We start from the raw sequence: 72089 nt of genomic DNA on the forward strand, positions 1-72089 counted from the left end.
ACTTATAACCATAAGGCCTCCTCCATATGGGTTTCATCTTCTTTACAACCTAGGTTACATATATAAGGACTTTTACATTATGGCTAGTAAGTCTCTCTAAATACCTCTTGCGATCATCCTTACGGGAGTAAGTACTCCCGCAAGGTATTGAGGTTATAAGCACTGGGTTACTAGCCATAAAAGATACAATGAAGTGGGTCGTAACGCTCTCGGGATAGCCCTTACAGTCGACCTACAGGTGTAAGGCTACTCGTAAGGTACCAATGAAATCTCTCCTGGAGATTACGAGCCATAAAGGTCTTTTGGTCTACACGTAATGCTCTCTAGATGACCTTTATAGCTCACCATATAGACATAAGCCACACGTAGGGTGCATCACAAATTTATTCCTTAGGACTTATAAACTATAAATGCATTCAGAAGACTCTCTAAAATCCTCTTGTGTGGTGGGTTATGGGTGTAAGGATGCTTGTAACCTTCTCTGACAAGGCATTATGGCAAAGGTTATGAGAGTAAGTAGCCTGTAAGCTGTCCTAGAAAATGAGCAAAGCTTCCCCTATTCCAAGATGAATGTCCAAATATAAAATATAACTAGGGAATTATAAAATGAGCACTAAGACATCAAACACACAACCAACTCATGGAAAAGAATGTGATAAAATAGAGCATTTTGTTACTAAAGCATGAAAACAACCAACTACAAACTAACAACCAAAATATGAAAAGAATATGAAAAATGCTTGGGTTGCCACCCAAGTTACCCTTGTTTTATATCACTAGCTTGGTGTATCTGGTTCACACATGCTAGGAAGGTTCCAAAAAGGAATACTCCCACTTTCAAATGTTAGTATCCCCATAACAATGCTCAACTCCAAAATTGGAGAAAATAGAGAACTTACCGATCATGTGGATGGATTCATGTGTTACCTCCTTGAGCAAAGGTTTGATCTTGCTTTTCTTGCCACGAGTGACTACCCTCCATTAGTTTTTGTGCATTTGTGTTCCAATTTCACCTTTGTGAAGCAGAGGAGGAATATCTTGTCCTTAACGGTCATTTAATGACTCCTCAAAAGGCTTGTCGTGAGCTATTTTCTATACATAGTCATCAACAATCAAATAAGTTGCATCCACATGAAAATATGAATCCTCGAAATCAAGAGATTATTTCATAGCATCCAACAATGCAAAGACAACCTCTTCATCACCAATCCTAAGTGTCATTCTTCCATTACTAACATCAATTAGGGCTTGGGAGATGGCTCAAAATAGCCGACTTAATATGAGAGGTGCATCTACAAATTCATCCACATCAAGAATGAAAAAATTCACAAGGAAAAATAAACTCATCAACCTTTACCAAGACATCTACAACAATGTTGCTAGGATGCATAATGGATCTATCGGCTAATTGCAAAGTCATCCTTGTTGGTTTCAAGTCACTAAGCCTTAACTTTGTGAATATGGTAAATGGCATGACATTGATACTAGTTCCTAAATTGGCTAAAGGCTTTTCATTGACTAAATCACTAATCATGCAAAGGATAGTGAAACTCCCTGGATCTTTCTTCTTCTTTGGCATCTTATTTTGAAGAATTATTGGGCTTCCTTCACTCACTGTCACCTTGGAGAGTTCTTACAACTTCCTCTTGTTTGTGAGTTAATATTTAAGAAACTTAGCTTACTTCGGCATTTGGGACAAAACTTCAACAAATGGTACATTGATGTGTAATTGCTTAAGTAATCTAACAACGCTTGAATTGCCCATATATTTGATCCTTCTTCAACCTCGAGGGATATGGTAGCAAGGGTATATACTCTTGACAGGTGGAGGCACACTCTTCTCTATTGTTGGAGTAGATCCCTTCTCTTGCACCAATTCCTCTTCAGCATCAACAATTGGTTTGGTTCCTTTACCTTACTCAGGGAGATTTCTCTTCTCATCTCTACTTCCTTGCCACTACTTAGGGTAATAGCCTTGAGATGGTTTCAAGGGTTTGCTTTGGTGTTGCTCAGTAAACTGCCTTGTGGCCTCTCAAATAGAATATTTGGAATCTATCCAACTTGATTTTCAAAATTTTGAAGCGATTGCTTGTTGGTTCCTCATAGTGGACTCAATACTCTAGAGTCATGCATCCAATTACTGGAACTTCGTATCCATAGTCTCGATGAACATGGTGAACACATCCTCAAGAGTGGGCTTCCGATCTTACAGTAAATGTGAAGGAAATCCTGGTGGAGGCTTTGGATACCGACCTTGATTTTTGTAGAAAACATTTGGATAATTCCTTCATCTTGGATTGTAAGTATTTCTATAGGGGTTGATACAATCTCCTCAAGTGTACAGATCGTAACAAGTAATAAAGTGGTACCCCAAGAGGATTAGAGTTGTCGAACCACAGGGATTGGACTTCTAGTACTAATTGTTTTTCTAATGTCTAGTAGATCAAGAATTGGTTGGTAGAACAATCTCTAAACAAGAATAAAAAGATAAGGGTGAAATTATAAGGCAGACTAGGATCGAGTTTTCAACAACATGAGAGCAATGCCTTGGGACGATTCTATGTGTTAAAGTGTACTGACTTACTTCTAATGTCTACCAAGTATATCATAAGATTCTTGTGAGTGCTCTAAAGCAATGTTGCATCTACGGCTATTAAATATGCCAAGATCTGTAAGTGTAACTATGGGCTTCATATGCGCCAAATTTTACAACTACACTAGATAATCAGAACTACGGTAATCCATACATGCCAAGTTTGACACAATCATCTACACAAATCAAGCATGTCAAGTTATGCAAACACATAAATAAACATAAGAATGCATCAGAACTCGGTAGACGTTAAAAACAAGTAGTCAAAGTACACTAAACAACATAGTTCAACATCCCTGGGCACCGTGGAATGGTTAGCCCCTCATGAATTCATACAAATAAGAAGAATGAACGAATACATAAAGAAGAGAAATTATGGCTTCCCCCTTTAACAAGATCTTCTTAGTTGTGCTTCAAAAGCTTCATGGATGAGCTAACTCCACTTCTCTTGTGCCTCCAACTCGACCTTAATCCCCTTAGATGGTGTGGTGAAGGTTGATCATCATCCTCTTGAGAGCTCCCCCCTTTTGATAAAAACTCCTGAACAAAAAGATGAGAAGAAACCCAAAATTTAGGAGTTAAAAAGGAACTTTCGGGCTCGACACAGTCTCAACACAGTCATTCACAAACCATGCTCTTCTGTGGGACTTCTGGGTGAATCGGCTAAGTGTCTGCCACAGATAATTACGAGGTGAGCACGGTCGTGCTCTACTTGTGCTTTGCTTGAGCAGGACAGTGCAAGGATCACGCTGGTCGTGCTTCCTCTGTGAGCAAAGTGTGTTTCAATTTAGAGAAAATCACCATGAGGGAGCATGGCCATGCTCCGACCATGCCTAGCTTGGAAGCATCCCTCCCTACTTAGTCAGCTACTCAGGTATCTTTAGATAGTGATAATCATGGCTTGGACACTTAGAAAAATCCATATTCTTTGTTTGTTTTGTCTTTGATTTCACTTCTAATTGCATTGAACCCTAAATTCCTGCACTATGAACAAGTATACCCAAAATAGCATCAAATATATCCAGAACATGCTAAGAGACAAGCAAACGAATGGATTGGGAGTAAGAAAAAAAGATATGAATTACACTCATAAGGATTTCCCTGTAGTCGGAAAGTACTACCAACGAACCTGCTTATTCGGTGGATTCATGCTCTGCTCCTATAATCTAGTAATTGTCTACTATAATTGTCGTGAATTTTGGGAATGACAAACTATCGATCTTCTTACTCAAAGCTTATACATAGGCAACTAGTGTTGTAACTTTGACACACCCCTTGCGTGTGTGTACCACAAGCGCACGGGTTGTCGAAGTAATAAAATACCCGGTGAGTGGGTAGTTGAATCCACAGGGAATAGTTGTTTATAAACACAAGTATTGCTACTTACTATAGTGAAAACCAAGTTGTGATGTTGATTCAAAGTATCAATGCAAGTAAAAGTAAAAAGAAAAGAGAACAAGCAAGAATGTGAAAGAGAGGTAATCGATGGTAAAATGGGGTACTCGGACAATGCTCATCCTAGGGCTATTATTTCAAGTGCAAGACTAATATTATGCCCCCTAATTGAAGTTAAATGAGTCGTGAAAATCTAAAGACACACGGTCCCAAACATAATGTCAACCGTGAGTAGTCCTTTGCACTATGCCCCTGCGGAAAATGATACTCTCAACGCCTCACACTGTGTAGGACTGCTTGGAGCTCTATAGATTCCAAGTGATAAACCCAATTCCCTAATATAGATCTAACCCTTTGGTCTAGGCGAAAGACCCCTAATCAAGATTAAGCTCCAACACTAAGGATTACTTCAACACTTCACTCTGTTGCTTGTGTAACTAAGCCCCAGTAGAGCTTGTCTCTTAGCATTTCACTCTATAATGATTGCAAAGCACTCTTGGAACGTGAAGGTAGGATAAATCACATCGAAAGAGAAAAGGGATGTTCCGCTACCTCTCAACTCACCTTCTCAACCCCCTTCAATATCGCTAAGTCTAATCCTAATGAAGTTGTCACCTTTTCAAAGGATTACCTAGATAGATTCTCAACCCTAGTGTCACTCTAAGAGAAAATCAAATCAACAAGCACACGAGAATGAAACTCAATTAAAACATCAATTAAAGAAAACAAAATAAGAGTCAATGAAACAAAATCATCCTAAGGTTTACAAGTCCAAGCACCCACTAAGGGTTTAGATCTCCATGGAGCAATATAAAATCAACAATAAAATCAAAAGTAAATACAAGCAATCCATAGATAAAACCTGGTCTTGTGGAGCTGCCTCATCTTCTCCAATGATTCCCTTGTCAAACTTAGGGTACACCTCGCCGAATCAATGCTGGCGAAAGCTTCCCCAATAGTTCTCCTCCAAAGGAACTTGATGTCGAATGCAATAGAACAGCTCCTAAAACCTAGCAAAAGCCTCTCCAAATCCTAGCTGCGCTCACCCCAAAAGATAGCCCAAAGATAGGAAGAATATCCCCAAATAAAACACTCAAAGCGGTATTTAAAGGGCTGAAATCGAGCATCCACATGGGCATGTGGAATTTCCACACGCCTATGTGAATTTCTAGGTTTTTTTGGTTTCCTCCGCACTGTGAACAGTAACTGCTATAGTGATTTTACTACAATGTTTTGCTACAGTACTTCACTGAAACACTCCCAAATTCACTTTCTTCATCAAAGCCGCATGATTGGGCACACATCCATGCAGTAGATCAGGTCACGTTTTTAATCAAACCACATTGATGAAGCTCTTAAAAATGGTGAACAAGTCAGAAGGTATGAGTGTGACTGTCTTTGTGTCCCTCAATTTTGTGTATTCCATTTGAGCACAATGGAGGTTGGCATGCACACATGTCTTTGAGCACAACTTGTATCTTCACCTTAGTTCAATCCAAGAAATTCATCAACAATCACATCCACAATCTACTTTTGCTCCCTTTCTTCCAATTTTGTCTCCGCAACTCTAAAAGCACAAAAGAACACAAATACACATGAATGAGCTATAAAATATGATAAAAATAATACTCAATGTAATAAAAGCATACTTCTTATTACTTATACACAAGCACTTATCAAACTTCACTAACCTCCAATACCCCAGCTACCTTGGTAACTAACTTTCTCTATGAATTCCACTGATAGAACTTTTCATGGCTATCTCCCTAATCAACTATTTGGCTACCTCTGAGATCTTACTAACAAGTGATCCTCCTGTTGAGTCAATTAACTATCAAGTACTCAGATTAAACCCCTGATGGAGGATCTCAACCTCCATCTACTCAAGAAGGTTGTGATGTGAGACTCAGTGTCCACCTGAGTAAATGAGGTAATCTCTTGCCTCAATTTAGTGTTCCTACATGGAGGGAAGTACCACTGAGCGAGAAATGCTTCCACAAATTGCTCCCAAGTAGTGATGGAGGCATGAGGAAGTGCTTGAAACCACTACTTGGCTCAACCCTTCCAAGAATCCCCCAATGTGACTGTTGGGGTCATCATTCGGAAACCATGAAACAACACTGTTCAACTATTTGTACAAAATAAGGCTTCAATTCGAAATTAACTAGCAGTCAGACTATATTAGCTTAGGATCCATTCAGTTATCTGACGATCTCCTTGTTCGGCCATTGTAGCATAATGTTCTCCTTGGATGATCTCCTTATTTTTTTATTTTTTTATTTTTTTATTTTTAATTATTATTTTAAATCCAATATTTGATATATATCGGATATCTAAGCATCTTCTCAAAGAAATAAAGATGATTGTATTTTAAATCTTGAATATTTGATTTAAAAGAATATCGAGTATCGGATATCTGTTTTTCATGCTTATCTTTTTTTTCATTTTCCAATTTTTTCATAACTATCCTTATTATTATTATTATTATTATTATTATTATTATTATTATTATTATTATTATTATTATTATTTATAATTCTTTGATTTGTTTTTCTTATATCTACAGTAACATATATTGCCTAAGTGAGAAACTATTGGATTTTAGTTTAGCAAGTGTTGTTGAAATTACATTCAATGGATGGGCAATATGTTAATAATAGTGTATCAACAGCTATCATATTAATTTAAGTCCGGTCAACCTAAGCCTTTTCTTGGGTAATTAAGGCCTTAATATAACTTAAGTGTGGTCTTGTGGGGGCTTTATATGTAGAGACCATTAGTTCATATATATAAATATATATATATATACATATATAGGTGTGTGTATATATATATATGAAGACACATCTTCTACAAATATTAGTACATGATCATTGAATATCAGTCTAACAGCTGTAAAACATTCCTCCTTGTGAAGAGTGGTGATACACAGACTTGTGAACATTGGTCGTGCACAATGCTTAGATCACAGTAGCTTCAACATTGCAATGAATAGTGCAAAAATGGGATGCACATTACTATGAACAGTTGTACAATGCAAAGTGGGATACAAAGTACTTTGATATAAACTGTCACCTCATGATTGTAACAGTAACACAATCAATCACAGCAGTCCAACCTGTTTTCTACTGGCACGCTCTAAAAAATGATAAAAATTCAACATACACCCAACCACTCATTCTTAGTGTAAGTACATGATTTTGGTACTATTTATGTTACTGTTTTTGCACCAATCTGTCTCTATATCTTTCTATTCTACTTTTTTAGACTTTTTTCTTAACTGGGGATGTTATACGAACGTCTTGCGTTGCTGAATTCCATATATATATATATACAAATTTGATTATGGTATTCAAATTTGATTATGCTTTTAAATATATCATATACCATCCTTGTGAGATTTTAAAGATATTACGTACCAATTTGCAAAATCAACTTTGCAACTTTGTACTTTCTTAACAATAAACGATCAAGATATGCTTTTGCTAATTACTTGTCATATTGCTCATAATCCAACAAAAAGCATAAGTTTTTGTGCAATGAAAAGAATTGGAGAGAAAATTGTATATTTCATTCGAGAAGAAATTCGGTACAATAATACGTCTTATAAATGTAATTTATCTATTAAAGATATACCTAAAATAGAATATACACAAAATCACACCAACACAATTTTTTTTCTTAAATAAAAAATTCTTTTCCTTAATAAAATTTTTCTCTAAAAACAATTTTCTCCAACAATCTATACACAGAAATCATGCAAGTATAGTTTACGATTGGGCCGGTTTCAAATGTTCAATTTGTCTATTTATTTATTGTTTTTTAATTGGCAAGAGTGATTTGTGATTCTTTTCTTAAGTTTGAAATAATGCTTTAAATCACTTTCCCGATCATTGAACAAGTGCGTGCACTTGGAGAATTTTTTTCAAAGTTGTTAAGCCATTGATGCCAAGATGCACTCCATTTTATATTTTTTTTTTGGAATAATAGACGACAAGCACCCTTTTTTATATATGAATATAAACAGTACCAAACAGTACTGTAACCCGGATGTACAGTATGAGAATAATATAAAAATCCCGAGTGAACAATACATGAACAGTACGGTGAACAGTGCTGCCGAGGGAGGAATTTGAACCCATGACCTCCCTCAATATTTTGGTGTCATACCATTGGACTATCCAATGGTTAACTACTCCATTTTATATTGAAAGTGGAGAAGGAGAAAGACCTCCAAAACCATGCCTTCTTGGTCAATATGTTCTTGTGCATGTGTGTTTATATAACATTAGAACTCTCTAATTTTCACAGATCAAGCTTTTGCCTTTCCAAAACAATGGTGAGTTTTTTCCTTATTTTTGGTTTTTTATTTCCCTCTTTTTCTTCTCAAAGCTCCATTAATGTTTTTTCTCCCTTTAAATTCTCATGTTCAGAATGATATCAGACTACGTGAAGATGGGGAGAATTATTTAATTGTGAAGTGCAAGGGAAACGAAGAAAAGAATAAGTGAAATATTGAATGGAGTAACGGAATGGGAGGACAGGTGAAACAAAATTTGTCTTTGGTATGGTGACTTGATTTATGGAATTCTAGTCTCATACGAGAGAAATGGGAATAGTTGTCATTCACCCCGGCATTGATTTCGGGGGAAGGGGCCTAAAGTGAGAAAATGGGAGAAGTGTCACTTTTCTGAAGTGAGAGAAGTGATATCACTTCCAGTACTTTTGGTGTTCATTTGTCAAAAGTAAGAATAGAATCAGAGAATTTAGGTGTTGAGCGAAGTTTTATGAGTTTAAAAAAAATTTTAAAAATGAGGGGAATGAGTTTTTATAAATTAGCTCACTTCCCCTCACTTCAATTAAAAAATCATGAAATGGTTTTAGTTCAAAATCTACTTCAAAACAAATGAACAGCAGAAGTAGGGGAAGTCAGGTACTTCCTCTCATTTCTCCCCACTTCCCCTGAAATGAACGCCCCACAAGGCATGGTGGCAGTGAAAGAAACTTTAAATAAGTTAAGTCACCTCTCCTTGTTTCTCATAAGTTGATACTGACTGTTTTAAAATACTTCGTGATGCATAACCTCATTTTAAGTAAATATATTTTTTTCCAATATAATGTATTTTACATGAGAAATGATTTGGCTTATGGTGGGAAAAAGTGATATATTAAGTGCAAATTCACATGAAGATTTTTGACTCCTCAGTCGAACATCATCTTCTTCAGGATATGAGCGTCACTGGAGTGTTTTTGAGCGAATTCACAATAAAAAAAAGAAATAGATTGGAGCATCAAAGGCTTAGTGATCTTGTATTTGTGAATTATAATCTTCATTTGAAGTGCAGGTGATATGTAAATTTTATAAAAAAAACATGGTGCTGAATTTTATTTTTAATGTTCATTTAGTTCTTTTATCTTATATAATTTTCTTTGGTGTAGGCATCAATACAAAAAAAGAAATTATGATATGGTTGATTATGATTGCATTGACAAAACGGACTTTTGGATACCTAAAGAAGAAGAAGAAGAAGAAGCAGAATTAGTAGATGGAGATATGGTTGAAGCAATATATGCAAAAGATTAGGGGTGAGAAAAAAAAACCGGATCCGTTGATCCGATCCAATATCTGATTTTTTAACCCTAATTTTTGTGGTGCCCTATCCGAAAAAATGGGTCGGGTACCCGATCTGAATTTTTTAGATGCAAACTGGATCGGATTTGGGTCGAAAGAAATAAAAAATCGGGTATCTGAATTTGATCCGGTTTTTAATTTTTATAATATTATATATATATATAATAATTTTAAATTTTATATGGTCTAAAAAGTAAAAATGACAAAAAAAAAATCCAAATCCCTCATCTCAACCCTTTAAAATATATATATATATATATATAATATTAATAAATTTAAATTTTATAAGGGCTAAAAAAATATCCAAATGCCTAATAAAATAACTTAAAGAGTTATATACTCATATAGTTATATATATATATATAAATTTAAATTCTACAAGGATTAAAAGAAAAAAGGAAAAAATTTCAAATCCTTGCCTCCCATTCACTGATAGCCATTACCCCATCTCTTCTCTCTAGCCTCCATTCAAATCTTTTCTCTCTAGCAACTAATGATCATTATTGATGAGACAATTGATGCTTCAGAAGTTATTTTTATTTTTTATTATTTATTATTTATTTATTTATTTTGTAATGCCTAATCTTTGATAAAACTCTTTATTACTTTTGTTATGACTTTTGTTGTGTGAAGAATAACATAAGAGTTTAATGCTAACTTGTAAGTTTTTCATATTTTTTTTATGTAATGTTGTTATATAAAACAAATCCATGGAGTTAATAAAACTTAAATTCGGTACCCGATGTTCGGTACCAGGTTTAAATCAAGTAGGATACGGGTCGAGTTTTTGTCAATCTGAAAAACCTGGTACCCGATCCAGTTTTAAAAACCGGATCGGGTGCTCGGTTTTGCTCACCCCCACAAAAGATGCTATTCCAACTTTGGAAGAAAGCCACAATCAAGGTTAATGAATCAATGTTAAGCTTTTAAGTTAATTACATGAAAATTTTGTTTTAACATGATGCAATTTTTTAAAATTATTATCTATTTTTGGATTGTTTTGCCACTAGATGACGTGGATATCAATGAACTCAATGAAGGAAAAGTGGATTTTGAGTTATTTGGTAATGCAAGCTATGATGATGCATTTGATCAACATGAAAATTTGTGGCAAAGAGATGATAATGAGGGTTGACTACAACATCAACCATGATTTGTGAATTTTGCTTAAGAATGAACTTTCTAGTGAATTTTTCTTATTCAATATGTTGTGTGGAGTTTATTTGAATGTGCTAAAAACTTTTGTGTATGAATTGAAACTATGCACCTTTTTAACTTTCTTAGTGGGTTTATTGCATAGTATGATCTAAATGTATCATTTGCTTAAAATTATCTATTTAGTGTATTTTATGGGGTTGATTTCAATGTTTGAAAAACTTTATGAGTTCATTTTATTTAGTATGCACAAGGTTTTAATTTTATGTGTTTGATTTCCCCGTTTGAAAAACTTCATGAGATTTAGTCTTTCATATAAAATTGGTTTAAATGTTGTTAAATGTTGTGTTTTAAATATGGAACCAAGAATTGCTTTGGTTGAGATATTGTGTATTTTATTTTAAAACTAATTCCAAATTTAATGTATTTTTATATTATATTTTTAATTGTTTATATTAAATCCGGTTTGACTGCGGCCGAACCTCCTGGCCCTTGAAGCTTGGCCTTCTCTGGTTCAAAAGTTTGGTCTGGTTCTGACTACCTAGATATCTATAGTTGCAAAATAAAAAAAAAATCAAGTTGGTGAACTCAATCAATTTCATTAAGAAAAGCCTTGAGTTTCAAGAGTCCCATGAAAGTGATAAAAAAAATCCTCGAGAATCATCAACCAATTTGGGCTCTACCTAATCTCCGTATTAGACTTAAGTAATCCCATGGGAAAGACTAATATCACTTAAAATCTTTATTTTAACTGCTTGATGATTAATTTGATCTCTAAAAGTTATATATCTTTTAACTCCTTTTAACCATATACATTGTTTTGCTTTTATATCTTCTTTTAGACTTTTATTGTCTTTTATTGTATATTTAATTGAGTTACTTATTAGATTATCTATTAAGTTTATATCTGTTGAATCTATTAAATTTTTCATGTATAACAGCTTTCAATAGATTTAAACTGTTCTTCTAATGATTTTTTCCATTTATCTAGTCTGATTTTTCTTTGTTGATGTTCTAATGGATATAATTCTTTTCTTGGTATATATTTTATATTCCATATCCAATTTCCTTGATTATCATATTTTACTGTTATGGTTTCTATTAATATTTCTGAGCTTATTTTATAAAATTCTTTCATTGTTATATAATCTTTAACACATATCAGCCAGATTGCTCTTCTTTGTTTTATTTGGTCTGTTACAGATATATTTATATTTCCTAGATATTTTCTTAATGGTTTTAATTGTTCTTCAATTAATTCTGGATCTGTTATATATATTAAATCCATTTTATTCTTGAAGTTCTTATATTTTTTATGCCTTTGTTTATCATTCTTATACTTGTACTTCCATCAATATTTTCATAAAATTCTGCATTACTTGGTCTATTTGATATTGTTTGGATATCTATGGGTTGGATGTTCCATTCACTTCCTTTTAACATTTCTGATTGATAAAATTTTCCTTCTATTCCTTTTAGTCCTTGATTTTCCAAAAATGATTTTGCTTTTTTAGGTGTTAAAATATAGTTGATTCTACAACTGTTTGTCAGTTGTCATGTGAATGTTTTTGTTATTATTAAATTTGTTGCATTTGAAATCATGGTATATCCTTTTGAATTTATTGTTAATTTTATATATTTATAAAACGTTTCTAGTGGGATTAAAATGTCTGGAGTCATATATATGATTTCTGGATGGTCTATATTCATATCTACTTCCATGGATTCTATAGTCATTTTTGTCATATTTTAAATATGTCTTATATCTACTAAGCTTACTAAAATTCTTGTTCCTAATCATTTTCTGTGTAATCTTATTACTCCTAACATTAAGAGACCTAAATGGATTAATGTATAACCTGATGATGCAAGTTTGTTATATGATTATTCTGTTATTAAATCCAATATAATTTGTTTATCATCACTTGTACAGCATATTTCAATTTCATCATAATGTTCATATATTTTTGTTTTTGTTTCAAATATTCTAAATTTATATAATTCTTCTCCTTGGATTAGTTTTATATTCATATTTCTTGCTTTATTTTGTTGTTCTTCAATTATGTATGTTACTTCTTTTCTTTTATGGTGTTTATTAATATGATTAGTATATTTTAAATGATTTAAGATTGAAAATCTTCTAATATTATCTATAGTTTTTACTATGGTTTTTCTCCTGAATTTTCTTGATTTTCTCTAGACATATTTTGTTTTTATTTTATCAAATTTTTGTGTTAAGTTTATTTTCCAATTTTTTTAATTGTTCTTTTTCTTCTTCTGATCCATTTTCTATAATTCTTATTTGTTCTGTTAAATATTCTTCTACTTCATTAAGCCATATATATGTTTGATATTTTATAATATTAAGAAATTTGAATAACCTAAAATGAAAAATATTTATAAAGAAATAAAAATAATAACTAAAGTATTAACGGTATTAAAAATTGCAGAGAAATAATAGAAGAAATGATATTAACAGAATCATAAATTGATGCAAAAATAGATTTAATTATTAAAAAAATAAATAATCTAGAAACACAGTTATTAAAATTAGAAACTATCTTATCCAATCTAGATTATGTAAAAAATAGCATAAAAAAAAAAGAAAATCATAAAATTGAACAGATAACCTATGCAACCAAGTGAAAAATATTCAATTAGGAACAAATCAAAAAATAAGAAAACCAATAACACCATTTAAAATCTGGACTAAAGAAGAATTATTAAAACCATCAGAATATAGGTTAAAATTCCCAAAAAATAAACATCTACTTGAAACAACAGAATATTATAAAATTGAATTAAAAAAAAAAGATATTATCTTTTAGAAGAATTAAATCAATATAATTTAAAAAATAAAATAAAATATTAAATATATATATGGCTTAATGAAGTAAAAGAATATTTAACAGAAAAAATAAGAATTATAGAAAATGAATCAGAAGAAAAAAAATAACAATTAAAAAATTGGAAAATAAACTTAACACAAAAATTTGATAAAATAAAAATAAAAATTTAATCTAACATTAACATAAATTAAACTTAAATTTTGATTCGGATTCAAATTTACATCTCAAAACGCTTAATAACATAATACTTGATCATGCAAATATAAATTATCATATTGGACCGGTTTCCTAAAAGAAAATTGCAAATAATTTATTTAGAATCACAGTGGAATTTGGCAAGCACTGCTTTGTAATCCATTCCTTAAGGTTGAAGCAAACACTTAAATCACAAAGTTCCATCATTAAGTAAGTGGGCATCAATTGGATTACTTTTCCTCAAAGCTGTCAGTTCTTTTGATGTCTAAAGGCATTGGAATATATATTTAAGATGGGCTCCATTGTGGAAGACTGGAAGACCCCAAGCACCAAGACTGCTTAATTTGTCAGCTTTTGTTTTGTGTTTTTGTGTGTATATATTTAACACAAAAAGAACCAGGTTGTTCATATCTCAAGCCTTTGCTCTTCTACCAAAAATAAATAAATAAATAATGGTGAGTTATTACTTGTTCAGAGTTTTTTTAATTGATTTTTTTCTTTCTCTTTCTAGAGTTCAATTAATATTATTTTTTTTTTAATCAAATTCTCATGATCAGAGTGGCCTGAGAATAGGTGAAGATGGGGAGATTTATGTCATTGCAAAGTGCAAAGGGAACATGCAAAGGCCATATTATGTAAAAGAATGGAGTGATGGCGCTGGAGGACAGGTGAAACAAATATGTATTTGGCATGGTGACTTAATTTATGGTATTCTAGTATCATATGAGAGAAATGGTAAATTTTGCCTTTCATCAAGACATGGTGGCACTGAAGGAGACTTTGAGCAGGTTAACTACTGTCTGACTCTCTTTCTCTATTTAAATCAATTGTTGTGTGCTTAAAATTATTATAGTAAAATATAATTCATATATATATATATATATGTGTATGACTTAGACTTTGATCCTAAACTTTTTAGGTTAAATCAGTTTCTGGTAATATTTTTGGGTTTTATCTAAAAAATATGTCATAGCACATCTTAACTTTTTTTAAGAAATATAATTATTTAAATAACTATATTTAATAATTTAGTTTGGAAACTATTAATTTAATAAATATAATGCTTACTATATTTAAAAAATATTTTATTAATGCTAATTAATCAATTTTTTGTGTGTTTGATGAGGTTTTTTCTTTCAGCCTGATATTTGGAAAGGGAAAAAATTCTTTGAACTTAACATTTTTATTCCTCACTCAAACAAAGTGGCCAGTCGTTTAATACAAAAAATTAATATATTAATCTCAAACTCACCAAAATCAAATTATGTGTATATATATCCATCCTCTTCAAAGCATTTTTATTCACTAGTCTTCCTATCTGGTTAAAAATTAATTTTAAAATTTTATTTATTAAATATATTTATTAGTAATTACCCTTTTTATATGAGCATACAAGCTAACCAAAAGAAGCTATATTAATGTCTTTTAAATCCATTTCATCCTATTTTAATGATCAAAGTTGAATGTTCACATGAAGTTAATTTAATGAAATGAGAATATTTATATTTAACAAGTTATATTTGTAGATACTTTTGGATGAGCCGATCACTTGTGTGAGTGGGTATTATGGATCATGGTGCTTGGAACCTGACATTTTTGAAAGTGAAGAGGAAGCACCGTATAACTATACTACAGTGATCAGATCACTTAAATTTGAAACTGGTCGAGCCACATATGGACCATTTGGGCATGAAACCGGCTTGCCGTTTAGATTCAAGATGGACACCGGGTGCGCCGGATTCCATGGCCGGTCATCTTCCGACGACGATCATGGTTTCCTTCAAGCTATTGGTGTCTATGTTAGAAGTTTTGCCTCCAAACCAAATTCTGATGGTTGTTCTCCATCAATTTCATCGGCTCCTTCAGTGTTTGATCCAAATGAAAATGATGAACAATGATTTATGTTCTTGTTGTTTATGTGTGTTTGTATTTGTCATTATGAAACAAGTGATTAAATGTATTATGTAACAAGTGATCTTTTTATAAGAATTATGGGCGTTTATATTTTATTTTTCTGGCTATTAAAAATTATTTTTAATAAATTTTTTAATTATTTTATTTAATTACAGTAATTACTTATATCTCTCAGTTTTTTTGTAAGTGTGGATAAGATAAAGGACTCAATCTTTAATTTTTGAGTTGAGAGAGATTGAGACAGCTATTTACATCTCTTACACTAATATTTACTAATATTTTTGCTTATTTCTATTGATGTTCGAAACTGTACTGTTATGTTGGATAAAATTATCAAAATAATCCATGCTTCGTTAACTTCCTTAGTAAATAAATCTCTAATTCCCGTCTTTCTAGTGAATGAAATGTAAACATATTTAATGTTATATTTTTTTAATGAACTATTTTAATTAGAGTAAATTCTTATATTTTGACTTTTGAAAATTTAAACTCACTTTAAAAATATTGAACCCAATTTATTAAATCCAGTCATTATAAATAAGGCACAAGAGTTAGAGCTAGCTCCATGATTGACATCATTTGACACATGTAAAAGATGGCGTGGCAAACTTGATAATGTGGCAAGATGACATGGTATGGAGAAGTGGCAATGAGATGAAGTGGCACAAAATGAAGACAAGCTATTATTGGAATCTATTTTTGGCAAGGAACATCAAGGTGAAAAGATCTCACTTAAGGAATAAGCAAAAGACATGTTGACACAGCGGGGATAGGGTTGAAGACTTGTTTAGTCTGAGAATGCCCAAGTTGACAACAAAGTAACAAACCTAAATCCTGTTTAGTCTAAGAATACCCAGGGATTTAGAGAAAAGAACAAACTAAATGTTATTTCATTCAAAAAACTGCCCTTTCATATCCCAAAGGCTTACAATTAAATAGACCAACAAGAAAACCCTAAAAAATAAAAAAAAGAAAATAAATTGAAAATTCCCAATTGAAATTATAGAAATAAAAATCATAACTAAACAAGGCGAATGCCAAAAACGGCGCCTCAATCAAAGATTCATAGCCTAAGTTATGGCTAGACGAAATCTTTCCATAAACAGTAAAATTGTGTTTCTTGACCTTATTTCCATCTAATGGGACCCTCTGATTACCAAAATTAGCCGTTCAGGGAAATTATCCTAATGCCCCTGCCTAGGTCATGTCCCACTTGTCCATGTAGGCACATGCTAGTTCATCAATCCGGCCCGCATCACATGTGGAGAATACCTACACAACTATCTTTGAAAAGGAGATCTATTTGAAGACTGACAGACCCTTGAGGTGTGTGTGAATTATAAAAATATATAAACATGTGTGTATGCAAACAATATTACAGTTAGTTCGTGAATACCGCAAGTGTACAGATCGTCAAGTAATACCTCGTGGGTGAGTACAAGGGTCGTATTTCCCCAGGAATGGCGAGAGGCTCCTATTACTTCATTTTCACTTAATCAATAGGCTACACGTTTACATTTTTTTTTTAATCTATTTCTACAACTTATCATACAATATAATTGGAGAATCATTAAGCACAATTGGAAGAAGTTGATAGCTTGTATGATAGTTATCTTGATTATTACTTATGGTAGGTGTTGGGTGTGACAATCGTGTTCTAGAATTGGATCGGGGGAATTCAAAGGCTTACTAGTCCCAATCTCTTGGCAACTAGATATAAATCACTAAAAACTTAAGGTGGAATCTCTTCCTATACAGCCTCATATATTTGCCTCAAGTACGAGAACTCCTCTAGAAGGGACAAATCAAACCCTAAGCATAAGTGGCAATCAATCCCTAATCCAAAAATCTAGCAATAAACCTCTTAGAGCATGTATAGATCTAACAGAGCATGGGTCTCCTAGTGTGGGGCATATCTTCCTCATACATATTGACAAGAATATCATTCAAGCAAACATGCAATGATTCACAAAAGACTGTAAAGATTTACTAAATTATCAATCAAGAGTCATAAACAATAATAGAGGGACCTAGACATACAATTCTTTTTGAATTAGGTTCTTATGGATTATAAAATAATCAATAAAAGCAAGGAAGAACCATAAGACCAAAGAATAAGTAAGTGTTTAAAAATTTCTAAATTAACTCCCTCCAATTGGTCTGCCAAGGTTAAGGGGAGAGGATCCCAAAATTGACAAGATGATGCCAAATACCTTCGCACGCCCTTCTCTAACGATGATCGTTGGATTATCCTTGAGAAACTCACCGAAATCTGCTAGAATATGGAAGAAATTCATCTCTAGCAGCTCAAATCTCCAGAACTCCGGCCGCCTTACCTTATTCGTCAAAAGAATCTCCTTGAATTTCCAGAAACCCAGAGTATTTATAGGATCGAGTCAACCACAGCCTGACCACGGGCGTTATGATGATGCCCGTGGTGAATAAGTTATTACTTGGGCTCCAAGTCACATGCTGACACCGCTTTCTTGGCGTTGTATAGCTAGATCACGGGCTTGATGGGTTTTCATAACGGGCGTTGTAAGGCTATTGTGGCTCACGTGTTGCTTCAAGTGGTTCTATGCTGCCACAACTTGATAACGACAGTGATGAGATTGGACAATGGTCGTGATGAGATGTTACCAAGGCTGTTGTGAACCGTGGTGAAGCTCTGATTCAGCAACTTGACCTATTTGCTTCAAAACACCCCTAAATTCGCTTATTTATTTACTAAAACAGAAATAAAGGCTGAGGTGAATAAAAGAGTGAAATTTTGTACTAATTAGGTGATAAACATGTTAGAATCCATGCTGAATATAGTGTAAATGATACGGAAAATATGAACTATTTAGCACTTATCAAATACCAAGTTTGCATGGAGCTTAGTTTGGTGTGAAGCTATTTAAAGACACAAACTAAGAAAGGCAACACCAAGCTATAAAGATTTTCAATACCATAATTATCAATTAAACTTGAAAAAAAGATTCAAAGCTAATTATGGGTAGAGCATCTTGAAGACACAAGGATATTTATATCAAAGCTATTTGGAGACTCCAGCTATTCAAGGACCAGTCTAAAGAAGGGCACAAGTTATCTTTAGCAAGTGCATATATTTTGAGATGATTAAAGCCCAAGCTTGGATGAATGAAGATCATGCTTGGAAGATATTGAAGAGCTAAACTTGGATGATAGGAGATCAAGTTTAGTAACAAGATATTGAAGACCAAATTTGGATGAATGAAGATCAAATTTGAAGATTGCGAAGACCAAACTTGGATGATTGAAGATCAATTTATCTTTGGCAAGTGTATACATTTGCGACCCTTAGGAGAGGGACCTGTTGATATGATGTGAGGAGGTAAGCTAGTTGCTGACAAAGAGAGCTCGGGAGGAGTTGGCTGCATCGACTTAGACTGCCACAGTTGGAAGGACTGGGGGCGTTGCAACGTCTCGTTGCAACAAAAGCTAGAACTAAGTCAGGATTAGTGGGTGGGTCGCGTTACAAGCTCAGTTACAACAAGAGTTGCAATATCTAACTTTGCAAAGCGTCTAAGTTAGGAAGTCGCGGAGATTCTAAAAGGGAAAGCTCTATATTTGAGACGTAGAGACGTCTATATAAGAGACCCCTACTCTGAGATTTAGGATGTGCCATCGAAGAGAGTCCCTTGGGTATGGGTGAGTGAGAGTGGGGTGATAGGGACGCAAGTGTGCATGCCGATCGCATAACAATAGTGTGCGTAAAGTAGAGTGTCGGCCCACAAGGAAGAAAATGAATACTAGTAATAGCTATAATTCTGAAAAATAGCCTAAGTTATCGAATGATGTGTGTGTGTGAATAAAAGGTAATAAAATAAAGAAAAATATAAAAGAAAACAGGAGGAAAGTCAGGAAAAAAAAACGATGTCTGGTCATAGCATCTCTCTAGGGTTATAAGGTATGGACAAAAGTTGTCTAGATTTGCTATCCTATTTGAACCGAGAGGTTTATAGAATTATACTAAACACAGATTTCTCAGGTGAAGAGTAACTGAATTTATACAGATATTCACACAATTGCATTAATACTCTATTAAACCTCATTCTAAGCTAATGACAATCTCTTAAGTAGATAATCTCCCCCATAGAGAGAGATTACCCACTACAAGAAACTAATGAATTAGAAACAAAAATTTAGCAACGGGATTGTTTTATTGCTACTTAGCAACCACTTAGTAACAGATTACTCTTCCATTTCAGTTTTACAAATGGAATTTACAACCGTTTCAAAATTTGAAATGTAAATGGCATTGGTTGCTAATCCATTTCTATTATAGAAACGGACTAAAGCTCTGTTTGTAAGGTACCAATGGATTTGTAATCCGTTTGTATAATAGTAAGGGTTTACAAATCGGTTTCTAATATTAGCAATAGAATGAGATTCCGTTTGTAAATTACAAACGGAACCAAACTTCCATTGCTATATTTATATTTTATTAAAAAAGATTCATTTAACATGATTTGGACAAATGATAAATAACTTTTATGTATATTTATAGTATTTGTTAAAAAATATATTATAGAGATACTTATTTATAAGATTAGGATTTAATAAATATTACATCAATAGGTTTAAAGTTTGATTATATTATTTTGAAGAACATTTTTGTTTGGCAAATCAATTTAAGTGGGATTTGTCTGCAATGTTACAAACGGATCCAAGGATCTATTTGTATATTACAAACGGATCCTTGTATCCATTTGTAATTATATAAATAGATCTCTGGATCAGTTTGTAACATATTAGGAATTCGATTATATTTTATTTGGATGAAATTATTTTTTGGAATAAATTTTGGTAATTACAAATTTTCTTAAATATATTCATGAGATATTAATTTATAATTATAAATATTAAATTTAAATATATAAATGTATACAATATATTAATTCATTTTTATAGAATGAATTTCGAAAACAAAATTTGTAAAATTACAAATTTTATTTTAAAAAATAAAATATATATATATATTTAAAAATAAAAATTACAAATGGATAATAGAATCCATTGGTAAAGTTACCAAAGGATATAGGGATCCATTTATAAAAGGTATAAACAGATCCAAGATCCGTTTGAAATTACGAATAGATCCGATTCCATTTGTAACATTGCAAACGGATCCCTATATCCATTTGGAATATTACAAACAGATCCAAGATCCGTTTGGAATTTACAAACGGACTCGGTTCCGTTTGTTATATACAAACAGATCCTTGTAACTGTTTGTAATTTTAGAAACGAACTTCTGGATCTGTATGTAACATATTGGGAATTTAATTATATTTTATTTGGATGAAATTATTTTTTGGAATAAATTTTGGCAATTACAAATTTTCTTAAATATACTCATAAAATATTAATTTATAATTATTAATAATAAATTTAAAATATTTAAAATTTATACTATATATAAATTCTTTCTGATAGAATGCATTTCGAAAACAAAATATGTAAAATTACACATTTATTTTAAACATTTTTTTTTTAAACTCAATTCTAATTTATTTTTTAAAATTAAAAAAAAGTACTTAGAAAATTCATTAAAGAACTTTAGTCGTGTATGCTATAAGTATGCTTTTGTAAATTTATCTTTTTATATTAAAATTATTTGGTAAATTTTCAAATGACTTACATATATAAATAAGTATATATATGTAAGTCATTTAAAAATAAATTTGAAAAATATAAAATTATTAAATATATTATTCATTTTTTGATCAAATGAATTTATGAAATTAAAATGTATATATTATAAACTATATATAATAATATTAAATTGCAATTTCACAAACGAATCTTGGATCTATTTGTGAAATTTCACAATCGGAGTAAATATCCGTTTGTATAACACAAACAGAGCTAGGATCCGTTTGTGTTCACGCGGATCAGGATCTATTAATCAAATAGATCCGGATTTGTTAACATGTATCTTTTAAATTTAAACTTTAAAGAAAAAATCGTTTGGTTACATTGCCTCTCTTCTATCTATCTCTCACTGTGAACCCTAGCAACATCTTCTCTGTCGCTATTGACGGAATTGAGCCCTTCAACGAGAACTCCGGTGGTATATTGCCCTTCGACGAGAACTCTAGAGTTAGAGAGAAGCTAACGGAGGTGAACAAGGCATGGCTGCTTTTTTGATTATTTTCTTGAATAACCAAAGTGAGTCGAATAAAGAGTTATTTTGCATGATTTATGGGTTGTGATATTGAGATGAATCAGTCAATTAATGAAAAATTTTGATGGGAACTTTGATGCCAAAATCATGATTTGTTATGGCATAAAAGATTGTGTTTTTTACCCTAGTTTTTGGGTGGTATATCGAATCCATGTGCCATGTTTGAGTTATTGTTTTGCAGAAAGCTTGTTCTACACCGGTTTGCCCATTGGATGTTGAGGAAATGAAAGTAGGGGATTTTTCATGCTTGCTGTGTAACTATATATTTATGTTTGCTTGTTCTTTAACGATTTGCCCATTGAATGAGATTGAACTTATGATAACTTGTTTTGGAGTTTTGGATGAGTGAATATGGATTAAAAAATTGAGATGAAACTGACTACATGGTAGTTTCATCTCAAGTATTTTGTTAATCAAGTTTTCGCGATAAGATTTCATTATTTTCGAGTTTGGATTGTTGTAAATACGGATTCATCAAAATATGTAAATTAAGAGGGGAAGAGACTTTACAGTCTTCTTTTCTTATTATGATTAATGGTTTTTACAGAGGAAGTTGATTTTCAATTATGCCCAGAAATACTTTTGATTCATCTCTAGGTCTTGAGCGCAAGCAAGCTTTCCTGTTTAGGAGCACTGATTCATCTCCAGTGAACCACTAATGCAAGATATATAATAGCTCTTATTTCTTACTCTCTTCCATAATTATGTGTTAAAGGTAGCTTTGAACTGTTGATAATAAAAATATAATTGTGCAAAAGTGGTTGTTGATATTTTTAATAATTAGCTATCTATCTTAATTAGTATTCACAATACAAAGTTTTCCTTGCATATATATATATATATATATATATATAAATTAAGTGATTGTGATCCATTTGTGGTGGTTTTATATGTTTGTTGCATTCCATTATAACTTTTATTGTACTGCTATAAGAAAGAATCCAGGAATAGTAACTAGTGTCATGTTTGTTCCACTAAGAGAAAAAAATAATTCTTACCTTGTATCATGTTGATATTTTAATATATGTATATATATTCATTACACTATGTATATATACATATAAAAATAAATACTTTCCATCAACATTGTGGCCTGAGCATGGGCTGATGTCGATGGTGTCGGGCATGTTAACGCAATCAGAAGCACAACCACTGATGCTCGTGCCATCATAGTCGTACAAGTAGGCGAGCATGCTATATCTGATGGCAGTGAATATATTTTTGGTTTGAGAGACAGTGTAGGGCAGTTGATCATCATCAAGGGTATTGCTCACCCAACTATATATCTTACAATCGATCCCATTGCTAATGCCAAAATCACATTCAACGAAAGCTGCAACAAGGAGGTTAATGATAACCACATCATCTATGATATTGAAAATGTTGATGTCGCTAGAGCCAATGAATGGCTTTAGTGGGATGGATTGTAGGTGTTGTTGCATATGATGTCCAAACCGAAGAGGCTACAGCCGGAGATGCCGAAGGGGTAGGGGATGGTGACGTTGCCACACTTGTCAGGCAAGCTTCCATTCGATCAAGGATGGACAAGGAGAACAACTAAACATGTCAAGCAAACAAAGAGACATATCTCAAATTTCTTCTTCCATTATCGTTTCTATTGCTAGAAAGTATTTATTTCTATGTGTATATATATAGTGGAATGAATATATATATATATATATATACACACATATTACTTGACATATATTAAAATATCAGTAACTAATGTCATGTTTTCTGACTAAGATCAAACTTCTGTTTCCATTAAAACTTTTACTGATTTAATGCTTGCATTTACTTGACATATATATATTCTCTTATGTTTGACTTCTAAGCTGCCAACTTTGTTTCAAACCATAAAAGTGCATGTATTAAAATATTAGTAAGCAAGTCATTTCAAAACGAGCATGTATTTTTTTTAATCATAAAACAATGATTACTTTTATTAATATTTCATGCTAATTTTATGAATTCATACATAAAAGTATTTTTTTTTTTCCTTTCGCATTGTATTGCATCACCTCAATTAGTTGAATTCTCTTTACTACCATTTGACGTGTTTGGTTAGTCTTATTCAGAATATTGGCAATTTGGCATAAAATCAAGTGAAGCACTTTGCAAAAGTAAGTACTATGTATTTTTTATTTAAATGAATTTATAAAGAAAAATAGATTTTTATGTACTCTGATATCTAGGATCACATGAACATGATATTTCATGCCACTAGATATACAACAATGTTCACTGATTGTATCCTTTTATAACACAGTGCTTATTAAAATTAATTCAGAAAGGAGTTTGATGTATGTTAGGCTTAAAGGTGGCTTTCTAAACCCTGATTGTTTTACGAGGTATCAATGACTTTATTGAGTTTGCAAAGATGAACCCAAAATATAAGGATGGAATTAAAATCAAGTGTCCGTGTAATCATCGCAAATGTCAAAATCATGCCTTTTGAGATGAAAATACAGTTAGGTATCATTTAATGAAGTATGGATTCGTAAGGTACTACTACCATTGGATTCACTATGGAGAACCTAATGAGCCATATATCGATGCTCATGATGAATAGGGTGTAACCACTAAAGTGGTTACAAGTGTTGGACCATCATCATATAATATATACATATAAACAAATGATCACAGATGCTAGAGGGCTTGATTTCTCACCTACTTATATGGAGGAACCTCGAAATGGGGTAGCTCACAAATTGTTTGATATGTTAAGAGCAGTTAACCAAGAGGTATGTTCAGGTTGTGAAAATCGCTCACATGCAATAATCAGCTGTTCCAAGAATGTTAAATATGAAGGAAAAATATCATTTATCTGAAAAGTGTTTCAATGACTTTTGTCAATTTTGAAAGAAAATTTACCGTTTAATAATGCAATACCAAGTAACTTTTACAGAACAAAGAAAATAGTTCAAGGCTTGGGTCTACCAGTTGAGAAAATTCATTGTTGTCTTAATGGATGCATGATATACTGGGGATGAGATAATAAACTAATGAGTTACTAAATTTGTGAGCATCCTAAGTATAAGCTTTGACAAGGTAGCTCATTCAAAAACAAATATTCCACACAAGAAATGTATTATTTTTCTTTAACGGCAAGGCTACAAAGATTATGAGCATCAAATGCAACAACATAAGAAATGAGATGGCATGCAGAGCATGAGCTTGAAGAAGGGGTGATGCACCATTGTTCTGATTGCCCTGCATGGAAGCATTTTAATAACACCCACCCTTCATTTGCAGCAGAAAGTCGAAATGTGAGATTGGGTTGTGCAATGATGGATTCCAACCTTTTGGGCAGTTAGGTTAACAGTATTTCTCTTGGCCAGTGATTGTCACTCCTTATAATTTGCCCCCTTCGATGTGTATGAAAAAGGAGTATATGTTCCTAATGGCGATAGTTCTTGGCCCAAGAAATCCAAAAGATATGTTGGATGTGTATTTGTAGCCTCTCCTTACAAAATTGTGGCAATTGTAGGAAATTAGAGCTGAAACATATAATGCATCAAGAAAGAATAAATTTCAAATGCGTGTTGCGCTTATGTGGATAATAAGTTATTTTTTAGCATTTTCGAGGTTGTCCGGATGGAGCACTATAGGTAGAAGAGCTTGTCCCTATTGTAAGGATGATTCAGATGCATTTACTTTAACAGGGGGGAGCAATCATGATTTTATAATGACTACAAATTCTTACCTCGTAATCATCCATTTAGAAAGAACAAAATTGTTTTTCAAAAAAATAGAATGGTCACAAAAATGGATCATGTTAACCAAACTAGTGAAGAAATCCTTAAAGAAATACAAGATCTAAAGCTAAAAAAGGTCATGGACACCAGTGCATATGAGACCAATAGCAGCATTGGTAAGACTACTGGCTGGAGAAAATGTAGCATTTTTGGGATTTATCCTATTGGTGAACAAATCTAATCTGTCACAATCTTGATGTTATGTATGTTGAGAAAAATGTGTTTGAGAACATATTTAATACTGTGATGAATGTCAAAGGGAAGACAAAAGATAATGCTAAATTAAGAGAAGATTTGAAAGAATTCTATTGTCGGCCTAAGTTACAAAGAATTGATGCTACTGGAAAATATCCTTAAATATGTTATACTTTGGATAAATAGTCAAAAATTGTGCTTTGAGAATGGATTCAAAATCTTAGATTCCCATATGGATATGCATCAAACATGTGTAGATGTATTGACATGCGAAAACTAAAGCTTTTTGGTATGAAGAGCCATGATTGTCATGTCTTTATGCAAAGGTAACTTCCAATAGCATTCAGGGAACTGCTTCCATTAGGTGTTTGGCGGGCATTAACAAAATTGAGTAATATTTTCAAGGAGCTCACTTCGACTGTAATCCGAGAAGAGGATATGCTAAGGCTTAATGAAGAAATTCCTTTAATCCTCTGTAAGCTTGAGCGTATATTTCGTCCAAGTTTTTTTTATTCAATGGAACATCTTCCGGTGTACTTGGCTTTTGGAGCATGGATTGTTGGTCCGGTACAATATTGGTGGATGTATCTATTTGAAAGGTGAGACATATAATTCATTGGTGTAAACTCTTAAAATAAATAATGTTTATTACTTCACACATATAAATGGGACTTTGTAGGTATCTCAGAAAATTAAAGAAGAATGTCAGGAATAAAGCAAAAGTAGAAGGCTCTATATGTAATGCCTACTTAGCCGAGGAAGTTTCATTATTCTGTCCACATTATTCTAACCACATGTGAAGGCAAGGCTTCAAAATGTGCCACGTAATGTAGACATTGAAGAAGATATAATAGAATACCCTGTAAATTTATCAATTTTCATAGGTCCCAGAAGAACATTAGGAAAATCAAGAACCAATGTCTTTCCGAAGAAGAATATTCGGCGGCACGAATATACATTTGATTAAATAGTCTAGAAATGCAACCATTCATAAAGTATGTCAATTAATTTTCAAATTCAAGGCTTAGTTTGCTTTTGACTTTATACTAACTTTTTTTTTTGTGGTTTTAATATGTGAAGTATCTATGTCTATGAGTTACGCTCAATGATTCGGTAGATTGAAGATAGACACGTTGATGAGAAATAGGAACAGGAATTTGAAATATGGTTCTACAATTTTGCACATGATCCTTCTAAAAATATTTCCAATCAGTTCTTAAAGGACTTGTTAAAAGGACCGCTAAGAAGCTATAAATGTTACAATGGATGCATAGTGAATGGTTATTAATTTCATACAACAAGTCACAATTCAAATAGCACAATAATGAATAGTGGTATATCCATGAAGGTACAAACTATACTATATATAAAAATGACTACTACGGCCAATCAAGGGAGGTTCTATGCTTAGGGTACCTAGTATTACCAATCAAGTGAACCATTTTTGTTTAAATTTGATTGGTTTGATCCAACACCAAATGCAGGAACAAAATTTCATTTGCAAAATAAACTTGTGGACGTCAACCATAGGTGATTCTTCAAGAAATATGAACCCTTTGTTCTTGCCATTCAAGCAACACAAGTTAATTATATAACGTACCCTAACTTAAAGCATGACAAAGGTGATTGGTGGGTAGTATTCAAAGTAAAAGCTAGATCCATTGTAGAGCTTCCTAAACAAGTTCATGGGACAACACTAGTATCATGTGAAGCACCTTTCTAACAAGATGAAATGGAAGCCCCTTCAGGACACATCAATATTTTTGATGTAGAACAGTCTCTAAAAAATAGATGATGAAGAAGTAGAGAGTGAAGAGAGCCTCTACTTGAATCAGAAAGTAATGATGAAGAGGATGAAAATGATGAATTTGTAGAAATTGAAAGCGATAGTCAATGATTTAAGGTAAATCTATAAATGAAAGTTCTACGTGTAACAACAATCAAATTAAATAATAATAATAATAGCATATACTTTGTACTTGTATTATATTTTTATATATTCTGATTTGGCAGTGATTGTTCAAGCACTATTAAAGGGGATCGTAGAGGAGGTTCTACTTGTAGAGGCTTGCTTGATTAGTTTAGACATATTGGTTCACCTGCAGATCAAGAGACTCCCACTATGCATGATGATTGTTTGATGGTTTAGCTTCCATGTCACGATGGACTCTGGCACATGTTATTTCTACACCTGCTGCATTATCCCATCCATTATCTTCACCTGTTGGTGATCCATTTGGTGTGTCATCATCATCTTCTATTTCTACTCCTTGTGCTTGTGGAGGTGCTACTCATGATGACATTTTTCTTATTGCTCCTGCTAGTGGAAATTCAACATCATCAATGGATGGCATGGCCCATGCTACAAATTTAGGGAGAAAGCACATATAAGTGGTGAATGGAAGGTAAGTTTAAATTTTTTATTAGTTTTCAGTGTAATTGTTTAATGCAAGTAATTTATTTTCTTTATTATTGTTGACTTTTATATTTGGTTGTTATCATCTTTGTTTATTTATAGTTTGCATCCTTATGATGTTTGTGCTCAAGGGATAACATCTATCTTTAAGGAAAGAATGGACGAGAATGCACACTGTTAGAATAATGTTTCTAAAGAGACGAAAGACTTCTACTGAAATGAATTTCAGGTTCGTAAATAACCACTAGTTAAAATGGAAAATCAAGTTATGTATTTGTTGTTTGTTGTGGCATGTAAAAATTTTGTTTCTTTTGCTTTCATTAAATGTGAAATTATATGTATTATTTTCTTTATTTCTTTATCAGAGAAGTCGACTGATTAATCTCCAACTCTCTTGTCTTAATCAATTAGTGATAAGATTATCAAATGCATTTTTAGGTAAAAACCTTCATTTAGAGACTAGGGCAAAGGCAGTTTTTATTTGAAAAAAATTCTGAACATTTTGCTTTCATTTAGGTTTAAACTACTTTTCTCATCCATTTCAATTAATCTAGAGGTCAAACATTGATTAACTATCTATCAAGTAATTAGTTAACTAATTAATTTCTTTATATACAAATAGATTAAAGGAGATGCAGAATGAAGCTAATGTAAAGGATAACAAGCATGAAATTACATCTGTCACAATTCCATTTAATTTTTTCTTGTAATATGATTTGATACTTATCTACTATTTGATTTGAATGCACGGGTAGATGCATAAGTAGCTGATGTTGGTACCAACCTCTTATGATACCTTTATGCCACCAAATCTAAGTATATAAATTCATCCCATTTGTTAATTATTTAAATATATAGTCTAAATATAATATATTGTACCCTGCCTTATCTTTTTAACCCTAATCTTTTTTTTATTATATTTTTGCATACTTGGGAGTTAGAAGGGCAATTAGGTCTTTTTCCATGTCCCTTCTTTTGGCCATACCTCCAACCATGCCTTGTCATTTCAAAGTCATTCCTTATCATTTCAAAGCCATGCATTCTCTTTTAAAGCCATGCTTTTACTTTCATTATCTTTTTGCTTTTCTCTTGGAGAAGAAGGAGACCTTTGAATGGAAAATCCTTCCCTTGATGGCTTGAAGCTCCATCTTTCCTTCCTCCTCTCTTGAAGCTAGCAAGGTAAACACCATAATTCTTTCTTTATTTCTCCTTTTTTCTTCATCCTTGCTAGATGAACTTAGTGCTTGCGGTAAATGAGCATATTTGAGCCTTGATTTTTGCATTATCTTCTTATTAGAGTGTAGAGGGTTATTGGAGTATGTTTCCCTTGTTTGTTTTCCAATAATTGTTGGAATCATGAGTGAATCTTGTGCTTGCAATTTCAGGATTATTGTAGCACCGGTGAGTTCTCCTTGTTTTCTTGGTTTCTTTAGCTTTGAGGGAAGCCTAGAACCTCTGGAATTCTTTGGAAACCCCCGATCTTAGCTTTGAGCTAACCCTTGACTTCGTTGAGGGTCGTTTTGTGTGTTTGATCTTATGGTTTTTCTTGGTGTTTCTTTGGCTTACTCTTATCTTGCTTGTGTGTGTGTGTGCGGTCATGATTGGTTAGGTGTTGAGGGATTGTCTTGAGGCAAGGAGCCTACGGAGGAGTAACACTCTCACGTGCTATACCCGCCTAAGTTTGTGAGTGGGACTAATTAGCATAATTCTATTAGAAAAGTACTAATAGCTATATATATATTGTGGCTTAAGTAAAGCTTTATTGGTTTATACTTGTTTTGTATCTTGTCTAATGATGGTTATTATTGTTAAAAATTTTGAAGGTATTATTCAGTGTTTGAATGTTCATCTTTGACTTGTGAGTTAAATTCTTCAAGGAGTTTGCGAAATCTTTGTTTTGTGAAACTTGGGAGTTGTCGTGGAATTCTTTGATTTTGCATAATCTAAGCTTGAACTCCTTTTGGGTTGTCGAAAGGAAAGAATTTCCATGTTATTTCTTGTGTTGGATTGTGTAAATTGTTTTGTGTTAAAAGCTTGAGTTTTGCTTGTGTTTTTATCATTTCCTTGTGGAAATGGCTGAGATGTTCTTGATTGATGGTTATTATTGGTTATTGTACTCCATGTGGAGTTGTGATTATTGTTGAGTTTGTATAGTGATACCCTACTGTAGTAGGCGGACTTCCACTGCCAGCCTTTTGAGGTGACGTGGTAGACCGGTTGATTACTACAAGGGTCAGTTCAGGTGGATGTATAGAATTCTAACTAGATATTCATCAGGTAGCCATTGTCACCATACGGTGAACCGATGGTTCAACGTCAAAGGCATGAGTACTTTGATGGCTCTGAACCTAACCACGGCGGCAATGAAGGTTTAGGGAGGTTTCTAGACCACTTTATGCTGGGTGAGTGTTGGGTGTTGCTTTATGCTAGGTTTGAGATTTAGTCCCTTTGTGTTTCTTTTGTTGTGTCATATTGAATTTGTGTGAGGGGGCGAAGCCCAACTGTCACTCTTAGGAGGGCAGTCTCCCATAAATTTGATTTGGCACTAATATTATGTTTATTTATTGTGAAACTAATGTTATTTACTTTCTTATACTTATAATTGGGAACTATTTTTTATTTACATATTTATAGTGGAAGTTTTGCTTCATGACTAGCTTATTTTCATAAATTGGAACTCTATATTCAATATTTTCACACTTTGATATTCTAAAACCCTAATTGAGGTAGAATGCCTTCTTATTATATCTTTCTTGCTATTTTGAATTAAAGTTGCAATTATATGTATTCATGTGCTAAACTAGTTATTTTATTCATCGCGTATCAAATTTGGAGATTTATGTTATCATTGCGTATATTTCTATTAGGGTTGTGCTAATCGCTCCTCACTAAGTAATATTAGTTGCTCAGCCCCTCTTTCGTCTTCCCAGTCTTTTGTAGGTACTAGGTGTGGCGGTGTGGCAGTGTGCTCAGTATTTGCTACTGTTCTCTCTATTGCATTTCTTTTCAGTTCATGTATGTTCTTTTTTGTCATGGACAAGTTGTTTGACTTATGGATCCACAGGGGGTAGTAAACCTTATTGCATAGTCTTGTATCTAAACAACTCCTAAACCCTTTGTGTGTCAGCCGTGTGCTGTTATTGTTGTCACTTGCCTGTGCAATTGTGAACCCTTTAAATTGTATTTATTATTGTGGTTGCTATCACTATGACTTTCGTTATGTATCAATGTAAATGTTGTTGTTTTCTAGGTTGTTGGTTAGCCTTGCGGTGCTCTGAGGGTTAAGTGGTGGAGTGCCCCTCCTCGGGATCATCGCGGCAGTTGTCACATTCTGTGGACCCTTCGGGTCTGGCCATGACATCATATATATTCATTTTCATGTTAAATTACAGAAACATTTCATCTAGAATTAGTCAATTTCATCAATTATCAAGATGGCATGGTAGCGCAAAGTTAGAGAACATTATAGATCATTGATGTGTGTCTTTAGAAAAGGTAAAGAAAAAACATTGTATGTGACTGATACTGCGTGGCAAATATGGAATGAAGCATGCAATTCCTCGGAGTTTAAAGCTCGAAGCCTGAAATTTTCTACAAAGAATTTTATTAAGGTTGAAGGACGTGGATTTGGTATATCCCGGCACTTAGGAGGCACTATTTCTCACATATGTCATGCAAAGAAATTGGTAATGCATTTTAATTTATATAAATGTAACTTTATTCTCAACATTTTTTATAACATTAATTTTAACTTAATACAAGTTTTTATATTATTGTAGCGATCGAGGCTTGGTCGTGACCCTCTTCCAAATGAGCTTTTCGAAGCGACACTTACAAAGAAGGGTACCTCTGAGTTTATTGATGCAAGAGCTCAGGCCATTATGATAAATAGATCAATAATCTCTCTTTATATATATATATATATATATTTGAGGCATAGATGAGTAATTTATTTTTATATATTTAAATTGTAGACTTTGTTTACATTTCATGAGTTTTTATTTGATTGTGTTAATCACAATATTTGAGTTCTCAAATTTATTGTGGTAGGATCGTTATTTGGACCTTATGGATCAAGCATCTCAAACACAAGAAGAGAGTAATAAGTCTTCAATTTTAGACAAAGGAAATATATTACTTCAGGTTTATGGAGTAGGCTCCCAAGCATCTATTTTTATCCCTAGCTATCGCAAAGCTCATCTACAGGTATATCATCTATGGACCTATATGCTAATAATAGGCAAACATGCAATATTGTTGATTTGCTTTTCATCTACAGGAACATCATCCCAGGAGCTACAAATTAAGATTACACAGCTGTGTGAGACTATTGATCAGCTACAAGATAAAAACAAAGAGCATCAGGAGAGTTTGTACGAGATGAGGGCGGACAAAGATGAGTATCATGATCAGATGATGTGTTGAACGTAGGATATGATGATAAACTTCGAGGCTAGGATCCTTCAGTGCTCATAGTTCACTCAGGACTCACATCCAGCTAGTAATTATCATGATATTGACCATCTATATAAGTTGTAGTTTATTTGTTATTTGTTAGTATTTTACTTTTGTTAAACTTCATTTTTGGACATCTTTTTTTAAAATACATTAATGAAATCATTTTTTGTTAGCTTTATTGGATGAAAAAATTTGTTATAACAAGTATTATTTATATCATTATGAAAGTAAATGTCATATTTTTTTTATTATTTAGTGTTTTAGCAATGGATTACAAACAGATTAATTAATTATATATATATATATATATATATATATATTAAATTTTAGCAATGGATTTGCAACGAAATTTTTTTTGTTTCTAATAAAAAAATTTAAAACAAAATATGTTCCATCGAAAATCCGTTTCTATATTCTAAAATGAGAATTATTCCATTGCAAATCCATTGTTACATTCTGAAACTGATTAGCAACGAAAAAACTTCTATTGTTGAATGTAGCAACGCTTTTGAAATAGAATAGTTTCCATTGCTATTTTCAAAAATTGGAAACAGAATTTTTTTTTGTTACAAATCCGTTGCTCATGTCTAAAATTGAAACGGAATAGTTTCTATTGCTATTTTCAAAAATTGAAAATGGAATTGTTTCCGTTACAAAATCCATTGCTAATGTCTGAAACAGACTATTAATTTTTTTTTGTAATAAATTAGCAACACATATTCTTGAAAAAAAAATTCTATTTCTAATCCATTGCTAATTCAATTTAGCAACGGATTAGAAATGGAAAATGTAGTTTGTAAACTACAATTTTCTTGTAGTGACCCTTAATTTAAATACAAAGTAGAAATGTGATTTGTCCTAAAATCTACTCCACATAATTTTCTTGTAGTGCCTCTGGTCTCAAAAGTACCCTAACCAGAGGCCTACTCACAATCCCCTCGTATTGCAGCATGTCTATGCTATGTGGGAATTTCTTCTTGTCACAAAGTACATCGAGTATGATAGCTAGGAATTTCACCTCATTAGCAACCAAGTATTTAAACTCACAATTAGATTCAAATAGAAATGATTGCAATTAAGAAAAATAAATAAAGCATCAAATATTCAACAACCAATGTCAATGAAATAAACCCTAGAGTTCAACTATACCCAAACATCTATAAATTAGCCCTCCATAGAAGGAGTGCAAGCATTCAAGATACAAATAATAGGAGGAGATATAAAAAACATGAAAACCCCCTTCTCAATCATGCCGATAAAGGATCGCGGAAGAAGCTCTAGGAAAGCTTCCACGCACACCACTAAGGTGAACTTGACGACTACGATCTTCAATTCCCATGAATGTGGATCCGAATCTCCCTTGGAATATCCCCTTGAGTGCTAGAGATTCATCTCCTTTCTTCCCTAACTTCGCCTCCAAGAGTTTTCCAAAATAAAAGTAGAAGTATTTTCTAAAAATCCTTATTAAATCTATTTATATCCGACTACTTACAGGCTGCTTACGGGCGTAAGGATGTGGTCGTAAGGGGGTTGAAGAAGATAGTCACGAGCCATACTGGAACACTTACAGCCGTAAGCCACATCCGTAAGGTCTTCTGTTCATGTTACGGTCTAGCTTACGACCATAAGTGCTAGACCGTAAACTTCACTATGCTGCTTCTTGTGACTGCCCTTACGGGAGTATGTTGTGGTCGTAAACTCCTCTAGTTGGTCCTTACAGGCGTAATCCTTGCCTGTAAGGTCCTTTGATTTGGCTTTGAATCTTCTTTACAGCCATAAGCATGCCCGCAAGGTTCTCTGAAATCTACTTATAACCGTAAGGTAAGCTGTAAGCTGCCCGTAAACCACCACGTTTTATCTTGTCCCTATTCAAATGATGCCGAGAAAGCTCCAACTTCTTCATTTAAGGTCTAGAATGTTTCTTTTAGCTCTAGTTTTGAAGTGTTGCCCTAAGCCTTTTAATGTGAAACACACTAGATTTAGGATCGAATTCCATAATATGATTCTAATACATGCCGAATGAGTGTCCAAAGTGATATAAAATACATGAATATTCTACACTCATTATTAGGCATTGGGCAATCTAGAGAGGGTTACTCTTTATCTTTGTGAGAATGAGTGTGAGTGTTGTACTCATTATTTTCCCCTCTTTTAGTGGATTGTTTATCTCCGAGCTCAATCCCCCAGACGCAGGCAAGTTGTATCGAACTAGGTAGCCAATTCGTGTGTCTCATTTTTCTTACATGTTTGATTTTATATTGAGTGTGTGTGATTACATTACATGAGAGGTTGAGCGACAAATTACCACACAACTACCTCTCCAGACCTAACAACCTGTTTCTTTAAAATTGTTGTATGTACTATAATATGCATGCTAGCAGAGATGGAGTTAAAGGTGTAAGTTTCGCCGTTAAGTTTTCATTAGCATCTTTCAAATTCTCCATTTCATATTTAATTCCATATAATTCTCTTTTACTTACATCTTTAATGATAATATTATAAATATTTTGAAGATGTCTTATAGCTCACAATGTTGCTTTATTTTCAGCTTCTTTCTTTATATACACTTTGAATCCATATTACTCAAGCTTTCCAAGCTTGTTTTCAAATTTCACCTTGGCTATAAAACTCGGTTCATAATCTGTGCCACTTTTTTCACCTTCATAACTTGGTGGTGGTAACTTTAATTTTTTGAATATTCCCTAATTAAGCATTACTTTAAATTGCACGGTAGCAATGACAAGATTTTGTTTTTCAATTTTTATCTACAAATAAATCCAATTATCACAATGTTATAAGCAATTATAAATGACAAACAAACTAATAATAATATAATACATAATTTTTTATTTAGGTTTTTCACATAAAAGAAAAAAAAATAAAATGTTCATTTTTAAACTATTTGTTTGAAAAAAATTAATAAAATATTCCTATAAATAATTAACTTATCAGAATACAACTAGGGTTTTATAAAAGGAAAATTTTTAAATAACTTACTATATATACATACATACATACCTTGATTAATATGTTAAGCTAGTTGCGAACATTTTAAACTATATATATGTATATATATACATGCCTGGATTAATATTTTTGAGCTTGTTGCAAAGAAGTTAGATGAGTGGTTTCTTTTATTTTTCCTTGATTATATAGAAAGAGTGGGTAGGTTTTCGATTATTAAATTTTCAAATATTATTACTATTTAATCACATATTAATGGTGATTTCTGTATAATCAATTTTAAAAGATTCAAACACTGGCATCTTGTCAAAAACCCTAGCTCAGATATAGGTGTTGACATTAAGTTGTGAGTTTTACCCTATATGTGACTAATAGAGACTGCATTCCACACCTATCAAATGAAGTAAGGACACCCTATATGTGGTCGTAAGGGGGTTGAAGAAGATAGTCATGTAGAGGATGAACATGTGACTAATACAGACTGCATTCCACACCTATCAAATGAAGTAAGGACACCCTAGCTCAGCTGTGGATGTTGACATTAAGTTGTGAGTTTTAAACTATATATATATATATATATGTTAGGGGCAGGCATGTGACTGATACAGACTCCATTCTATATATATAGATATATATATGTTGGGGGCAAACATGTTTCTGATATAAATTCCATTCCACAAATAGCAAATGAAATAAGGGCACCCTAGCTCGGATGTAGGTGTTGACATTAAGTTGTGAGTTTTAACCTATATATATATATATATATATATATATATATATATATATATATATATATATATATATATATATGTTGGGGGCGGGCACGTGACTGTTACAAACTCCATTCCACATATAGTAAATTAACTAAAGACACCCTAGCTCAGATGTAGGTGTTGACATTAAGTTGTAAGTTCTAAACTATATATATATATATATATGTTAGGGATGGGCATGTGATTGATACAAACTTTATATATATATATATATATTAGGGACGAACATGTGACTGATACAGATTGCATTTCACACCTAGTAAATGAAGGGCAACAGCTAGATTTGACAGCGCAGTGAAGTTTATTTAGTAGTTTAGAATCACTATGCAATGGGGATTGATCAAACAATGGCTCTTTCAATAGTGTCTATATATATAAACCCCAATTATTATTATTATTATTATTATTATTATTATTATTATTATTATTATTATATATATATAACATAAATTGATAGAACACCATCAGATCTATAAAATGCATACGTAAGATTGAAGGAACTAGCAAGTTGAAGGCTTCCACAAAGTAGTGATTATTTATGGCTTGGGAAGCCGTCTTTGTAGAGCCGGAGAAGTTTATGTGTGAAATAGCTAAAATAAAATGAAAACAATCATACATAAATTAAGAAAATCAAATTAAATAAAAAAAAAACTCACACATAAGAATTCAAAAATATATCAACAGTAAAATATATTAAAAAAATAAAGAAAGGCAAAAAAAATCATTGATTAATGGAAAAAAAAAATATCATCTTCATGTGAATATGAAAATATTCACACTAAAACCCACCATCTGCATTGAAACACAACTTCATGCTTCTCCCATTCTTACTACGCTCACCGTGTATCTCTCTAGAATCATCTTTGTGAACTAATTTTGAGCACTTTTGAGCCAGATCCAAGATAGAATTGATATTCATTGCATGGCAGGACATGGCAAGGCATGGCATGGAATGATCCACCAACACTTATCTTTCATCCTCATGTGGAACATCATACCCCCTCTTAAGACTTTGCTATGTGTCAGTTTTTAAGTATATATATATATATATATAACCACCAAAACATGCGTTCAAGCTTCATAATCCTCTGATCACTTTCAACGGAGAAGACGATGCTGACAATCACATTCTCCACATCACCGTAGACATCGGTGAAGTGCACTGTAACATAAGTGTAAGGATCATCACTTTCTCATGGTTCATCGTCACAAAAACCATCCAATCCATTCCTGGCAACGTCCGCCAATCAGTGATGGTCCAATCGTCGTCAGTGTACCGGTGTTCCGTCCAATGCTCATTCGGCGATTGCCGAAGCTCTAGAGTTGGCTTGCCGTCTTTGAATATAAAGCTGGTGCTCGCCGTTAATTTTCTTCCCCAAAAAATGGGTGAATTGCGGAGTTTACAAAGAGATAATAGTATTTATAGTAAATCTATAAGATTTATTTATTTATTTATTTATTTATTTAAGTTTGAGTTTGAGTTTGAGTGGGATATTGAAAGATTTATTTTGTAATTTAAAAAATATAAAATTTAATTATTATTTGTATTTGATTTTATTATATTCAATGAGAGATATTTATGGATAGGAAATAATTTTGGTCTTTGAGTTATATTTATTTTCAGACATTTATTTATAAAAGTCTAAAACTGTTTTAATATGATTTTTGTAAAATATAAATGGATAAATCATGATTGATTGAAATAAATGCACATACAAATATAAGTTTTTATATATAGTTTATTATTATATTTATTTGATTGGGCAAAGAGAAGAACACGGCTTGCTTGCGTAGGCTCTAAAATAATATTAGAGAAGGAAATCCAAAAATTACAGTAATTGACAAAATACTGTATAGAGATAATCAAAACAAAAAATATCTTGAATTCCTCTTCACACATGACTTTCAATCTTCTTCTTCTCTGCATTTAATTGCAAAAACAAAAAAACCAACCAACTTAAATTTTGGATCATAATTCAAGCAAACATATGTAAATTTTTTTAAAATAGGGAAAATGGTGCTTCCACTCTTCTTCTCTAATCTAATACTTGTCAATAAAAACAAAACAACAATATTAAATATTGAATCCAAATTCAATTGGGAAGAAAACTATTTGAGCTCTCTTTTTTTTCTCTAGTCCCATAGCTCTCATTAAAAAAAAAACTTTAAATAAAAAAACAAAGGAAATTAATGAGATAAAATATTACCATCTCTAATTCTTGCTAATCTTTTTCCTATTCTTACACTTATACCTCCTTGAAATAAATTTTCCACTACTTCATTTTTTTATCCCTTGAGATATTTTTTCCACTATAAGTAAATAAAAAAAAAATCAGTTATCTTCAAATGCACCATACTGACATACTTACTAGTGAGCCTAGACATGAGCTCCAACTTAGGAGCCGATTCTAGCTCGAAGTCGACACAGACTATGGGATATTTTGTGATGATGGTGGTTGATAAGTGCTTGTGTATAAGTAATACGAAGTATTCGTTTCTCACATTGAGCATCACTTTTATCAGATTTTATCGCTTATTCGTGTGTATTGTGTTCTTTTGTGCATGTAGAGTTGTGGAGACAAAGTTGGATGAAAAAAAGCAAAAATAGATCGTGGATGCAATTGTTGATGAAGTTCTTGGGTTGAACAAACGTGAAGACATAAGTTGTGCTCAATGACATGTGGGTGTGTGCCAACCTCCATTGTGCTCAAGTGAATACATAAAGAGGAGGGCACAAAGGCAGTCATACTCATATGTTTCGACCTGTGCAATATTAGTAAGAGCTTCGTCAATGTGGTTTCATTGAAAAAACAACGCGATCTACTACATGGATGTGTGCCCATTCATCTGGCCTCGATGAAAAGAGTGGATTTTGGAGCATTTCAGCAAAGTATTGTAGCAGTTACTGTTCACATCAAGCTAGAAATGAAGACCTGGAAATTCACACGGTCGTGTGGAATTTCCACACGCTTGTGTGGATGCCCAATTTTAGCCTCTATAAATATTGCGTTTTGAGAGTTATAAAAAGAATCTTTTCCCATCTTTGGTGGCGCATGTGGGTATGGTTTGGAGAGGTTTTGCTTAGGTTTTTGGAGCCATTCTATGGCCTTCGACATTGCATTCCTTTGGAAGAGAGCTATTGAGAGAGCTTTCATCGGTATCGATTCAGCGAGGTGTGCCTAGGCTTGACAAGGGAACCTTTGGAAAATATGAGGTGGCTCCACAAGACCATTGATAGGGACTACAAGTGGGTTTTATCTATGGATAGCATGCTTTTACTTTCGATTTCATTGTTGATTGTGTATTGCTCCATGGAGAGCTAAACCCTTAGTGGGTGCTTGGACTTGTAAACCCTAGGATGATTTTGTTTCATTAACTCTTATTTTGCTTCTTTAATTGATGTTTTAATTGAGTTTTAATCTTGAATGCTTGTTGTATTGATTTTCCCTTAGAGTAACACTAGGGTTGAGAATCTATCTTGGTAACCCTTGTGGATAAGTGACATACTATTAGTATTAGACAAAGCAAGGTTGGAAAGGGTCGAGAGGGTTAGTCGAGAGGTAGCGGAACATCCCCTTTCCCTTCTGATGTGATTTATCCTACCTTCACGTTCCAAGAGTTCTTTGCAGTCATGATAGAGTGAAGTGCTAAGAGACAAACTCCACTAGGGCTTAGTTGCGCAACCAACAAAGTGAAGTGTTGAACTAATCCTTAGTGCTGGGGCTTAATTGTGACTAGGGTTCTTTCGCCTGGACCAAAGGGTTAGATCTATATTAGGGAATAGGATTTATCACTTGCCCTAGAGCTTTAAGTAACCCTACACAGTGTGAGGCGTCGAGAGCATCGCTTTTTTTCGGGGTATAGTGTAGGGTTAGCCACAATTGACCTTAGGTTTGGGACCATGTGTCTTTGGATATCCATGACTCATTAAACTTCAGTTACTAGAAATGATAATTAGTCTTGCACTTGAAACAATAGTCCTAGGGTGAGTAATGTCCGAGTACCCCATCTTTCTATCAATTACCTCTCCTTACTCCTATTGTGTTTCCTTTCTCTTTTTCTTTATTTCATTTGCATTGATATTGTTCACTCACTCACAAATTGGTTCACTCTTTAGCTAAATAGCATCACTATTTGCTTCCTAACAACTATTCCCTATGGATACGACTACCCACTCACAGGGATACTTTATTACTTCGACAACCTGTGCACTTGCGGTACACACACGCAGGGGATGTGTCAGGTTTTTGGTGCCGTAGCAGGGGAATAAGCGTTTTGGAAGCATTTTGCGCTTTGCTATTTTATCTATTCATCACTTGTTCTATTTCACACTTTCTTATTCTTCCATCATTCTGATTTGTTTTTCTTTCTTTGGTTACAGCTCTAGGTTATGACCTGAGGAAATCCTTCGACATTGGTTGAAGGTGATCTGGATATTGGAAGAAAAATTCATAGAAGGGGAAAAGAACCTGTGCAAGAACAGTCAAATCAAGCTGAGATAGAAGGTGAAGGGTCTGATAATATGGCAGAACAACATGAGGAGTAGAATACACTCTCAGATTATGCAAGACCCGCAATTCTTGGCATGCAATCTAGTATTGTGTGGCCATCGATTATAACTCAAAATTTTGAGCTCAAGCCAGGCTTCATTTAAATGCTATAGTAGTCAGCACAGTTTAATGATTTGGCCGATGAGGATCCAAATAATCACATTGAGAATTTCTTAGAAGTATGCAACATGCTTAAGATTAATGGTGTCACGGATGATGCTATTGAGTTGAGGCCTTCCCATTTTCCTTCAAAGGGAGAGCAAAACAATGACTACATTCATTACCTAGAGCATCGATCACTACATGGGAGGAGATGGTAGAAGCTTTTCTTGCCTCATATTTCCCTCCCGAAAAATTTGCAAAACACAGGAATGAAATATCCTCTTTTGTGCAAATGGAATTGGAGTCTCTTTTTGAGACATAGGATAGGTTCAAGATATCTTGTGGAAATTTCCTCAGCATAGGTTCCCCCAATTGGATGATTATCCATACCTTCTGCAATGGTTTGAACCCAAGCACGAAGCAATTACTTGATGCTGTAGTAGGAGGTACCTTAGGAAGCAAGACCCTTGACGAAGCCTGATAGCTTATTGAAGAAATGGCTATGAGCAGTAATCAGTGGAATATATGGTTGACAACGCCCCTTGCGTGTGATCCGCAAGTACACGGGTTTGTCAAAATAATAAATCCTACGTGAGTGGGTTATCGTATCCATAGGGAATAGTGAATAGAAACAGAACAATTGCTACTTAACTAAGTGAAGATGAAACAATAATAGTGTGGATAAATCAATGTGAACAAGACTAAAGAAAATAAGAAAGAGAGGCCCAATAAAATGAGAGGAAAGACAATCGATAGAAAGTGGGGCACTCGGACATTGCTCCATCTAGAGTTATTGATTCAAGTGCAAGGCCAACTATTATGTCTCCTAACTGATGCTTAATGAGTCATGAAAATCCTAAACTACAAGGTCCCAAACCTAAGGTTAACCGTGACTAACTCTACACTATGCCCCGGCGGAGAAATCACTCAGTCTCAACACCTCACACTATGTACAGTTGCAAGAAGCTCTAGGGATTCCAAGTGATAAACCCTATTCCTCTAACCCTTTGGTCCAAGAGAAAGACCCTTAGTCATAATTAAGCCCCAGATACTAAGGATTACTTCAACGCTTCACTCTATTGTTCGTGCAACTAAGCCCCAATGGAGTTCCTCTCTTAGCACTTCACTCTATTGTGACTGCAAAGAACTCTAGGAACATGGAGGTAGGATAAATTACACCGGAGGGGAAAGGAGACGCTCCGCTACCTCACGACTCACCCTCTCAACCCTTTCCAATCTAGCAATGTCTAACCCTCGTGCTGTGTCACTCATCCACAAAAGCTACCAAGGTGGACTCTCAACCCTAATGTCACTCTAAGGGAGAAATCATTCAACAAGTATTCAAGATTGGAACTCAATTAAAGACATCAATTAAGGAAAACATAATAAAATGTCAATGAAACAATAACATCATAGGGTTTGCAAGTCCAAGTACCCACTAGGGGGTTTAGCTCTCCATGGAGCAAGATACAATCAATAATGAAATCGAAAGTAAAAACATGTAATCCATAAGAAAATCCCCTCGGTATTCTTGTCGATAGTCTTGTGGAGTAGCCTCTTCCTCTGCAAAGGGTTCCCTTGTCAAGCCTAAGGCACACCTCATTGGATCGGTGTCGACGAAAGCTCCCCCAATAATTGTCTTCCAAGATAAACGCGGTATCGAAGCTATAGAACTACTCCAAAACCCTAGCCGCAGGCCTCCTAAAAGTTGGAGAAAAGATAGAAAGAAAGATAAAAGATGGATTCCCAAATCGATACAAGTCGTGGCTTTATAAAAGGCTGGAATTGGGCATTTACACGGGCGTGTGGAATTTCCACACGCTCGTGTGGATTCCTTGAAATCTGATTTTCTGCGGGCTGTGAACAGTAACTGATGTAGTAAATTACTACAATGATTTGCTACGTTACCTGCTGCAGTACTCCGCCAAAATACTCCCGAATCCACACTTTTCATTGAGGCAATATAAACGGGCACACGTCTATGCCGTAGATCACATCGCTTTTTCAATAAAATGCCATATTGGTGAAGATCTTGCTAACATTGTACAAGTCAGAATATGCAAATGTGACTAATTTTGTGCCCCTCCAAACCATGTAATTGCTTGAGTGTATGGAGGTTTGCACACATTCACGTATCTTCGATCACAACTTGTGTCTTCACATTTGTTCACTCCAAGACTTCATTAACAAAGTACAATTGCAATCTACTTTGGCTTCTTTTTTTTTATATTTGGCTTCACAACCCTTTATGCACGAAAGTTCACAAATACACATGTATTAGCGCTAAAATCTGATAAAAATAATGCTCATCGTAAGAAAAGAATACTTCGTATTACTAATACACAATCACTTAGTAATGGGACAGAAAGAAGGTAGTCAGACTTCATGAGATTGATACAATCACATCATTAGCGGCCCAGGTTGAGTCATTAAGCAAGAAGTTAGATAATCTAACTTCTCCTAGAGCGACGGCAATGATGAGTTGCACTGGGTGTGAGGGAGGACATACTTCATCTGATTGCCCGATTTCTATTGGTGGTACATCCTCAGGGGAACAGGTGGATTTTTTAGGCAATGCAATGAGAGGTCAAGGAAATCCATATAGCAATACCTACAATCCGGGGGGAGGACACACTCAAACCTTTCTTAAAGTAATCAAGAGCAGCAGAAGCCTATACCACCACCGGGTTTTCAACAACAACAATAAGCCCCGAATATGGAGAATCGAGTTTCAGGGTTGGAGAACCAAATGACCGACTTAGAGAAGGCTTTAACCAAGTTCATTCAATCATCGGATACGAGATTTCAATCGGTTGAAGCCACACATCGCAACCACACCACATCATTGCACAACATGGAGAACCAAGTAGGATAAATTCTGAAGTCACTTTCTAAAAGACCTCAAGGGAGTTTGCCTAATAACACGGAGACCAATCCAAGAGAGCATGTGAATGCGATCACTTTGAGAAGTGGTCGTGAAGTTGAGAGTAGGCTTCCTAGTGAGAAGACAAATGTTAAGTCACCCAAGGTCATGGAGGTTAAGGAGAGAGCTAAAGAAAAAGAGGTGGAACCCCCACCTTACAAGTCAAGAATTCCCTACCCTTCAAGATTGAATAACGACCAAAATGAGGAACAATGCAAGAGGTTCTTAGGTCTATTTAAGCAGTTACACATCAACATCCTATTTGTGGAGGCATTGTCCCAAATGCCTCACTACGCAAAGTTTCTCAAAGACCTCTTGAGCAACAAGAGGAAGCTGGAGGAGAGTGTATATGTGATTCTAGATGCTTCATGCTTGGCGGTATTGCAAAATAATATGCCGAACAAGAAGAAAGACCTTGGGAGCTTTATTATTCCATGTAATATTGGTAACTTGGATGAGGAGAAGTCATTGGCGGATTCAGGGGCTAACATCAACGTCATGCCTTACATATTCTTTCAGAAGTTAGGCTTGGGAGACCCTAGGTCCACTCGGATGACACTTCAATTGGCTGACCGAACAGTTAGACATCCGAGGAGCATCATTGAAGACGTACTTGTGAAAGTTGATAAGTATATATTTCCTGTGGACTTTGTGGTGTTGGATGTTGATGAAGATGCCGAGGTTCCATTGATACTTGGGAGGTTGTTCTTGCACACTTCCAAGACTCTCATTAACATAGACGGTGGGGAGTTGACATTAAGAGTTGGTGATGACAAGCTAACATATCGCATCACCGAATCCATGCAACAATCTGTTGATTTTGATTATACCTTGTATTTCCTTTTCACCACTGATGAGTTAATTGATGAATATGTGTAGGAAATGATGTATCCAGACCCATTTGAGGGGTTGTTAGATCAAGAAGTGGAGAATGAAGAAGTCCTATCACTTGGTCTAGAGGATAAGTTGTAACCTACCCCAGGAGTCATGAAGAGAATAATCCAAAAGCTGAAGAGAGCAAGGAGACGTCACAAGAAGCGCCCAAATGCTAATGGGTATTTGCATGCAAGGGGTAAGGGTGACGAACCCTTGTGTTGTAATTTCTACACGCCCGTGTGAAACTCTACAGAGACTTCATCTCCATCCTGAGAGCACACAGGGGCGTGTGAGTGCCCCTGTGAGCATCCATACGCCCATGTGGAATTTCCACAGGGGCGTGTGGAATACTTAGAATTTTTCTACACGGAAGGACAGAGAAGCCACAAGGGTGTGTGGGTCACCCTGTGGGTCGGGTACACGGGTGTGGGGATTTTTCACACGCCTGTGTGGATGCGTTCAAAGGAAAAAGAGGCTATCCCAAGAGCATACAGGGGCGTGTGTCTACCCCTATGAGCGACCCTGTGGGAGTCACACGGGCGTGAGTAATTTTCACACGCCCGTGTGGACGCACAAAACGTCAAGAGGCACGATTTTTCTTTAAAACCTACTCATGCCCCTTCATTCTATAACTCCCAAATGCTCAGAGAACGCCTCTCTTCACCTTCCCGACCATTCACCGTCTATTTATATTTGAGTGAGTTTTTCAGCTGCATTCGAAGTTTTTCATTCTCATTTCATCAGTAAGTTTCCCTCATCTCTTTTCTTCGCCCAATCTTGATTTCTTCTGATTATTCTGCTGATTTTTCATGTATTTTATGTTTAAATGGTTAGTGAATGCATTTAGAGTGATTTTAGAGTGTATTTTTGATGTATTTTTGGGATTTTTGCAACCTGCCTATGCGGCTTTCACGCCTCGACAATCCACACGGTCTAGTGGAATTTTCACACGACCGTGTGGATTCCTACAGAACCAGTTTTTAAAGTTTGATTTTATCATTTCTTTTTATTCTTGCTGGTATAGTCCCCAGATCAAAGAAAATGGCCGGCAAGCATCCACGTGAGCCTTCTCCTGAGCCGGAGCACATGGAGTTTGCGATACCCAAACATGAGGCTCGGTTTGAGCATCTATCGAGGCTCAAGTTTGGACAGTCGAGATTCCCAGACTTGAGTGCACTAAGAGAGATACAGCTAGGAGATGAAATGGCTAACGAGGTTGAGGAGCTTCTCTCAGTCAGTAGCTGGAGGTGATTATTGTCTATTCGAGAGCTGACTATCCACATGCTCACATTGGAGGTGCTCACCTCGTATGATTTCGATCGTTCTTATAGCAGTTTTGCGATTGTTGACGCCATACAGTTCAGAGCGTTCGGTCAGTACCACAGTATAAGTGTCATACAGTTCTCGGTCCGACTGGGGATCTACGACGAGGCATATACTGATACCGAGGAGTACGAGTAGTTGCCTACGGACTACCCCGATAGTATGATGTGGCAGGCGCATATTGAGAGCTATGCGGGCAGGGACAGTATGAGCCGAGATTGTCCAAGGTGACATGTCTTTCCCGACCGGCCTACGGATACATCTATGTTGTTTTGAGTAGGTCATTGAATGGCCGTGGCGATAATACAGGGTTTTTGAGCCAGCAAGAGTTGCTCTATCTCTATTCGATGGTACAGAGCTAGCCGCTCCATCTTGGACACATCCTGGTCGAGTACTTGTGCCACCAGGGCCAGTACGCCAGAGTCGGAGTTCTCTTCTCGGGCCCATACATTACTCGACTCAATATGGGAATGGGTCTGATAAAGGCGATCAGAGGAACCAAGAAGATCATAATGCCATCTAGCAGCAGACCCACTAGTAGCACCTGATACTGACACTTGAGGCGTCTTTATCTTTCTTTGCTTCTATGTTTTTCGTATTTTATCTTTGCATTTATTTTGGACTTGTATCACTCAGAAAGGATCTTCCTTCTGAGTTTATCTTTTATTTTCCATTGTTCGAGTTATATTTCATTTCCATATATTTATAGATTTGATTTTATTTTGTTTTTGTTGAGCTTCACTAAACCCCCCTTGTGTATACGAGCAGATGGTCTTGTGAGTCTTGGAATTTTAGGAATAGTCATTGGCACGGTCATCGTGATATTCTCATGGCTGTTTGTGCTCCAAAACCCATTGGAACTCAACTCTTAATGAAATTAGCTCCATCAAACGTGCCATTAGGAGTTCAGGGGAGTATTGTTTCAATTGGCCATCTCCGCACACATTTTTTATTGTTATACTTCTTTAGTGTGCTTGCATGCGTACATTGAGGTACATCTTAAGTGTGTGTGTGTGTGTGGGGGAGTTCACATTACACATGTTTTATACTTATGCTTTAATTTTTCTTTCTCATGTAGGCAATAGCGGTTCACCTTAGTTGCAATAGATTGTATTTTTAGGTTTAGAAGAACTTTTAACATTGAATACTATCATGCTCTAGTTTTACTTGATTTTTTAGAAATTTTTGCCCAATTAACACTTGTTGCAGTACTCATTCATTAAACTTTGTGGAAACTCAAGTTCGACGTTTAAGGGACTGTTTTTAGTTTGTTTCTTGTTTTAATTTCTAAATATATATATATATAATATGTATCTGTTTGTTTTGTGCATTGGGGGGTGAAAAGAGCTACCACCTATGAAGTATGAAGCTACTCTCATAAGTCGGATACTAGTTATGCCCTAATGAGAGATAGAGCTATCTTATGGGATAAGTGAAAGATACTACCCCGGTAGAAAGAGCTACCACCTCGAAAGTGTAAAAGCCACCTTAGCGGCCACCTACGAAAAGGCTACCTTAGAGGATGTATGAAGCTACTACCTTCTCATTTCTTTTTGTACATAAATAAGTCCCTCTCAATTAGATCTTTGAGGAGTACATGTTGGGTTGACTTGAGTGAGTTTACACACACTACACAATATCAGGTTTGTTGTCCTTTTAGATTCAAGTTTTTAGCTAGAGCATTAATTCTTCTTATTCGGTTTTGGAATTTTTTTTCTTACTTGTAGAATGCTTCTTTTGCATGCTTATGGTGAACATAAAGCCGAGAACTTTCAATTTTCCTTCTTATATGCTTCAATGTTTTATTTTTGCTTGAGGACAAGCAAAAGCTTAAGTGTGGGGAGTTTGATAAGTGCTTGTGTATAAGTAATACAAAGTATTTTTTTTCTTATATTGAACATCACTTTATCAGATTTTATCGCTTATTCATGTGTATTTGTGTTCTTCTGTGCATGTAGGGTTGTGGAGACAAAGTTAGATGAAAGAAAGCAAAAGTAGATCGTGGATGTAATTGTTGATGAAGTTCTTGGGTTGAACAAATATGAAGACACAAATTGTGCTCAAAGACATGTGGGTGGGTGCCAACCTCCATTATGCTCAAGTAAATTCATAAAGAGGAGGGACACAAAGGCAGTCACACTCATATGTTTCAACTTATGCAATATTAGCAAGGGCTCCATCAATGTGGTTTCATTGAAGAAGCGACGCGATCTACCGCATGGATGTGTGCCCATTCATGTGGCCTCGATGAATAGAGTGGATTCGGGAGCATTTCGATGAAGCACTGCAGTAGGTACTGCAGCAAAAACACTGTAGCAATTACTATTTATAGCGCGCAGGAAATGAAGACCTGAAAATTCACACGAGCTTGTGGAATTTCTACACACCCGTGCGGATGCCCGATTATAGCCCCTATAAATACCGCGTTTTGAGAGTTATAAAAAGAATCTTTTGCCCATCTTTGGAGGCGCTCGCAACTAGGGTTTGGAGATGTTTTGCCTAAGTTTTTGGAGCAGTTCTACGGCCTTCGACATCACGTTTCTTTGGAAGAGAGCTATTGAGGGAGCTTTCGTCGGCATCGATTTGGCGAGGTGTGCCTAGGCTTGACAAGGGAACCTTTAGAAAAGATGAGGCGGCTCCACAAGACCATCTATACGGACTACAAGGGGGTTTTATCTATGGATAGCATGCTTTTACTTTCGATTTCATTATTGATTGTGTATTGCTCCATGGAGAGCTAAACCCTTAGTGGGTGCTTGGACTTGTAAACCCTAGGATGATTTTATTTCATTGACTATTATTTTGCTTCTTTAATTGATGTTTTAATTGAGTTTCAACCTTGAATGCTTGTTGTATTGATTTTCCCTTAGAGTGACGCTAGGTTTGAGAATCTATCTTGGTAATCCTTGTGGATGAGTGACACACCATTAGGATTAGACAAAGCAAGATTAGAGAGGGTCGAGAGGGTGAGTCAAGAAGTAGCGGAACGTCCCCTTTTCCTTCCGATGTGATTTATCCTACCTCCACATTCCAAGAGTTCTTTGCAGTCATGATAGAGTAAAGTGCTTAGAGACAAACTCCACTGGAGCTTAGTTGCGCAAGCAACATAGTGAAATGTTGAAGTAATCCTTAGTGTTGGGCTTAATTGTGACTAGGGGTCTTTCGCCTAGACCAAAGGGTTAGATCTATATTAGGGAATTGGATTTATCACTTGGAGTCCCTAGAGCTTTAAGCAACCCCGTACAGTGTGAGGCGTCGAGCATCCCTTTTCATAGAGGCATAGTGTAGGGTTAGTCACGGTTGACCTTAGGTTTGGGACCGTGTGTCTTTGAATGTGCACGACTCATTAAACTTCGGTTAGGAGGCATAATAATTAGTCTTGTACTTGAAACTATAGTCCTAGGGTGAGCAATGTCCGGGTACCCCATCCTTCTATCGATTACCTCTACTTACTCCTATTGTGTTTCCTTTCTTTTTTCTTTATTTCATTTGCATTGTTATTGTTCACTCACTCACAAATTGATTCACTCTTTAGCTAAATAGCATCACTATTTGCTTCCTAACAACTATTCCCTGTGGATACGACTACGCCATCACTGAGGTACTTTATTACTTCGACAACCCATGCACTTGCGGTACACACACGCAAAAGGTGCATTAGCGGTGATGAAAGTGAAGAGAGTGACCATGGCGAGATAAGGGTCGATCAAGGAAGTCAAGGTTGGAGGAGAAGATACAAAGACATCGGTTATGTGGACACTGTCAGCGATGGTGAAGCCAATACACAGAGGGAGGATGATGTTTCTTTAGAGCTTCTTGCATTTGTTCTTGTGTTTGAGTTTTTCTCCAAGTCTATTTTTACTTAGAACTATAAACAACAATGTCGCCATCATCACATGTATTAATTGCATCATCATGTATCAACAACAACAACAACAACAATAATAATAATAATAATAATAGAAAAGTCAAAGAGTGAAGGAGTTGTACTTGTGAGTGCTTGATGAATATATGATTGATGTGGACATTTGGCTACAAAATAAGACTGCAGTTCTAGAAACAAAGAATACCACGCGTCGATCATTGTGATTATTGGGGGATAAGATTAACATTATGTATAGATGTATAGATGTATATATATATGATATATATGATTCATTAAAATAATTAAATTTTGTAAAAAAAAAATTTAAGATAATTATGGAATATTTGTTTATGAAATGGGCTTGTCCCCAAAAACACACCTATATGGGCCGGCGTCGAACTTCCTGTAACAATAGGTTGCTCAACAACCCAAATATCATTGTTGTTATTCGCAGTGAGTAAAAGGTAGATAGCCGTTGAATTGGCCATTGATTCCCAATATAGATAAATCATGAATAGAAGGCAGTGATCTAGAAGAGGTGATATGATTCGATAGTCTTGGGTGATATGCTCTCGTTAGCTTTGATCGATTCGGGGCTTGCTTTTGACTCACTTTCCTCCAATTGGATGAAATTTAGGAATTTCTGAGAGTCCAAACGAAACCCAAATCAAGATTTGATCTAATTTGAAGGCCTAATCCACCCCAGCTGCTCTCAAATCCTGCCAAGAAGTAGCTATTTTTGAGTTTCAAGTATGACTACACAAACAAGTTGAGTCATTTTCTCCTGTTTCTCTTGAAAATATTGGGATTCATCGTTCTAGGGTTTTAGAATTTCTAGAAAATCTGGAGTTTTTCGTATGTGTTATTAATACTATATAATTTGATTTGAAACAAGGGTTTGGATGAATGTTGGAATAGATGAATATTTTCATTAGAGGATGAGGGTTATTTTAGGTTCATAATCTACATATCTCCATTTTTTGTTAATTTAATCGCTAGGATATCTTGTTTAGTGCTATTACCTGAAATATCTTACTGGAGCGGAATAATCTCCCGCCAACCATGACCAGTTACTGTTTTGTTTCTTATTTGAATATCTACATCTACAAAATAAAAAAAATAAATAAAAAATCAAAGTGGTGAACTTAGTCAATTTCATCAAAAGAAACCTTGAGTTTTGGGGTCCCATGAGAGTGATACAATAAATCCTGGAGAATCATCAACTAACTTAAGCTTTACCTAATCTCCATATTATACTTACCTAATACCAGGGAAAGACACTGATCTACTTTCTGATGTCACTAAAAATCATTTTTTTAACGAACTTTTCTTATATTATATTACTATTGCTAGTAGTCTCTATATTTTGTTTTTTCCCTCATGATTTTTTCTACCACTTTCTTTTATTTTTAATACATATGATTTATTTTTTTTAAAAAGTATCTGAAAAAAAGACACTTATGAAAGTGAAACAATTATTTATAATAAAAAAATCCAATCCAAACCGAGCTTATTAATGAAGTCATAAATCCTAAATTTAATCCAAACTAACAAAAAAAAAATAGACCTAAATTTTTATTTAGATTCAAATTTACATCCCAAAATGCTTAACAATACAAAAGTTGATTTTCACTATATATTGGTAATCATGCAAATAAAAATTTACATATTTAGACCGGTTTCCTGAAAAAAAAAAATTGCAAATAATTTATCTAGAATTATCAGTGAAATTTGGCAAGCACTGCTTTGTAATCCATTCTTAAGGTTAGGTGTGGCCATTTTGAATTGAAACCGTGGAACCGAACCGGAACGGAACCGCCAAAAACCAGAACCAGAACCGAAAAAACCATAACTGTCCTAAAATCAGAACCGGAACCTTCATATAAGGTTCGGTTCCGATTTCAAAATATAAAAAACTATGGAACCAGCGATTTAAACCGCCGGTTCAACCACCAATTCCAGTTGAATCAAAAGATTCAAAATATCAAATTACTTAGTTATATATATATATATTATTATATTATATAAAATAATGTTATGACTTATGATATCTGATTAGGTTTGACTGTTTAAGACTTTGAGTAGTGTGAATTGTCTGATTAGGTTAGGTCCGAACAATTGAATTAAACCAATTGATTAAGTTTTTATTTTGTTGATTTGTTCTCTCTTTTGGCCGGCCCTTTCTTGAAGACTTGAAAACCCTAAATACCTTCTGATGAAATCCCAATCCTAGATCTCTATCTGAGGGCGATGATAAGTGCTTGTGTAATAGTAATACGAAGTATTTTTTTCTTACATTGAGCATTGCTTTTTTCAGGTTTCATCGCTTATGCATGTGTATTTGTGTTTTTTTGCGCATGTAGGGTTGTGGAAACAAGTATGAAAGAAAGAAACCAAAAGTAGATCATGGATGCAATTTGTTGATGAAATCTTGGAGTGAACAAACGTGAAGACATAAGTTATGCTCAAAGACATGTGAGTGTGTGCCAACCTCTGTTGTGCTCGAGTGAACATGCAAATTGGAGGGGCACAAAGGCAGTCACGCTCATGTGTTCCGACTTGTGCAACACTAGCAAGATCTTCGTCAAATGTGATTTTATTGAAGACACAACATGATCTACCGCATGGATGTCTACCCATTCATGTGGCTTCGATGAAAAGTGTAGATTCGGGAGTATTTTGGTGAAGTATTGTAGCAGTTACTGTATCGAAGCATTGTAGCAGTTACCATTCACAGCGCGCTGAAAATTCGATTCCTGGAGATTCACACGGGTGTGTGAAAATTCCACACGGCCGTGTGGATACCCGATTCCACGCCTATTTAAGTTGCGACTTAAGGCGTTTTGAAGAATCTTTTTCAAATCTTTTTTCCATCTTTTCCCCAACTTTGGAGGTGCTCACTACTAGGGTTTGGAGAGGCTTTAGCAAAGTCTTTGGAGTGGTTCTACGACATTCAACACCGTGTTCCTTCGGAAGATAGTTATTAGGCGAGCTTTCATCAGCATTGATTCGGCGAGGTATGCCCTAGGCTTGACGAGGGAACCTTTGGACAAGACGACGCTACTTCACAAGACCATCGATTCGGACTACAAGGGGGTTTTACTTATGGATTGCATGTTTTTACTTTTGATTTCATTATTGACTGTATCTTGCTCCATGGAGAGCTAAACCCCTAGTGGGTGCTTGGACTTGTAAACCCTAGGATTATTTTGTTTCATTGACCTTTCATTATGTTTTCTTTAATTGATGTTCTAATTGAGTTCCAATCTTGAATGCTTATTGAAGTGATTTTCCCTTGGAGTGACACTAGGATTGAGAATCCATCTTGATAATCTTTGTGGATGAGTGACACACCATGAGGGTTAGACAAAGCTAGATTGGAGAGGATTGAGAGGGTGAGTCGAGAGGTAGCTGAACGTCCCCTTTCCCTTCCGGTGTGATTTATCCTACCTCCATATTCCAAGAGTTCTTTGCGGTCACAATAGAGTGAACTGCTAAGAGAGGAACTCTTCTTGGGCTTAGTTACACAAGCAACAAAGTGAAGCATTGAAGTAATCCTTAGTGCTGGGGCTGAATTTTGACTAGGGGTCTTTCACCTAGACCAAAGGGTTAGATCGAGATTAGGGAATAGGGTTTATCACTTAGAGTCCCTAGAGCTTTATGCAATCTTGCACAGTATAAAGCGTCGAGAGCATTCCTTTCTGTCGTGCATAGTGTAGGGTTAGTTACCATTGACCTTAGGTTTGGGACCATTTGTTTAAGGATTTCCACGACTTATTAAACATCAGCTAGTAGATATAATGATCGGTCTTGCACTTGAAGCAATAGTCCTAGGGTGAGTAATGTCTGAGTGCCCCACTTTCTATTAATTGCCTCTCCTATCATTTTATTGCATCTCTTTCTTGTTCTTTTTATTTCTATTTGCATCGATATTGTTCACACCACCTTCAATCATCTTCACCATAGTTACATAGCAATTCTTGTGTTTCTGATCACTATTCTCTATGGATACAACTACCCACTCACTAGGGTACTTTATTACTTCGACACCCCGTGCACTTGCGGTACACACACGCAAGGGGTGTATCAAGTTTTTAGCACCGTTATCAGAGAATAGATGTTTTGGAAACACTTTGCGCTTTGCTATTTTAGCTATTCATAACTTGTTCTATTTTACACTTTCTTATTCTTCCATCATTCTGATTTTTTTCCTTTCTTTGGTTGCAGCTCCAGGTTAGGACCCGAGGAAACCCTTTGATATTGGTTGAAGGAGATCCGAACATTGGATGAAGAATTCATAGAAGGGGAAAAGAAACTATGCAAGAACAGTCTAATCAAGCTAAAATAGAAATTGAAGGGTCTGATAATATGGCAGAGCAGAATGAGCAGCAGAGGACACTCTCTAATTATGCTAAACTTGCAGTTTTTGGCACGCAGTCTAGTATTACACGGCCACTGATTACAACTGAAAATTTTGAGCTTAAGCTAGGCTTCATCCAAATGTTACAGCAGTCGGCACAGTTTAATAGTTTGGTCGATGAGGATCCAAACAATCACATAGGGAACTTCTTGGAAGTGTGCGACATACTCAAGATCAATGGTGTTACGGATGATGCTATCAAGTTAAGGGCCTTCTCAATTACCTTGAAAGGGAGAGCGAAACAATGGCTACATTCATTACGTAGAGCATCGATCACTACATGGGAGGAGATGGTAGAAGCTTTACTTGCCTGATATTTCCCTCCTAGAAAATCCATAAAACTTAGGAATGAAATATCCTCTTTTGTGCAAACGGAATTGGAGTCTATTTTTGAGGCATGGGATAGGTTCAAGGAGCTCATGCGGAAATGTCCTCAACATGGGTTCCCCGAGTGGATGATTATTTAGACTTTTTATGGTGGGTTGAATCCAAGCATGAAGCATGTACTTGATGCTGCAGCAGGAGGTACCTTAGGAATCAAGACCCCTTGAAAAAACCTGACATCTCATCGCTATAAATAGTTATTAGTGGAACACAATGGACAGAAAGAAGGTAGCCGGACTTCATAAGACTGATGCAGTTACTTCATTGGCAGCCCAAGTTGAGTCATTAAGCAAGAAGTTAGACACTCTAACTTCTCCTAGAGTGGTGGCCGTGATGAGTTCCACTGGGTGTGGGGAAGGACATGCTCCATCTGATTGCCCGATTTCTATTGGTGGTACATCCTCAGTGGAACAGGTTGACTTTGTGGATAATGCAATAAGAGGTCAAGGAAATCCGTATAGCAATACCTACAATCCGGGGTAGAGGAGATACCCTGACCTTTCTTGGAGTAATCAAGGGCAGCAGAAGACCATGGCACCACCGGGTTTCCAACAACAACAAGCCCTGAACATGGAGAATTAAGTTTCAGGGTTGGAAAACCAGATGACCAATTTAGAGAAGGCTTTGACCAAGTTTATTCAATCATCGGATATGAGATTTCAATCTGTTGAAGCCACATTTCGCAACCACACCGCATCATTACACAACTTAGAGAATCAGGTGGGGTAAGTTATGACATCATTATCAGAGAGACCTCAAGGGAGCTTGCCAAGTAACACAGAAACCAACACAAGAGAACATGTCAAGGAGATCACTTTAAAAGTGGTCGTGAAGTTGAGGGTAGGCTCTCGAGTGAGAAGACCAATGCTGAAGCACCCGAGGTTGTGGAGGTTGAGGAGAGAACTAAAGGGAAGGAGATGGCTTCCCCACCTTACAAGCCAAGAATCCCTTACCCTTCAAGATTGAAGAACTATCAAAATGATGAGTAATACAAGAAGTTCTTAGGTCTATTCAAGCAATTGCACATCAATATTCCATTTGTAGAGGCATTGTCTCAAATGCCTCATTATGCAAAGTTTCTCAAGGACCTCTTGACCAACAAGAGGAAGTTGGAGGAGAGTGCATATGTAATTCTAGATGCTTCATGTTCGGCGGTGTTGCAAAAGAATATGCCAAACAAGAAGAAGGAATCATAAGCTTTATCATTCCATGCGACATTGTTAATTTGGGTGAAGAAAAGGCATTGGCGGATTTAGGGGCTAGCATCAACGTCATGCCTTATTCTTTCTTTCAAAAGCTAAGCTTGGAGATCCTAGGCCCACTCGGATGACACTTCAATTGGTGGACCGAACGATTAGACATCCGAGGGCATCATTGAAGACATACTTGTGAAAGTTGACAAGTACATATATCCTGTAGACTTTGTAGTGTTGGATGTTGATGAGGATGTTGATGTTCCGCTGATACTTGGGAGGCCATTCTTGAACACTTCCAAGGCTCTTATTGATATGGATGGCAGGGAGTTGATTTTAAGAGTTGGTGATGACAAGTTGACATACCGCTTCGCCGAAGCCATGCGACATTCTCTTGATTTTGATGATACTCTTTACTTTCTTGACACTACTGATGAGTTAATTGATAAATACGTGCAGGAAATGATGTGTCCGAACCCATATAAAGGGGTGCTAGATCAAGAAGTAGAGAACGAAGAAGTTTTGACACTTGGTCTAGATTACAAGATGCGACCCACCCCGGGGATCATGAAGAGGATGATCCAATAGATGAAGCGAACAACGAGACGCCAGAAGAAGTACCCCAAGACTATTAGGGATGTGTAAGCACAAAGTAAGGGTGATGACCCCTTGTGTGGTGTACCCTAGGCTTGACAAGAGAACCCTTGGAGAAGACGAGGCCATTCCGCAAGACCATTTACACGGAATATGAGGGGGTTTTACTTATGGATTGCATGTTTTTACATTCGATTTCATTATTTAATGTATCTTGTTCCATGGAGAGCTAAACCCCTAGTGGGTGCTTGGACTTGTTAACCCTAGGATGCTTTTGTTTCATTGATCTTTCATTATGTTTCTTAAATTGATGTCTTTAATTGAGTTCCAATCTTAAATGCTTGTTGAATTAATTTTTCCTTAAAGTGACACTAGGGTTGAGAATCAACGTTGTTAATCCTTGTGAGTGAGTGACACACAATGAGGGTTAGACTAAGCAAGATGGGAAAGGGTTGAGAGGGTGAGTCGAGAGGTAGCGGAACATCCCCTTTCTCCTCCGGTCTGATTTATCTTACCTCCGTATTCCAAGAATTCTTTGCGGTTATAATAGAGTGAAGTGCTAAGAGAGAAACTCCGCTGGGGCTTAGTTGCGCGAGCAACAGATTGAAGCGTTGAAGTAATCCTTAGTGCTGGGGCTTAATTGCGACTAGGGATCTTTCGCCTAGACCAAAGGGTTAGATCTATACTAGGGAATAGAGTTTATCACTTGGAGTCGCTAGAGCTTTAAGCAACCTTATACAGTGTGAGGTGTTGAGACTGAGTGATTTCTCCGCCGGGGCATAGTATAGGGTTAGTCACGGTTGACCTTAGGTTTGGGACTGTGTATTTTAGGATTTCCACGACTCATTAAGAATCAGTTAAGAGACATAATGGTTGGTTTTGCACTTGAAACAATAGTCCTAGGGTGAGCAATGTCTGGGTACCCCACTTTCTGTCGATTGCCTCTCTTATCATTTTATTGCGTCTCTCTCTTGTTTTCTTTATTTTTATTTGCATTGATATTGTTCACACCACTATTAATTCATCTTCACCATAGTTAAATAGCAATTCTTGTGTTTCTAATCACTATTCCCTATTGATACAACTACCCACTCACCAGGGTACATTTATTACTTTGACAACCCGTGCACTTGCGGGGTGTTATCAAGTATTAAGTACATAATTGCATGCTTTTTGTGTGGGTGATAGGTATGAATATACATACATATGTAAGAGAATATGTCTAAAGGTATGTAGAGTGGTATGTATAAGTGTATGTATATATGAGTGGGTGTCTATCTTCTTCGGACTTGAGCAAGGGAAGCAAGGAGAGAAGGTTAGCGATTTATGAAGGGGATAAGAGAATAAGAGGAAGAGCACAAAAGCTATTTATCAAGGACTTATCTCTTTCATTCATACTCCAAATTGTTACAAAGGGGCTCCTTATATAGAAGGAGAGAATACTATGACAAGCTATATCACTAAGTCATCCTACCTAGGAGTAGGTTTTGACTAATGGATTTATTAATAAAAAACTAATAACCCTAACCTAATGTATAGGGTTTGACACTATGTTAACCAAAATAAGTAATCTCCAAAGTAGGTTAATAAATAACCTCCAAAGAAGGTAAGACACCCACGCATACATACAAACTCTTATACATACCATTCATATATACCTTTAGACATACACTTTTACATATGTATGTACATACATACCTATCACCCACACACAAAAGAGGTCAAGGTATGGCCCGAAAACTATGCTTCCATGAGATTGACAATATTTTGTTCCATCAAGGAGTCGGCATCAAGCATGAATTCATCACTAGGAAGCTGGCAATATCACAGTCTCTGAAAGAATAGGCTCTGGCCAATGAGTTCATCTTCTTCATGTGAAGGGTAGTAGGTGCCATGGTCATGTGTAGATTAGGGAATAGTGAGTATGTTGATGATCAGTGATCGGCAGAGGTATATTGAGACGAAGGCTTGATTCCATAGGGAAAACAGGAAGTTTTAGGGTTAGTTCTAAAGGAAAGTTTTTCTTGTCTATCTGCAAAAATAAAAAGAGCCTGGTTAGCTAATAAAAGATTATTTGGCTAATACAAAATTGCTACAAGTAATTGGTATTAACTCAACTCATCCCATGCTTAGAGACGCTTATGATCTTACCGGCTTCGCAGTCACTGTTCTAAAAATTCAGAGATACAACCCAAGGGCTTAATAGGGAAAAGACTTCTTGGTTTCTACAGTAACAATAACTCAGAGGAACTTACTGGGTTTGTAATCCCTGTTTTTGTCAATGCATATGGACAAATCAAGTGGTTTCGCTAATTATTCTTGACAATTTATCTGTTAAGAATTATGATTTCCTTTTATATGTTATTGTGACTTGGAACCCCTTACCTATTATGTAATCTATAAATTTTAGCCATCTATTTTTTGATAATTTGCTTTTTGATTTTTTATTATAAAATACTACTATTGCTTAGCAGTCTGTTCTTAGGGGTTGTTTAGTTGTCAATAAGTCAAATTACATTTAAGTGGATTTACAGTCTAAGTAAAAATACTGTATTTCAATTTACATCATTGTTGTTTGGTTTAATGCAAGTGAAAATATTGTATTTATTTTTTATGAGTTTGGTTTATTGTAGTGTGCAATGTATGGTCATTATGTAAGTGGTATGGTGAGATTACCTCCATTAGTTTATATTACTAATTATTTAATACATGTCATACAAATTAATTTAAACTAAAATAATTAATTAACTTAAAATGTAAAAATATTTAATATTTATTTTTTAAAAATTTATCATTAAATTTAATTAACAAATAATAATTTTTTAACATAAAATTACATTACAAAATATTTAAATCAATATATAAGATCATTAAAGATGCCCTAAGAACATTAAGAATGCATAAAAAATTATTAATTAAAATTAAGTCATATAAAATTCATCATAGTAAACAAAAATTACAAACAATAAAATAAAATAAAATCCAACAAAATGTTTTTCTTAACAACAAAATAAAATACAACATGGCATTCATCTAAACAACAAATAAAAACACAACATGATACTTGTCTCATGAACAACAAAATAGAATACAACATGATATAAAACTTGTCTAAACAACACACTAAAACACAATAGTACATTTGTCCAAACAACAAAATAAAAACAATATTAATTGTCCAAATGACAAAATATAATACCACATGATATTGTCCAAACATCAAACAAAGCACAACCTAATATTTGCTCAATTTAACTCATGCTTGGCGATCATCCCTTAAACAATCAAGAAAGTCATCCATTCAAATGCACCGAAGAGAATGGATTTATTCATAAATCCATGTGCTAAAGGAAGATTTTGGAGCAAATAGTCATATGCTCATCCAAGGTCTTATTCACTATAGTGAGCTCTCAAAGTTTTGATTTCATCAAGCAATTCTTTACTAATAAGTTTTCTCTTGTCCGCCTCTAACACATTTCTAATTCTTCCTAGTTAAAACTTTACATATCGCATGATTTCTTCATCCTCGTTAGCATGCTTCGCTCATTTTTTTTTTTTATCTTTTTTCGCCATGGAAGTGGTTGTCATTGTTGTGTCATTAGTAGGAGTTTCACTTGGTGCAAATTCATCAAAATCATCAAATCCTTGGATTTAGTTGTCAAGATCAATTACCGGTGATGTTGGTGGTTGATCCATGCGTACACCTAGGCTCCTAGAGCTTTGAGAACCCGTTCTCGCAAAAGACCCCGTTGCTTGATCATTCCCCCATACAATAGCCATTTCATCATAATATTGTATTACTTTATTGATACAAATCTCCTCTCCGAGGTGCGCCTACATAATAATCATTACATTCTACAATAAGGGTTAATGTACAAAATGTAATATGAACTATTAATCATTAACCACAATTTATAACTTACTTGTATGCATATTTGGTATTCCTCTTCCCCCATGACTATTTTTTTTCTCCACATCATCCCATGACACACCACTTAAACTTTTAATTTTCTTAATAATTAATCATATTTTTCTTACATGCCCAAGATGATTATTGACATATGTGTCACTCACAGTAAGGTTAAACCTCGCACTAATAGCTCTTACAACTGCGTTGAGAGCAACATTCTTAAATTCCTTATCAGATTTAAGCCCAAGATTTGCTTGCTTAACAAGAGATGTTAACATGAATGATGTCATCATTGCAGCCCCTTGGACATTATTTAATGCTTTCTTCCCATCCAAGTTATGGCTTTCTGGCGTCATATCTTGAGATTCCATCTGTAATGAGTAATTAGCATAAAAGCAATTATCAAAAAAATATATATATTTAATAAAATCAATGAAGACAACACACTCATAAACAACAACATAATCATCTTTAAGGTTGTATTAAATCATAAGTCACAAATGAAGGTTCACATCAAAACTTACAATATAATGCAAAGAAAAAAGTCATAACTCACAAATGAAGGTACACATCAAAACTTACAAATGAAGGTATATCAAACAATACTTAATTTGTCTTGTACAAGCAAACATCAAAACTAACAAACATAATGCAAAAAAAGAAAAATATCATACGAAGGTACACATTCTTTTAAAAAAACACTACAATATAAAAATCTAGTCTCATCTATTACTCCACATGTCATTCATGATTGCTTCTTGTATTGCTAACCATTCTCTTGTTTTTTCACGGACTTGGGATTGTGTTCTTATATTGCGCACATTTGGATTAGGTTCCCGCTCTTCAAGGTTTGGTATGTACATGTCACTACCTCCTTCTAGAATATAATTATGTAGAATGCAACATGCGATCACAATATTTATTTGTGTTTCAAAAGGAAAAAATGACCTAGATGTCAAGATCTTCAAACGGTTTTTCAAAGCTCCGAAGGCTCATTCTACCGGTGTATGTAAAGAAGAATGTCTATAGTTAAACAATTCTTCACTATTTGATGGAGAATGTGCACTAAACTCCTTAAGATGGTATCAGACACCACAAAAAGGTGATATAAAACTAAGTCGTGTGGAATACCCCGCATCAACAAGGTAATATTTCCCTATAACAAGAAAGTTACAAGTTAATACATAATTATAATAGGTTAAATATTTAAATTTTTGTAAAATGGTATGATACCTTCGGAAACTATAAGTCTGTTTTCTTTTTCCAAGGCATTCCGAAAGACAAGTGCATCATGAGCTGAGCCTTCCCAACCGGCTAGCACATATGTAAATCGTAATTCAAAATCAACTGTAGCTAATACATTTTGAGTGGGATAAGGTTTTTTTCCCCAAAAATGAGAAACAATATCATTCAGTACAGAGGCATGAATATGTGTACCATCAAGTGCTCCAATGCAATCCTAATTATTAACTAAAAATTAGTAAGCTTAGTAATTTTTCTTCCCAATTTACTCATAACTAACTGTAATTTTTTCTACCATAAAATATGGCATGAATCTTGAATCCTGTTCTATGATCGGACTAGTAGCTGTGTTAGGTGGTACGTTTAACTCACCACGAAGTTCTCCAATAGCATACAACACATGGTGGAAATATCGGCTAACAGTTTCTCCATATCGTAAAAAATTCATTCCAACAACTCTATTTCTCACATTATGTCCAACAACATAAAGGAACATGGCCATTTGCTCTTCAACACTTACATGTAAAGTGTTGAATAATAATCCTTTTCATCTTTAATGTATCACATAGTCCAAAAAATGATGCTCGTCTCATTCTTAGCATTGATATACTAGCCGCATCAGAGCTATATATAATTCTTGAAATATAATGGGAGCGTTGTTCATCCCTATTGTAGTAAGGCTCCCATGGCAAATTAAGTCTTCTTCCTCTATACCACATTAAAGCTAAAATACTAACAAACACAACGGAGGCAATTGTAGCATATTCATCTTCAAATTTGTATCCATCTATAAATCATGTTGTTGTAGTCAATGTATAAGACAAGTAAAAATAAATAAAAATAAAAAGGTTTACTAAGCTTTTAACTGCCACCATATTATCTATTCCAAGGAAAACAAACTCAATGAATTTTGCAAAGAAGAAACAAGGTTACTTCAGGTTTTTTATTCCTTGTAATTAATAAACCAAAATTCCATGCCATTAAAAATAAAACACTGTATGCAGTGGTCCTATTTTTCACAATAAACTACCTAATCTTGGGCAATGCATCATTAATTAATGTGAATATAATACAAATTTCTGGTCTTCTTAAGAATTATTATGGTGTTTCATGGGCATAAGATGTCAAGGGTGATATGTTGTATCCCAGTTTTAAATTTCTGTATCCATCAGCCTTGGAATCAGATATGTTAGGGTGATATTCTAAACAAACATCTCCAAAAATACACATATTAAGATCATGAATTTAGCTAACTGCTCAAAAACTTAATTCACATTGTTAAGAAATTCATTTTTTTGATTTACTAAACAATACCTAAAAACTTTTCAAAATTGTAGTGGTGCAACAATTCAAAGATGGTATTATAAAGTCGTTCTATGCCAAACAATAGAATACCATATTATAACTCCATATGGTTGGTCAAATAACACCAATAGTGTTAGGCATGAATGGTATTACAACCATGATTCAAAAGTGAAAAGAAAAAGTTCCTCTAAACCCAAACAATGACCTATCTTACTCAAATTGTAGGGACATCCCTATGGTTACAAATGGAATGGTTTTGATAACACAAGAACATAATTCTCTCGGCACCAAGATTAATAGGGCTCAACATGTATCACATCAAGGACAGTTCTCATAACATCAGGTATATTTATCACCATTGCCACTCTTTCAAACTTGTGTCACAGTGATTTCTTACCAATGGAAGCCATCATGAAAGATCTGTAACTTTATGATTATCCTTATGATTTTGTAAGCATGAATGGAATCATAATTTCCTTAAGATTTTTGTGAAAACAAAATTTTATGGGATATACTACTAGAAAGAAAGCAAAGCATTCTAGGAATGAACTAAAGACAACCAGAATTACTTGGGGAGGCCGCCTAAAGTGTAATAGTTGTAGACCATATACCTGCAGAGCTTTTTATTTAATTCCAGCAACAATTGAGACCATAAGTTTTTGTTCAGTAAAGAAAGGTTTGAGCTCCAACAAGACTTCCTTAACTGCACAAAAATATTATCTTCTCAAAGAAACCTGAAATAACAACCATGAGAGGCAATTCCATGAGAATAAAGGGATGCCCATAATTCAAGGTTTTAAACCAATTCATTATCTAGAATACTTGAAATTATTTTAAAAAAGAACTGACCCTTATAAGATCTAGTAAATCAAACTGTCACTAAGAAACATTGTGCTAAGTTCAATCATCTTGATATCACTTGGAAAATATAAATCTTAGTCATATACATATATTCCATAACTATAACAACTTGAATACTTGACAACAGATTGAATCAAGCTCCAGCTAAGCCTTCCTTCTTAAGCAAAAATGAATGCATCAAATGATAAGCAGATCATCATAAGATTTTGACTCTTACATTTTAGTGAGTAGTTCTTATACAAAAATACATATGCAAAGTATTAGAATAGCTAACAAGAGTCAAAAGACGCTAAAATTTCAATTGTTGGTCCACTGTTAACACTTCGTAAACTGTGCAAATACATCTTAAATATATTAAATGTTAGAACTCCCTTATCCACATCAAACTTCATTTTATTATGGTGTAGGAATTCAAAGCAAGATTCCACATCATGTAATGCACTCCTCTTTCTTTTTTTTTGGAAATTCTTCTTTTTTTTAAATCAAATAGACATATATATATTGACAGAGAAAGAGAGAGATCATTAGAACATTTTAGGCTGTATAAAAATATCATTTGGAATGCTAACCAACAACCACCAAGTGAAACTTTTAATATGTTAGTGTTGAGTGAATGTCATTTGTAAATTCATTATAGCTTCATATCACTGCCATATAACAGGAAATTGCCTCATGCTTTAACATTGTGAATATTCAACAAAGTCAAGATATTGATTCTTGAAGACATTTCCAACATTTATTATGAAATTTTTTTCTAAAAAAACAAAAAAAAACAGAGAATGAGCATTGATCCTCCCTCTGTCAAAGGATGGAGATGCCTCAACCCAAAGAAAATCTAAAAGACTTTGATCAGCAACAGATCTTCAAAAGTATATAAATGAGGAAGAAAGTAAAGAGAGATCTCGCTCACCTTCTATTCACCGGTGATGGAGGAACTCATCGGTGATGGAGGGTGATGCTAGTGATGGAGGTTGTCGTCGGTGCTAGATGGTGCTGTCGGTGGTGAAGGTTGTCATCGGTGGTAGAGATCTAATGAGCTTCTACTGCTAGATGGTGAGGTTTGAGTAGGTGTTTGCTTTTGGGGTTGCAAGTGTGGTAAGTGACTGTAAACCTCTTGTTTTACAATATTTTAACTTATAACAAAAGTTGTTGTGAGTTAAAATGCTGTAAAATAGGAGTGTAAAACTTTTCACAAGTAAAAGTAACTTTTACATCAAACCAAACACCCAAAAGCAAGTTTCACATGTAAAACTTTTTACATCACACCTACTTACATCTAACCAAACATCCCCTTAATGTAAAACTTCTTTCTGAGATAATGAATAATTTAAAAGTTTTCATTGCTTTTGTTGTTGCTATAATTTCAACATCTATTGTAATTACTGTTATTTGATATGTTGCACTATCATATCTACTTATTTTTTCTTCTTTTATACTAGAAAATATGGTAGGTCTTTATTTTAATACAGCTCCCCATCTACCTATTCGTCCATTTGATTCAATAATTAAATAACTACCAGGGAAAGTTAATTCCAATAGTTTTAAATTTCGTATCTTGTCCTTAATTTGCTGAACTAATTTTATGTCTTCATTATTGAAATGTCTTTCTAGTGTTTGTTTAGATTTATTATATAATGGTCTTGCTAATTGACTTAAATTTGGTATAAAATTTCTAGCATATTTTAATTTTCTTAAGATGGATTGAATTTGTTTCAAATTTTCTAATTTATCTACCATTTCTAAAATACTAGAGGTTATATGTTTTTAGAGATAGATTTCTCCTTTTCCTAGTATTACACCAAGAAATTCAATCTTTCTATTTCCCATTTTCATTTTCTTTTCAGATGATACTAAACCTTTCTCTTGGCATTCTTTAAAAAATATAATTAAATGTTGCACATGATCTTTTACAGACTTGCTAAAAACCAATATATTATCTATATAGGTTATAATAAAATCTACATATTTTCTAAATATATCATTCATTTTTCTTTGGAATACTTGTGGAGCATTTTTTATGCCAAAAGGCATAACAACCCATTAGCAATGTCTATTATGAGTAATAAAGGCAGTCCAAGGTCTACTTTCTTTTACTAAAGAGACTTGCCAAAATCCATATTTTTAGATCAAATTTGCTATAGATATAAGTGTTTTTTATTTTATTTATTAGAGCTTCTTTGTTAGGAAGTGGATATTTATCATCTTCTGTATTATCATTTAATTTCTTATAATTAAATACCATTCTACTTTTTCCTCGGGTAATTTCGCTATGTTTATTAACTGTGAATGCTCTAGTTCTATGTGGACTTTGAGTTTTAGTGATTAGTTTTAACTATTCTAACACTTTTATATATTTTTTAAATTCTTCTTGTTCATAGGAAGTTGCTCTGATTAAAGGACATGTTTAACCTTTCCTTTTTAACTTCTACTTCATCTGGTAATTCTAACTATTGATACATATTTAACCTTTCCATTTTAACTTTATCTTTAGTACAAAGTCTTGCATAATGTCCGACTTCTCCTTATATAAAACACTTACATTTTACAGGTGATTTATGAATTTTAAATTTCTTTACATGATTCTCTCTCGGTCTTCCTTTTCTATAATATGTGCTACGGTTTAGTCATTTTCTAGGTTATGTTTCTCTATGTACTATTGGTACATATATTTTATTACAGTAACTGTAACTTGCTATTTTTCTATTTGCCTCATTTTCTAAGCATTTTTACTTTAAATAATTAAAAGTAAATAAAATAGCTAGTCCTATTTCTGTGACATTTTCATTACCTTGGTCTCTCCATGCTTTATAAATTAAATCTCCTAATAGTTTAAATAACTTGCTAAACCATTTTTTAGTTAATTATGGTCCTGAGAATGTTCTTCCTGTATTTGTAGTTAAAGTTATATAGCTTTGGATAAATTTTGTAATATCATTAAAACTATCTAAATAAAATCTTTCTAAATCTCTTGTAGTTATGTCTTGTAATAGTGTTTCTCCCCTAGAGGGATCTATTCCTAATATAATTTGTCTAACTTGAGTTGTAATATTATATGAATTATTTGCCATGTCTGTTAAATGCTAATAATCATTTAGAAAGTTTATTTTCCAACTATTTATCATATTTCTAGCAGTTTTTCCTAATAGATTTTCTATAAAATTTACTATTTCTACAGTGTCTAATGCATGTGGTAATCTTTCTAATTCATTAATAGCATCAGATTCCCATCTATCTAATAATTGAGGGCATTTTTGAGGATGTACTGCACTTATTACTAGTATACGACCATGATAATTTTGTTGTAACATGTTTCTTATTACTTCAGAGGGATCCGGTCTTCATCTTCTACTAAAATTTTTATAAGATTGTTCTGGATAATTATAAAACTCATAACTACTTTATTGTCTAAGAGATTGTGTTGTTCTTGAACCACTTTCAGTAGTTATTAACCTTGCAGGGCTAGGTGAACTGATACTTGCTCGATTATTACTAAAACTTGCTTGATTATTACTTCCTACACTTTGCACATTCAGGTGTATTTCATCATAGTTATCTACTATCCCTGAATTTTTTTATTAATTCATCAATATCTATATCCTCTAATTGCCTAGCAATTTCTTCTTTCTTCTGCTAAAAGATATTCTTCTATTTTTAATTTTTTAGGATACTCATTATATTCATATCTATATTCTATTAGGAAATGCACATTGATGAGTGCACTTTAAATCTATGTTTTCGTGCCCTAAATCCATCAATGTACTTGTTCTCAAGCCTACATCTGTGCACTTGTAGAGAATACATTAGGTTTTTGGCACCGTTGCCGAGGGCTGGCAACTATTAAGAAACCTTAGAATCTGGTCTTCTAGTTTGTTTATATTGTATATACTTGTGAATATTTTTCATTCCATCGTGTTCTTTACCTTATTCCATCTTTAGCTTGCTTTTTAGTTTCTTTTGAGCTTACATTTTTCTATATTGTACGTGCAGGTACTGTTGCATGACCCGTGGAAGCACTTCTTCCCTATTAGCAAGTCCTGATCCAGCAGTTGAAAGAAATTTTAGGAGAAAGATCTGTTTGATTAATTTGAGTGAGACAGGATTTGTTGAGATAAGCATGGAAGTTGGTCCGGAAGAAGAAATGGCTGGTAATTAACTACAAAGTATCTCAGATTTTGCATGGCCAAATCTTGAGGAGGCCAGTTTGAGTATTGTTCGTCCTCCTGTCGTGATAAATAATTTCGAATTGAAACCAAATTTCATTCAATTGGTGCAACATATGTGTCAATTCGATGGATTCCAGGATGAAGACCCCTACGAGCACCTTAGAAACTTCTTAGAAATCTGTGATACTTATAAGTCGAGCAATGTTTCTGAGGAAGCAGTTCGTCTGAGACTCTTTCCATTTACATTGCGAGGAAGAGCCAAGCAGTGGCTAAATTCCTTGCTACCTGGGTCACTCACAACATGGAAGCAGGATTCTGAGGCATTTGTTGCTCGATATTTTCCCCCTACCAAGATCACCAAACTCAGAAGAGACATCTCCTCTTTCTGATAATAAGAATCTAAATCCTTATACGATACATGGGAAAGGTATGAGGAGATGTTGAGGAAATGTCTGCAGCAAGGAATTGTTGAATGGATGTAAATCCTGATTTTCTATAATGGACTGAATATTTCCACCAAACAGATGCTTGATGCAGTCGTCGGAGGTTCATTGTGTAACAAGCAATCGAGTGAAGCACACAATATGATTGAAGAGATGGCAAACAATTGGTATCAATGGAGTTCAGAGAGGAACAATATGGCGAAGACCGCCGGTATTTAACAAGTGGATGTCATCACTACTCTTACAGCACAGGTTGAAGAAATAACTAAAAGATTGGACACCATGCAATCTTCATCTTCAAGTTTAGGACCTATTCACGATCTTTCTGGCCACCTATGTGACCCAAGCTAACCCTCCTCCATTAATACAAATGCAGAATAGATTGAACAAGTGGACTTCCTTGGTCATAAACCATCGTTATCAGAACAACCCATTTTGCAACAATGCTCGATGGAAAAATCATCCAAATTTTTCTTGGAGTCAGGCCGGAGAGGGACAGTTAGTTTAGCAGCAGCAACAATACAAGCCTCTACCTCAGATTGCACAACAATTGTAGTCCTCATCCTCCTCAGATCCTTCCATTGACCTTACCAATTTAATGGCTAGATTCATCAAGAGTACCAAGATGCGGTTCGCCAGTCATGAGGAGATGATCAGAAACACCAATACAATAGTGAGGAATTTGGAGCACCAGGTAGCTCAAATGTCTAAGCTGCTGGAGGAAAGACTACCAGGGATCTTATTGAGTAACAAGTGGTGAACCAGAAGGAATCACTGAAGGATGTGACTTTAAGAAGTGGAAAACAGCTCCCAAATTCTGTCGAGAAGGAGCCTGAACTGGAAGTTGCTGAACCCCCTGTGAGCACCGACATGGACATCACCACAAAGGACAAAAAATCAATGCCAGAGTATCAACCGAAACTTCCATACCTTGCTAAGGCAAGGAAAGACCAACAAGATAGCAGTACAAAAAATTCCTCGACATGTTTAAAACTTTACACATTAACATTTCATTTGTAGAGGCTCTTGCACAAATGTTGAGGCATGCCAAATTCTTAAAAGAACTACTCACCAACAAAAGGAAGCTGGAGAAAGTGTCTTTTGTGACACTCAGCGAGGAGTGTTCTACCTTATTATGTAACAAACTTCCCAAGAAGGAGAAAGACCAAGGGAGATTAATTGTCCCTTGCACTATTAGGGTTTTAGTTAATAAAAAGGCCCTTGACCACCTTGGGGCGAGTATTAACCTAATGCCCTACAAAATTTTTCAGAACCTTGCGCTTGGGAAGCCTAAACCCACCAACATGACTTTGCAATTAGCAGATAGATCCACCAGACGACTAAGGGGCATAATTGAAGACATTTTGGTTAAGGTGGACTAGTTTATATTCCAGGTGGATTTCATCATTTTGAATATTGATGACAAGGTTGAAGTGCTGTTAATATTAGGAAGGCCATTCTTAGTAACTTCCAAGGCTCTCATTAATGTCAAGGATGGCCAAATGACACTTCGAGTTTGTGACAAAGAAACCACTTTCAGACTTCGTGACTCCAAGAGGCATACAATGGACTTTGATGATACATGTTATTTTGTTGATGTTGTTGATGAGGTTGTTTCTGATTTTGTGTAGGAGACATTCATGAAAGATGAACTTGCTAATCTGTTGGAGGATACCCCCTTGGATGATGAGGGACTAGAGGGGGAGTAGAAGAAGCTCAAGGTCTGGACTTGGTAGCCAACAAGGATACAAAACCACCAAGAAAGCGGAGCTCCAGAGCAAGAAAGTGGTGGAAGAAAGTTACATCTAGGAAGAAGAATTCACCCACCTCACCGCCAGCGCCACAAAATACTAAGCATTCCGCTACTTGGACATTTGGTAAGGTTCATTTGATTAACAAGTTATTACCATATACTTGCAATTGTGTCACAGGTGGCCAAGAGAGGTCTCAACTTCATGAACCTTGACAAGATCCCCTTGCGTATATCCCACAAGTGCACGGGTTTGTCAAAGTAATAATCCCGGGTGAGCAGGTATCGAATCCACAGGGAGTAGGGAGTAAAGACACTTAATTCGATTCTTAGCTATGGGAAGTATCAACAATGATAAGTGTGGTAATGATTCAATTCTCAGAAATTAAAAGCAACAAGTAAGAGAGAAAAAGTAAGGAGGAGATAAGGCAATCGATAAAGATGGGGTACTCGGAAGATGCTTCACCTAGGATAATCGCTTCAAGTGCAAGAAATCTCTATTATGCTTCCTAATCAATGCAATGGTGAGTCATGGAAATCCTTACATACATAGTCCCAAATCTAAGGTCAACTATGCCAACTCTATTCATGTCCCGAAGGAGAGATTAAATAACCTCTCAACCTCGCACTCGAATAAAGTTGCAATGAGCTCTAGGGATTCCAGGTGATAAATCTCTTCCTAATTATAGACCTAACCCTTTGGTCCAGGCGGAAGGTCCCTACCCACAATTAAGCCCTAGACACTAAGATCCCCTCAACGCTTCACTCTGTTGCACGCGCAACTAAGCCCCAGGGGAGATTCATCCCTTAGACCATTCACTCTATTATGGCTGCAAAGAACTCGAGGAACGGAGGTAGAATCTATCACGTCGGAGGGGAAAGGGGACGCTCCTGTACCTCTCGACTCACACTCTCAACCCTCTCCAACCTAGCTTTGTCTAACGCTCGTGGTGTGTCACTCACTCACAAGGTTACCAACAAGAACTCTCAACCCTAGTGTCACTCTAGGGGAAATGTTCATACAATCAAGCATTCAAGGTTGGAACTCACAATAAACATCAATTTATTGAAAGCATAATAAAAAAATTCAATGAAACGAATACATCCTAGGGTTCACAATCACCCAAGTACCCACTAGGGGTTTAGCTCTCCATGGAGCTAAGTACAATCAAAGAAATCAAATGTAAAAGCAATGAATCCATAAAGAAACCCTCTCGATTATCGTATCGATGGTCTTGTGGAGAGTACTCTACTCGTCGCAAGGGATCCTTTGTCCGGCCTACGATACACCTCGCCAGATCGATACCGACGAAAGCTCTCCCAATAACCCTAGCCAATACCCCTCAAAACCCTAGCCGAAGCCCTCTCTCAAGTTGGGGAAAATATGGAGAAAAGAATACCAAAATCGGGGCTGAATCGGCTTTAAATAGAGGTCGAATCGAGGCGACTCCACAGCGTGGGCGAGTACACGCCGGTCGTAGAATTTCCACACGGCCGTGGATAATTTTTCACACGCCCGTGTGGATTCTCTGTTTCTCGATTTCTCGGTGGTCGTGAGCAGTCTTTGCTACGAGTACATACTACAATTTTCTGTCGCGAGTGCTCTGCTGCAGTCTTCGACCTGGAATAACTTCCCAATTCCATATTTTCATCGGGGTAACGTAAACGGGCACACGT

At 34.9% G+C, this 72089-nt stretch overlaps 2 protein-coding genes and 3 non-coding genes across 7 annotated transcripts; 2 read left to right on the forward strand and 3 right to left on the reverse strand.

Moving 5' to 3' along the window:
- The first annotated feature begins 14121 nt into the window (after positions 1-14121).
- Positions 14122-15828, forward strand: LOC120266590 (jacalin-related lectin 3-like). Of its 2 annotated transcripts, none has more exons than XM_039274230.1 (3): positions 14122-14274; positions 14377-14607; positions 15346-15828. In XM_039274230.1, exons 1-3 carry the CDS (start codon positions 14272-14274, stop codon positions 15715-15717), a joined length of 606 nt encoding a protein of 201 aa, XP_039130164.1. In that variant the 5' UTR covers positions 14122-14271; the 3' UTR covers positions 15718-15828. The 2 variants fall into 2 exon arrangements, with proteins under 2 accessions (XP_039130164.1, XP_039130165.1); XM_039274231.1 differs by having other exon boundaries at positions 14123-14274; positions 14393-14607.
- A 13582-nt stretch (positions 15829-29410) lies between these two features.
- LOC120267898 lies at positions 29411-32895 on the forward strand. 2 transcript variants are annotated; one of them, XR_005538617.1, is made up of 5 exons: positions 29411-29492; positions 31564-31999; positions 32093-32156; positions 32364-32519; positions 32593-32895. XR_005538617.1 is itself a non-coding variant. In XM_039275574.1 (4 exons), exons 1-4 carry the CDS (start codon positions 31986-31988, stop codon positions 32695-32697), a joined length of 339 nt encoding a protein of 112 aa, XP_039131508.1. In that variant the 5' UTR covers positions 31509-31985; the 3' UTR covers positions 32698-32895. The 2 variants fall into 2 exon arrangements, 1 of the variants encoding a protein (XP_039131508.1); XM_039275574.1 differs by lacking the exon at positions 29411-29492 and having other exon boundaries at positions 31509-31999.
- An 8524-nt stretch (positions 32896-41419) lies between these two features.
- LOC120268113 lies at positions 41420-41525 on the reverse strand. The gene has a single exon (XR_005538782.1). It is a non-coding gene; the product is annotated as a small nucleolar RNA R71 (small nucleolar RNA).
- Positions 41526-54905: 13380 nt separating this feature from the next.
- LOC120268010 lies at positions 54906-55012 on the reverse strand. The gene has a single exon (XR_005538680.1). It is a non-coding gene; the product is annotated as a small nucleolar RNA R71 (small nucleolar RNA).
- A 13566-nt stretch (positions 55013-68578) lies between these two features.
- On the reverse strand, positions 68579-68685 carry LOC120268110. Its single transcript, XR_005538779.1, has one exon. It is a non-coding gene; the product is annotated as a small nucleolar RNA R71 (small nucleolar RNA).
- Between the last annotated feature and the right edge of the window lie 3404 nt (positions 68686-72089).

Source organism: Dioscorea cayenensis, chromosome 8 (assembly GCF_009730915.1).
Source record: "Dioscorea cayenensis subsp. rotundata cultivar TDr96_F1 chromosome 8, TDr96_F1_v2_PseudoChromosome.rev07_lg8_w22 25.fasta, whole genome shotgun sequence".
NCBI classification, from domain to species: domain Eukaryota; kingdom Viridiplantae; phylum Streptophyta; class Magnoliopsida; order Dioscoreales; family Dioscoreaceae; genus Dioscorea; species Dioscorea cayenensis.

What these genes read in the sequence shown, in the direction of transcription:
- LOC120266590 (XM_039274230.1), top strand. An exon ending in CTGAAGGAGACTTTGAGCAG is followed by an intron (nt 14,608 to 15,345) that starts GTTAACTACTGT and finishes TTATATTTGTAG; the next exon opens with ATACTTTTGGATGAGCCGAT.
- LOC120267898 (XM_039275574.1), top strand. An exon ending in AGCGACACTTACAAAGAAGG is followed by an intron (nt 32,157 to 32,363) that starts GTACCTCTGAGT and finishes TTATTGTGGTAG; the next exon opens with GATCGTTATTTGGACCTTAT. An exon ending in ATCGCAAAGCTCATCTACAG is followed by an intron (nt 32,520 to 32,592) that starts GTATATCATCTA and finishes TTTCATCTACAG; the next exon opens with GAACATCATCCCAGGAGCTA.